Source organism: Delphinapterus leucas, chromosome 9 (genome assembly GCF_059928025.1).
Source record: "Delphinapterus leucas isolate spDelLeu-1000000601 "Yukka" chromosome 9, BTC_Dleu_Yukka2, whole genome shotgun sequence".
NCBI lineage: Eukaryota > Metazoa > Chordata > Mammalia > Artiodactyla > Monodontidae > Delphinapterus > Delphinapterus leucas.
Window position 1 is genome coordinate 84,026,488 of NC_143137.1, and position 72,089 is coordinate 84,098,576.

Sequence of the window (72,089 nt, forward strand, 5' to 3'; positions counted from 1 at the left end):
GACATTGCATGCCATTCAGGGCAACACGGATTTTGCACTTGCCTTTTGCCTTGTAAAAAATCAATTGACTATATTTGTGCGGGTCTATTTCAGGCTCTCTATACTGTTTCCTTGATGCATGTGTATGTTCTTTCACCAATAATACATTGTTCTGATTACTGTAGCTTTATAGTAAGTCTTGACATTGGCCACTGTGAGTGCTCCAACTTTGTTCTTCAGGATTGTGATGGCTGTTATAGGTCTTTTGTCTTTACAAAGAAATTTTAGAAACATTTTCTTAATACTTACAAAAGAGTTTGCTGAGATTTTGATTGTGATTGTGTTGAATCTATAGATCAAGTTGGGAAGAATGGACATCTTAACAATAGAGTTTTCTAATCCATGAACACAGACTATCTCTCCATTTATTTAGCTCTTTGATTTCTTTCATCAGTGTTTTGTAGTTTTCTGCATACAGATCATGTGTAGATTTTGTTAGATTTACACCTGTTAGTTTTGGTGCTATTGTAATTTTTTTTAATTTCAAGTTCCAATTGTTCATTGCTGTTAAAAAGGAAAGCAGTTGACTGTTTATGTTGACCTTGTATTCTGCTATCTTGTTATACTTGCTTACTAGTTCTAATTTTTTGTTGACTTTTTTTGTATTTCTGCATAGACAAATGGACAGTCATGTCATATGTTAATAAGGATAGTTTTCTTTCTTCCTTTCCAGTCTGTATGGTTTTTAATTATTTTTCTTGTCCCATTACATTAGAGGGGACTTCCAGTACAATGTGAAATAGAGTGTTGAGAGATGACATTCTTGCCTTGTTACCAGTCTTAGGAGGAAGGTGTCCAGTCTCTCACCAAAAAATATAATGTTAGCTGTAGGTGTTTTGTAGATGTTCTTTATCAAGTTAAGGAAACTATTTTCTATTCCTAGTTTGGTGAGAGTTTTTGTCATGAATAGGTGTTGGATTTTGTTAAATGGTATTTCTGTGACAACTAATATGATCATAGATTTTTTTTCTTTAACCTGTTGATACAGTGGGTTATATTAATTGATTGTCTGATGTTGAATCAGCCTTGAATACTTGAGATAAATCCTACTTGGCTCATTTTGTACATTGTTGGATGCAGTTTGTTAAAATTTTGGTGATATTTGCATCTATGTTTATGAGAGGTAGTTTGACTGGTAGTTTTCTTATAATGTCTTTATCTGGTTTTGGTATTAGAGCCTCATAGAAACAGTTGGAATGTGTTTTGGACGTGATGTTTTTGTGTGTGGAAGGTTATTAATTATTGATTAATTTCCTGAACAAATATAGATGTATTCTGGTTGTCTATTTCTCCTTATGCAAGTTTCAATAGTTTATGTCTTTCAAGGGGTTGGTCAATTTCATCTAAGTTATAAAATTTGCTAGCATAAAGTTTTCATATTATTTCTTTATTATCCTTTTAGTGTCCATGTGATCAGTAGTCAGGGCATCTCCTTCATTTCTGATATTGGTAATTTGTATCTATTCTCTTTTTCTCTTTAATTTGGTTAGAGATTTATCCATTTTATTCATCTTTTCAAAGAAATAGCTTTTGATTTCATTGATTTTCTCTATTACTTTTGTTTCCAGTTTCATTGATTTCTGCTCTAGGTGTTTTTCTGCTCTGTTTTTCTCTTTTCCTTGTTTTAGGCTTTATTTCTCTAGTTTCCTAAGATGGAATTTTTGGTTATTAATTTTAGATATTTTTTCTTTTAAAATATATACATTTATTGCAATAAATTTCCCTCTAAGCATTACTAAGCATCCCACAAATTTGATAAATTGAATTTTCATTTAGTTTAAAAAATTTTTTAATTTGTCTTGAGACTTCTGCTTTGACATATGTATTATTTAGCAATGTGTTTTTTAATGTCAAAATATTTAGAGATTTTCCAGCCATATTTTGTTACTGATTTCAAGTTTAATTTCACTGTGGTCTGAGAATATACTTTGTATGGTTTCTGTTGCTTTGAATTTGTTAAAGGGTAGTTTATAGCCCACAGTTTGCTCTATCTTGGAGAATGTTCTATGCGAGCTTGAGAGGAATGTGTATTCTAGTGTTGTTGGATGGAGTATTCTATAAATGTCAATTAGGTCAAATTTATTAATGGTGCTATTTAGGTCAAGTATATCTTTACTGATTTCCTGCCTGCTTAATTTCTCAATTATTGGCAGAGGGGTTTTGGAGTGTCTGCCTCTAAGAGTGGATTGCTTATTTCTCCTTTCAGTTCTGGTATTTTTTGCCTTATATATTTTGATGCTCTTTGGTTAGGTGCCTATATATTTAGAATTGCTATGTTTTCTTGGAAAATTGAACCTTTATCATTATTGAATGCTCTATTTCTCCCTGATAACCTTCCTTGTTCTGAAGTCAGCTTTGTCTGAAATTAATATAGCTACTCAAGTTTTCAATAAATGTTAACTACTTATTATTATTTAATTATAAGTGCTTTGAGATGGTGGTCAATGTCCTTGCTTATTTTCTTAAGCCCACATAGTGCCTAAGACACTGTTGAGCACAGATATACTTAGTAATGAAAGCTTTTTGACTGGTTAGCAGGGCATAGATGTCTGAGAGTTGAGCTTATTATTCATCTTGTAAATGAAGAGAGGAATGAGATTATGGTAAATATTTCTAAATTCCCAGAAGAAGTACGCTGTATTTTCAAATATGCTAAAAATGAGTTGATATTGTATTAGCAAATTCAGAAATGACTGCTTAAAAGGGGAAAATGTGACCTTTTAAGTAACATAGGGTTTTTAACTGCCCTGCAATTATTGAAGTAAGTGGAACTAAAAACAATGACATTTATTACTTTACTAATTGGGATTGGATTGAATATGTTTTAATAGTGCAGGCTCTTTGAATAATACATCTTTTTTTTCCCTTTTTTTTAACATCTTTATTGGAGTATAATTGCTTTACAATGTTGTGTTGTTTCTGCTGTACAACAAAGTGAATCAGCTATATGTATACATATATCCCCATATCCCCTCCCTCTTGCGCCTCCCTCCCACCTTCCCTATCCCACCCCCTAGGTGGTCACAAAGCACCGAGCTGATCTCCCTGTGATATGCAGCTGCTTCCCACTAGCTATCTATTTTACATTTGGTAGTGTGTATATGTCAGTGCTACTCTTTCACTTTGTCCCAGCTTACCCTTACCCCTCCCCGTGTCCTCAAGACCTTTCTCTACGTCTGCGTCTTTATTCCTGTCCTGCCCCTAGGTTCTTCAAAACCATTTGTTTTTAAGATGCCATATATATGTGTTAGCATACGGTATTTGTTTTTCTCTTTCTGACTTACTTGACTCTGTATGACAGACTCTAGGTCCATCCACCTCACTACAAATAGCTCAATTTCGTTTCTTTTTATGGCTGAGTTATATTCCATTGTATATATGTGCCACATCTTCTTTATCCATTCATCTGTTGATGGACATGTAGGTTGCTTCCAAGTCCTGGCTATTGTAAATAGTGCTGCAACAAACACTGTGGTACATTTATCTTTTTGAATTATGGTTTTCTCAGGGTATATGATCAGTAGTGGGATTGTTGGGTCATATGGTAATTCTATTTTTAGTTTTTTAAGGAACCTCCATACTGTTCTCCATAGTGGCTGTATCAATTTACATTCCCACCAACAGTGCAAGAGGGTTCCCTTTTCTCCACACCCTCTCCAGATTTATTGTTTGTAGGGCTTTTGATGATGGCCATTCTGACCAGTGTGAGGTGATACCTCACTGTGGTTTGATTTGCACTTCTCTAATGATTAGTGATGTTGAGAATCCTTTCATGTGTTTGTTAGCAATCTGTATATTTTCTTTGGAGGAATGTCTATTTAAGTCTTCTGACCATTTTTGGATTGGGTTGTTTGTTTTTGTTATATTGAGCTGTGTGAGCTGCTTGTATATTTTGGAGACTAATTCTTTGTCAGTTGCTTCATTTGCAAATATTTTCTCCCATTCTGAGGGTTGTCTTTTCGTCTTGTTTATGGTTTCCCTTGCAGTGCAAAAGCTTTTAAGTTTCATTAGGTCCCATTTGTTTATTTTTGTTTTCATTTCCATTTCTTTAGGAGGTGTGTCAAAAAGGATCTTGCTGTGATTTAGGTCATAGAGTATTCTGCCTGTGTTTTCTCCTAAGAGTTTTATAGTATCTGGCCTTAAATTTAGGTCTTTAATCCATTTTGAGCTTATTTTTGTGTATGGTGTTAGGAAGTGTTCTAATTTCATTCTTTTACATGTAGTTGTTCCGTTTTCCCAGCACCACTTACTGAAGTGGCTGTCTTTTCTCCACTGTATATTCTTGTCTCCTTTGTCAAAGATAAGGCGACCATAGGTGCGTGGGTTTATCTCTGGGCTTTCTATCCTGTTCCATTGATCTGTATTTCTGTTTTTGTGTGATTACCATACTGTCTTGATTACTGTAACTTTGTAGTATAGTCTGAAGTCAGGGAGCCTGATTCCTCCAGCTCCGTTTTTCTTTCTCAAGATTGCTTTGGCTATTCGGGGTCTTTTGTGTTTCCGTACAAATTGTAAAATTTTTTGTTCTATTTCTGTGAAAAATGCCATAAAGTGGTAATAGGAACATACATATCGGTAATTACCTTAAATGTAAATGGATTAAATGCTACAACCAAAAGACACAGACTAGCTGAATGAATACAAAAGAAGACCCATATATATGCTGTCTACAGAGACCCACTTCAGACCTAGGGACACATACAGACTGAAAGTGAGTGGATGGAATAAGATATTCCATGCTAATTGAAATCAAAACAAAGCTAGAGTAGCAATACTCGTATCAGACAAAATAGACTTTAAAGACTATTACAAGAGACAAAGAAGGACACTATATAATGATCAAGGGATCAATCCAAGAAGAAGATATAACAATTGTAAATATTTATGTAGCCAGCATAGGAACACCTCAATACATAAGGCAGATGCTAACAGCCATAAAAGGGGAAATCGATAGTAACACAATCATAGTAGCGGACTTTAACACCCCACTTTCACCAATGGACAGATCATCCAAATTGAAAATAAATAAGGAAACACAAGCTTTAAATGACACATTAGACCAGATGGACTTAATTGATATTTATAGGACATTCTATCCAAAAACAACAGAATACACTTTCTTCTCAAGTGCTCATGGAACATTCTCCAGTATAGATCACATCTTGGGTCACAAATCAAGCCTTGGTAAATTTAAGAACATTGAAATCATATCAAGTATCTTTTCTGACCACAATGCTATGAGACTAGATATCACTTACTGGAAAAGAACTGTAAAAAATACAAACACATGAGGTTAAACAATACACTACTAAATAACGAAGAGATCACTGAAGAAATCAAAGAGGAAACCAAAAAATAACTAGAAACAAATGGTAATGAAAACACGATGACCCAAAACCTATGGGATGCAGCAAAAGCAGTTCTAAGAGGGAAGTTTGTAGCAATACAATCCTACCTCAAGAAACAAGAAATATCTCAAATAAACAACCTAACGTTATACCTAAAGCAATTAGAGAAAGAAAAACAGAAAAAAAACCAAAGTTAGCAGAAGGAAAGAAATCATAAAGATTAGATCAGAAATAAATGAAAAAGAAATGAAGGAAACAGTAACAAAGATCAATAAAACTAAAAGCTGTTTCTTTGAGAAGATGTACATCTTTTCATTGGCTAATAGGTGTAGATATTATGGGGTCTAACAAGGGTTCAAAAAGTCAGATATTAGCGTAAAAATCACCCGCAGTAGAGGAAAAATTATTCCAACTGGCCTTTTTCAGTCTAGTTTTAAATTGTCCTCCAGCTAAGAGCCTTGTTATTTAAACCCTCTTAGTTCATAGTAGAATGAGAGATTCAATCTAGAGCATACAACAAAGTACATTCTCACTTGTCCTTAGAATGAAAAACTGTAATGAATTAAGGGGAAGATTTTCAAAAACACATGGAAAATTCATATTAAGTTTAGAAAGATGTAGATGCGAACCTAGTAGTATGGGACAGGCCAATGAATTATATTCTTTGAGAAGGCAGGGTGCTTCCCAAATTGAAAGGGAGGATCTTGTTTAGGACTTGATGCCATTGCATTCCCTAGCTACATTGGCAGTGTCATTACTGCAAGCCAAATGCAGCAACAGGCTTTGAATGCACACTACTTGCTTAGATATTTAAAAGTAGAGAAAGAAAAAGAGCTGATCCACAGAAATGAGGAGTGGGCAGAGGTGACTATTGTAATGGGATGAAACTGAGAAATGCCTTGTAACCTGTGATATCAAGCTACAAGCATACAGCAGGGAAATCACAAAGATATGTGTTTCATTATTCAGGAGCTTGAGTATCCCTCTTGTTATGCCATTATTTCTGGAATTTTCTCCAAAGGCCTCATTTGCAGGCAGAGAGAAAAGAAAGACAATTGAAAAAGAAAAAAAAAAAGGAGGAAGAAAAGTTTATCCAGTTGAGAAAATTTACTCCCATTGTAGATTTTATGTTAAATGGAACAACCAATAAAAAATTTTCTAACAGCAAATTCTCTAGAATCCATCATAGAAAATCTATAATTGCAACTTAAGATGTAAGTTTGGGCTTCTTGCACAGAGGACTGGAAATGCTACCCATCAGTCAGCTTTCCATCAGTCTACCTAATGACCTTGTAAAGAGGCCCTTCGGTGGTATTTGTTCATCATTTGGTTTCAACAAAAATAGATATACAAGTTGTCAATACAGAAGGAACAACACCCAATAAAGGCAAAAGAAATGTTTCAGTAAAACAATGATTACAACTGGAAGGACATACAAAATTGTATACTGCCTCTCTGAAAATAGAAAGTAGAACCATGAAAAATCTAATTGTAAAATTGAAAATGGAGTAGGATATGTGCTTCTGCACAAATTATGTTTTAACACTGCCAAAGAATCAAAACACTTCAGAGAAAATTGTATCCTAGGGAGGACTTAACGACAGTCAGAACATCTGGCAACCCCATGTTTAATTAGAATTATAAAGAGAACAGTGACCATTTCAGTATATCAGATTTTATGCCTGAAACTTTGGAGAAAATGTTCAGTATAGGCCATATTTATTTAAAAGGAAAACCTCACACATACGCATGTGCACGCGCACACATACACTTACACACATACGAGCACAGAATCACCTGTTCTTTACTTCAGTTGACTTTAGCATTAAATATCTCCCAAATTAAGCATATGCGTCTACTCCGGCAAACATCAAAGCATTGAAGAGAGAGAGATTTTGTGAATTTAACTTATTAGAAAAGATAACCCCATTGATTGCTGTAGACATACAATACCACTGTTGGCAAAAAGCACTAGAAGGCAGATATTTACATGTTTTGCATAAGAAAATCTGTAGATGTAGTCAATTACAATTATCTGTACATTTCAAATGACTAAATATTGCTTGGATTATATATATTATCTAATGTATATTTAGTCTATTTATCCATTGTTCTATTAAGAGAGTAATTACTATGAAATCTAATTCTTCAATCACTGAAATCCTCAGAAATTCAGAGCATTATTGCAGTTGGTAAGAAGAGTAAAGTAGGAGGTAATTTGCTGTGGAAAACAAAATCTAGTATTTCATTCTTACAATTAGAATATACCGTGAAGTGCCATAATTTTTTTCTAAAATTATATTGATATTTAATAAACAACTAAACTAAACTCTTATAATATTATCATTAAACATATTTAAGAGAATGTTAGACAAGAATTTCACTAATTTTTCTATGGTAGAGAAGAAAAACTTTCCTGAAAAGAGGTTTTTTTGTTTGTTTGTTTGTTTAAGAAGTATATTTTAGTAGGTAATAGGAATTCGTGCAGTTTTTGTCAGTGATCAGATATGTTTTGCTGATTAACCTTGATTGCTCTTTTTTACATTCCTGCTTACAGACTAAAGATCGTATGCTATTTAGAAGTGTAGATTTTTAACTATCATGTTAATGTTAAAATATTCGATTAAATGTAAGCAGATCATGGGTAGGCTTGGTTATGAGAGTTGTGGCCCTTTATCTCTTATTTTTTAGGTGACATAGGCAAGGCAAACGTTTGCAGAACTCAAAAAAGTGGTGCTTAATATTTATATGGTTCTGAAAATGTACAATGAATATATTTCTACTTTATGATATACATGTATAAAAATCCGAGTAGCCTTACTGAAGTAGAAATTTTCTATTTATAAGTAGAAATAGAAAAGTTAAGGTGCTCACAAACCAGATTATTTTCCATGTAGTCCTTTTTCCTCAGTATCTTTACTCAGCTCATGCTGTATATTCTAAGTACCTCCATATATTTTCTCATTTATTCTCATAAAACCTCTCATTTTACAGGTAAGGAGCTGAGGCCCAGGGAGAGTAAATCATTGCCCAAAGTCACATAGTAATTAGCAAAGTCAGTCCAAACAGTTTGGCTTCAGCTGACACTTATCATTGAGCTGTACTTCCTACAATGTAAGACCCTAAAGTAGGGCTGCCAAACTTAGCAAATAAAAATACAAGATTTCCAGTTAGGGTTGCTGATAAAATACAAGACCAAATAATGAAATTCGTTGTTTATCTGAAATTCAAATTTAACTGGATGTTCTGTGTTTTATTTGGCAATCCTATTCTAAAAAGACATTCAAATGAATGCATATTTTCCTACTTTGTAATACTTGTGAGGAGGTATTACTACACCTACCAGGGAATATGTGTATTTTAGTACTTGAATTACTTTCCCTTTTTTGCATGGCATTTATTAGACGCTAATATTCATTGCGTAGATGAATATGTTTTTATTCCCAGTTGTTTGAAGATTTACCTCTACTTTGGAAAGAAACAATAGGAAGGAAAGGGTTAAGAGCAAGTGTGTAGGTTGGTCACTCCTTTCTGTTTAGCCTGAGACCTTTTGATCTCAACCACACCTCCCTGTAAACACAGAGCAATTCATTAGCTGCAAGATAAAAAAAGGGTCTTGAAGGGGCTGCAATGTATGGATTTCTTATCTGAGAAATCCTTTTAGCAAGATAGACCTGGTTTGTCTAGATTACTTATTGTAATCAAACTGCCACTTTTTGATTTATTAGACACAGACCCACCAGAGAATAAAAGTTAGTTAAGTAGTCCTTTTCATTAGTGTATATACAGTTGTCCCTCCATATCCATGGGTTCTGCATCCACAAATTCAAACAACCCTGAATGGTTCCACAAAGGAACATTCTGGAAAGTTCCAAAAACCAAAACTTGAATTTGCTGTACCCCAACAACTATTTAAATTACATAGAGAAAAGAAGAACTAGAGAAATCACTGAACTAGAGATAAGGACTAAATATTGTAGAAGCTGAATTTGAAAAAAAGATAATTAATTAATAGTATGTCCTCATGAAACTTTTTGTACCCTTGTTTCTTAAAAGTCACAAACGATATATACTACAAATATCTCAATCAATTACATCATAATAACTAAAAGATAGAGAGAGGAGGAAAAACTTAATGAGAAGGGTATTGTGAAGTAAGCAGAAAGAAAATAAATTGGCCTTGGAGTTCTTGATTTTATGCAAAGGATCTCATAGATAATGGATAAAATGCCTTCTTTTGGAATTTAACATAGTTGTTTAAAATAATACAGCAGTACAGCTTCTAGAAAGCTATATGTATCAAGTAATAGCTCAACAGTGATATGCTATGAAGATCAGATAAATACGAAAAAGTCTTACATTTCTATTGTCATAATTACTGCAATCTCTACTAAGTCCTATGTAGACAGGTTCAGGTAAACCTAGGTCAATGTGTTGGACATATGCTGAAAGGAGGTCAAGGGATTTCACCAGCATCTGGGGAAACTACTTTGTGGATTTTTCTCTGTGGAGGGAACTTGGGCTCTGTAATCCCGCATACTTTTTATAGGAGATTGGGCAAGTCATTTTAGTTCTCTAGACCTTAGTTTCTTCATCCATAAAACAAGGGTGAGGGATGAGATTGTATCTAAAAATTATTCTTTGGTTCCACAATAACCCAGCTGAATTCAAGTGTCATGACCTGGAAGCAATGATCTCCAGGTAAATACACCAAAAGAACATTCAGAAAAGAGTTATTTTAGAAACTCAGAGCTGCTTTTATGGCAATAGCCAGGTTGGACCACAACAGAAAACTAATATCCTACGTGTGTAGCAATACTGGATACCTGGGAGTTGATCCTGACCAGTCACAGTTAAAAAGATGTCTTCAACTACTCTAAAAGGGATGGTTTCTGATATTCTGGTGAATTGAAAAAAAAAAAAAAGGTGAAATGCTGAGTTTGTAGATAAAATAATCTGATTTCCTAGAGGAGCAGGTAAGTAAAAATGAAAATCTCTAGGCTAATATATAGCCTAGAAATATATAGATAGACTGAGATATACTGATTATACCCTCACTTAAAATAGCCCATCTTCTTCTCTTCTACATTCTATCATTATTCCTCCCTTTTCCATCTAAGACTAGCAAAGAAAACATAATTGACACCAAGAAATGTGCTCCAACAATCTTCATATAGTCATTGAATCATTCTGAAATTTGAAAAAAATTTTCTACCTTTTTAGCTTAATTTTTTCAATGAATTAATGCATTGTCTTAGTGTCATGTAGGCATAACTCCATGTGGTTTAATGATATTCAATTAATTATAGTGTATATTATGTTATTTATATATACTACATATAATTTAATAATGCTGTTTATTTACATTAATAGAAAGTACTTATTTTATACAAATTTATTTAAGTAAATTAACAGAAAATATATACACAAAATAATATATTAGATAGCATATTAATTTCAAAGGGACCTAAACAATTGCTATAGAAAAGTAGCAGCTTAACTGATTTTTTTTTTTACCACTAGTCTATTTTCTTAATTATTCTAAATCATACAGGGTATCCCAATCTATCTGATTCTTCTTCTTGATTAACAGAAACAAGTTGTTGCCCTAGAATCAAAGAATAGGCTGAAGATTTGAGAGGATGAATGAAATTCTAGTGCACAAAGAGAATGTTTAAAAAAAGTCAGTGATAAAGATCCTTTGTTATAGAATGAAAAGTAAAGTAATCATAACTTCTAAGGAAACTAGTTTTACTTTTGCTTCTAAACTATAACTGCTACTTTTGCATCTTCCTATTGTACTTTTTACCCTGAGCCTCTTGACACGAAAAGTGATCAAGAAGCTATTAAGAGTCAGAAGGGAAATTTTCACATGTCGTATATCATTACATCATCTATAGGAAGCAGTTTGGCCGCATATTCATCCTCTTGGACTCAATGCTTCCATTACTGAAAAACTAACTCAAAGTAAATAATGTTAACTATTAACAAAGCTATTTATATAAAAATTTTCATTGCACCACAAAAGAGGAAACAACTTAATTAGTTTAGCAAAACACTCAACCATGAGAGAGCAAATTTATAAAATAAAACACAACCATTAAAGTCATGGTTATGAGATGGAATAGTAATAAAAGAAGTGAAAATGATAAATAAGTTTTGGGAATTCCCTGGTGGTCCAGTGGTTAGGACTAGGGTCAGGGTACTAAGATCCCACAAGCAGTGCGGTGCAGCCCAAAAATTAATTAATTAATTAAGTTTTAAAAAACATGACGTAAAATTATATGTGCTGTATGATTTATGTTTAAAATGCTTATGAAAATATACAAGAAAAGATCTCCAAAATTCAAACCTTATTGTTAACATGATGGGGTTTATGTTTAAATCATTTTTCTGTTTCCCAAAATAGGAACAGACAATATATATTTTAAATTATAGTATAAAACATTAATTAAAAGAAAAAAAGAGTCTAGATGTACTGGAAGCAAATTAGGAAATCTAGACCAGATGATGTATAAAATTAGCTATGAGCTCCTTTAATTTTATAATTTATTTTTGAGTGGCTTATGGATATTTTTGTTAAATAGAGATAATTTTACTACCTCCTTTGAGGCATTTGAACTAAGTCAAAATTTTAAGATTATAAGAGACTTTGAAATTACATAGCCAATGATTTTCAAACTTTCATTTTCTAGAAATAGACTCCCCCAACCCTCCAATAAAACATTATATGGAATACCAGTAGTTACAAAACAAACAAAATTGAGACTTTGGAGGCTTGATCACCTCTCCTCACCACCTCTCCACATACTCATAACTTGAGTTGTGGAACACGTAACGACCTCTGTGGAACACAGTGCAACAAACAAAACCCAAAAAAGCTGACTTAGAAAAATCACGTTTTATTTAAAAAAAAAAAAGAAGAAGAAAAAAACCTGAACAGCCCTGATAATTTAAACACTAGGGACAGATTCAGGACCAGAAACTAGGTCTCCTAAATTCTAATCCTTTGCTCTTTCATGTATACATCTATTTCTTTATAAGCTAGTGCATGCTTTTCAAAAAAAAAAAAAAAGAAAACATGGGGGATAAACATGGGGGGATAAATGAAATGTAGAGTGTCTTGCATTAAGCCAGATTTTTCGGGGGTTATTTTAAATTGTTTGCCTGAAAGGAGTAAAGCAATTTTGGCTCAAGTATGGAGATCTGGTTCTAGTTTGTTGCTTCTTGTGCCAGGTTCTCCTTTTGATCCATTCACCTCCATGTCAGTGCCAAGTCTAGCTTTCCCAGTTAGCATTGTTAGCATTTGGAACCTTCTGATGGTCAGCTAATTTTTTTTAAATCGCTGTAAAAAATGGTGCTAAATATTGTTTTACCTTAAGATACTAATTGTTTTTATCAAGATCTTTTGGGGATATTTATTTTAGCACATTAAGACAGAAGGCTGTGTGCCCTAAGGCAAGACAATTCTTTTCAAATTGAAATGTCAGAAAGGTTTATAATGAAAGTATTTTTCAAAGCAAATTCTTTCTGTATCTTAAGTGAAAAGTTTGAGGAAAATTAGGTCATGGGTCTACCAGCTTTTCTTAATGAGCATGATAGTAAGTATTTTAGGTTTGTGGGCCCCATGGTTTCTGTCACAACTACTCAATTCTGATGGTGCAGTGAGAAAGCAGCTGCAGTCGATGTAAGTGAATGAACATGGCTGTGTTTCAACAAAACTTTATTTAGAAAAATAGGTAGACAACCCATAGCTCATACTGTACTGCCCCTGAGTTAGATGATAGTAAAATTCCAAAGTTAAAGTGAGCAGGTGAAGGACACATTCCATGCAGAAATATACTTAAAGTTTATAAGTAATTGATAATTAAAGGAATTAAAGATTTCTAGGGAACTGGAAGGCTTAAAACATTTTTCCCCCATATGGATCTTGTACAAGTAAATTTTTTTCTGTTTTTCATTACATTCATAGTTAGCATTTGAGGATCATGACAATACATAGAGAGAGTTTAATATGATAATTAGAATAAAAATCATGTATCTGTAGTTCCTCATTTATATTTTATTTTCTCTGCAGGGTGTCAGTTTTCAAGCTATATATCTTTGCCAATTAGTTAAATGAGTTGAATAATGACCATTGCTTCCCTGATCAGTTTTTATTAATTAATGCCAGTAAATTACCTGGAAACTATTAGATGAAAGAAACTATTACATTCATAGAATTTTTGTTTGTTTTTACAATTTTGCCAATTTCAGTTGAGTTTATTTTGGAAAGTAAATTACATTTTGCAGAGCATTACAACACAGCATGTACCTATGTGGGAAAAAAGAGAGCTAGAGAGTGAAAAAAATAGGTCTTACATAGTTGGCCTGGTTTAAATTATTCATGAGTGAGCAGATGGTAGACATGGTAATGGAATCTCTCTGTGATTATCTGCTCCTTGCAACTATATCTAAGTAAAACAAAACAAAAGTCATATGACATAACTTAAGTAAAAAATACGAAACTCTTTCCATTTGAGGCAGGGTTTTAACCAAGCATGACAAAAATGACTCATATCTGGACCTCTGACAGTCGTTTGCTGCTCTTTTTTATACTTGATTTCTTCATAATAACCCCCTATCATTTTTTAAAAAAAGGAGTTTTGATTACTTTGAAGGTTTGTTTCAAGATAGAAAACTAGGAGTGGGATGAGAGGTTTTTTTGGTTTTTTTGTTTGTTTGTTTTTGTTTTTGTGGTATGTGGGCCTCTCACGGTTGTGGCCTCTCCCGTTTGCGGTTGTGGCCTCTCCCGTTTGCGGAGCACAGGCTCCGGATGCGCAGGCTCAGCGGCCATGGCTCACGGGCCCAGCCGCTCCGCGGCATGTGGGATCTTCCCAGACCGGGGCACGAACCCATGTCCCCTGCATCGGCAGGCGGACTCTCAACCACTGCGCCACCAGGGAAGCCCTGTTTTGTTTTGTTTTGTTTTTTAATGGAAGTATTTAGAAAACAGAATTGAGTCTACCAGTTGGGAGAAAGCTTAGCTCTAAACGTTAAGCTAGGAAGATATGGTTTTAAAAGGCTTAGGAGTCACTTATTCTTATTGCATTTGCAAGCTGAAAAAATTCAGCTGACATTATGACATGGGAGTCAGTTTTAATGAGGATCAATTAGAATGGCAAACTGTTGGTGTGTTAGAATGGCAAACTGTCCATGTAAACTTCTTAGGTATTCAAATTAAAATTTTCCTCTCTGTCACTGGATTGTCCAGATGTCACTGGTTACTAGTCAACTGTGGAGTTACAGTGACTGGATTAGGGCATATAATCCAATCAGAGTCAGTGACACATAAGAAGTATTTGGGGGGGGGGCCGGGGGATAGAAAAACATTGACCCTTCCTTCTACCAGAAGAGATAATTTCCTTCCCTTAGAAGGTGTGGTGTGAGAATGTGAGCCTTAGATCAGTGAGAGGAGAACCTAGAAGGACTACATCTGGCAGGCATAGGGAGCCTGAGGATGACATTTCCAACATGTAGCAGAGAATGAGAGAAACCAGGTTATTGGTGGCATCATCTGAGCTACTTAATCGAAGTTGCCTGAAGCTAAGCCCTACCTCTCCTTTAGAGTGTAAAGTTCCCTAAGAAATACACAAAAATAAGTGCAGAAAAGTACTTTCTCTGAAGTTTTCATTAAATTAAACAAGTCCCAAGGGCTAAGTCCTGAAATAAATACCAAGGGTTCGTCAGAGGAGCTGCAACACTTAGGAAAAAGGGACAAGGGAAGGGCACGGGGAATCAGAACTTGTATTTTGTTGCAGTCCCCTATCCTGGAGTTTTTACTTTGGAGAGCTTTGAGAAGCATACATGTCTCATTGAGTCATTCCAGGTCTTCACTATTCAAAGTAAAATCAAGGTTTTAGTTTAAAATATAGGTTAGTGGGGATTAAATATCCCTAAAGTATTTAGATTCCTTATCCAATTAGAACAAAATGGAAAGTACACAAACTTCAGAGTTGGGTGGACCTGAGTTCAAATTCTAGCTCCAACACACTTACTAACTCTGCAACATTGTGCAAGTTACTTTGCCTCACGTAAGCTGACCCTCTCATATGTGAAATAGTGATAATAATACTTATTATGCAGGGATTTTGATAGGATTTTGTGAAGGCAACATTTAAATAAAGTACTTAGCATAGGATCTAGCAAAACTCAAGCTTCATCTCCAGTATTAATAGTGTTTTATTTCTGTTTTACATTTTCCTGGACGTGATTCTTGTAAATATTATGTCCCATGACCACTAGAGAAATAATCTAGTAGCATTCATTCTTTTTTTTTAATTGAATGAAAGATTCTTTAAATTCTATAGTCCTTTATCATAGCAGTCCCCAACCTTTTTGGCACCAGGGACCAGTTTCATGGCAGACAGTTTTTCCACAGACCGGGGGTGGGGTATGGTTTCAGGATGATTCAAGTGCATTACGTTTATTGTGCGCTTTATTTCTATTATTATTACATTGTGCTATATATAATGAAATAATTATACAACTCACCATAATGCAGAATCAGTGGGAGCCCTGAGCTTGTTTTCGCTTGCCGCTCACTGATAGGGTTTTGATATGAGTCTGCAAGCAGTTGATTTATTATGGTCTCTGTGAAGTCAAACCTCTCTGCCAATGATGATCTGTATTTGCAGCCGCTCCCCAGCGCTAGCATCACTGCCTTAGCTCCACCTCAGATCACCAGGCATTAGATTCTCATAAGGAGCACCTTATGAGAGTGCTCCCAATTGGGAGATTGGGATTGACATGTATACACTAATATGTATAAAATAGATAACTAATGAGAACCTGCTGTATAAAATAATTTCAAAAAAAGGAGCACCAACCTAGATCCCTCGCATGCACAATTCGCAGTAGGGTCCACACTCCTGTGAGAATCTAATGCCCCCACTGATCTGACAGGAGGCGGAGCTCAGGCAGTAATGTGAGAGATGGGCAGTGGATGTAAACACAGATGATGCTTTGCTTGCTCACCGCCTGCTCACCTTCTGCTGTGCGGCCCTGTTCCTAACAGGGGCTGGGGACCTCTGCTTTACAATCTTCACATTTTCACACACATGATTTCAAATAATCCAGTAATAACCTGTTTTTCCCCCCACCCCTATTTTGCCCCCCCTTCCCTCTCTCCTGGTAACCATTAATTTGTTCTCTATATCTGTGAGCCTGCTTGTTTTTTGTTTTATTCACTAGTTTGTTGTATTTTTTAGATCCCACATATAAATGCTAAAATACAGTATTTGTCTTTCTCTGTCTGACTTATTTCACTTAGGATAATGCCCTCCGTATCTATCCATGTTGCTGCAAATGGCAAAATTTCATTTTTGTTTATGGCTGAGTAGTATTCCATTGTGTGTGTGTGTGTGTGTGTGTGTGTGTGTATGTGTGTTTGTGTGTGTGTGTGTATATATATATATATATATATATATATATATATATATGTATATATGTCCCATCTTCTTTATCCATTCATCTGGTTGATGGTCACTTAGGTTGCTTCCATGTCTTGGCAATTTAAATAATGCTGCTGTGAACATTGGGGGCATGTATGTTTTAGAATTAGTGTTTTTGGTATGTTTTTGGATATATGCCCAGAAGTGGAACTGCTGGGTCACATAGTAGTTCTATTTTTAGTTTTTTGAGAAAGCTCCATACTGTTTTCCACAGTGGCTGTACCAATTTACATTCCCACCAACAGTGTACAAGGGTTTCCTTTTCTCTACATCCTCACCAACATTTGTTATTTGTGTTCTTTTTGATGATAATCATTCTGACCGCTATGAGGTGATATCTCATTGGGATTTTGATTTTCATTTCCCTGATGATTAGCAACGTTGAGCATCTTTTCATGTGCCTGTTGGCCATCTAGTAGCATTCATTCTTTAATGAGTAGAAAATGTTTATGATTACTGTAATCTAGGAACAGATTTGGGGAGAGGTAAATACAGTTCTGGCTTTCTTCGATTCCCATCCTGAGTCTACAACAATGTAAAATGACGTCATTGTTTCTCATGAATGAACACTTAGCTCTTCCAAATTATGTCCTATATATTTAATGAACAGATAGTAAACAAGTAATATGTGACTTTTTTACAAATAGCTTCCAGTATAAATTAGTAAATGTGTGTGTGCTGCTATCTCTCCCCCACCTTTGCTGCACCTGTGTGAAACCTTTCGAATACATCATTTCTCTGCCTCCTTTGAGTGAGTACCTACCTTCTGAATTACAACATGGTGCTTTAGGATGTTAGTATCAAAAGATCAGAGGTGGAAGTGGTGTCAATACCTACTTACCATTCTTATTCTTAGGTATTTCCCTGTGTTTATCACATCAGGAAATATTGGTTTTACATGATACCATATATATTTTCTATATGGGCTATGTTATATTTTGAAATTAGCCACACTGGGTTAAAATAATTAATCACGTGTATATTTATGTCAGGTAGTTACTGAAATTACACAGCAATTACTCCATAACTCTAGTACCTTGGAATGGCTCATATCTCTATTTTCTGATGCCCATTATACATGATTAAATCAAAAATCAATTTTATACAGCACACTAGAACAATTCAGAAATAGCCATAACAATTTATAGGGTCAGTAATCCAGGCCTGAAAAGTCAAAGTGAGTTCAGAGATTAAGTAGTCATTGACCACACAGAGACATAATATCAGGTGCTCCTGACGGGGTAATGACACTTACGTCAGTGATTCTGTTAGTAAATATTTATATCTCAGACAGTTGTCATCATGAAAGTGATGTTATGATATGGTGCTTCAGTGATGTATTTATTATATGTCATGTATTAGTGTACCTAAGCCCTAAACACTCATTCACAGGTAGAGTCTCATTCGCTTTGCCTTGGATGATAATGGTCCATTAAAGCTATTATCATTTCAGAGGAAGGAAAAATTACAGTGAAGCATTTTACATTTCTGTGAGAATTTTTTTAATTTATCATCAAACTTTTAAAAATTTCTTTTGTCTTCTAAAGAAAAATGATGGTATAAGTTTAGCAGCTCACTGCAATCCCTCATGCCTGAAGGACACCATTTTAAAGTATCATGATCCAGAAGCCCCTATTCTATAACCAAAGGTGTTGTGTGCTGTAATGGACGCATTCTTCATGACCAATGGAGTGAAAGTGGGTTTCCTGAAAGGTCACTTATCTTTCAACATATTTTATGCAGCCAGAATTATGGATGTATGAAGAATACAAAAGTAATTCTATCAATTTAAAAGATTATTATAAGATTCAAAGAAAGATTCCAGGAAGTTCTGCAAGGACATATTGAAGAGGTCTTACCAGAAAACTCTGGGCTGAGTTACAGAGCCAGGGTAGGTTTATTGATTAGCATGAAGCTCATATGTACTCCGCAGTCTGTTAGAGGCATTCAGCATATGACAAAGGACTTTCCAGGACAAAATAGAAATTTTGTCATCGTTAAATATTGGAAAGCAAACATTTTTGTAAATACTATTTTCAGAGCTATTTTTTTTATGATGATCATTAACTCTACATCATGCATAGATGTAGACTCCAATGGAATGTATCATAAGCTTTGAGCTAGACTCCCAAGCAACCCAATTGCAGGGAGACCAGCTCTGGTACATCACTGCTGCAACTGGCCTCACCCCATTTACTGACCAATGAATGAAGAAGCACTTCACCTCTTCTACTCTCTGACGCACATGAGCAGTACATTCCCATGGTTAGATGCACGTGATCACATACTTCCTGATCAGCTGGCTGTAATTACTCCATACATTTAATTTCCTACTTTAAAAAATGATCATCATACTATTGAAACCTGTTATAATATCTAAAAGCAAATTAGTCACAGTTTTTATTGCCTTATAATTTGCAAGAAATTGCTCATGACGCACTTTACAATTGGACACCAAGATGTGGGTCCCTGAGTTTGAGAACCTTAGCAAGAACTGAAACATACATCTGAGGAGTCTTGAAAGGAGGCTGCAGCATCAATAGAGCACAAATTTCCCCTACAAACTGAAGGCCTGAATCATCTAACTCAATTTAGAAGACTGGTTCCACAATTCAAGTACTCCACCATGACTGAGGCACGGCTGCTTGCTTCTACACTTTTTTCTGGCATAGATAGAGGGAAAGAGTAGCTGATAATAGGACCCTCAAATGCTGCTGAATGAGGTGCTTTGAGTAGGAAGGGCAAAGGAAGCGCAAAGCAGAGCAGGGCTTCAAAGGTGAGAATATCACTGTGAACTGCTGGTGAAACAGCAGCAGCCCGTGTTCCCCTGCCAGGTAAGCATGGCAACAGATTTAATTGGGTGGCTTAGTTGGAGAAAAGGTACTAAAAAGAACAGGGGTCTTAGAGGCATTGTCTTAATCAATGACACACAAGTAAAAGCTTAAGCTAAAGTACTAATTTTTGCATGTAGTATGGATAAGACTTTTGCTGATAGGGTAACTTCTCAGTCGCACACAGAGATGAAGAGGGAACATCAGCAGTAGAGTCATATTTGAAAATAAAGAGCAAGATACATACATGTAGAGGTACTGACATAGTTGATGGGAGTGCCAGTCGGCTCTGGAGCCAGGCTGAGTGTGTTTGAATCCTGACTTTGCCATTTACTGGCTGTGTGATCTTGAGTAAATTATTTAAGCTCTCTATGCTTTAGTTCTCTCTTCTGTAAAAAGGGGATAATAATTGAAGTTACTGTTTACATTCTTTATGAGGTTTAAGTGAGTTTATGAAAAGCATTTCAAATAGTTCTTGACCTGTTATTGTTTGGGAAGTCTAAACTCTTATTATTTTAAGGGGATGAGGTTATTATAGACATCATTTTATGTGTGTACTTAAATTTAGCTACGTTTATCAGCTTGAGTTATTATGACTTCCATATTAGAAATATATCTGTATTTGAGACAAATTAAATCACAGATTAAGAAGCTCAATCCAAACCTAAAATATTTTAGAAAATATTTGTGGGGTAAAATATGCTGTTTTAAAAAATTTAAGGCCCCTAATTTCTCCACCTTAATAATAGTCAGCAAAGTGGTTCATTTGGGCCATTAGTAAAAGAAGCAGAAAACACCCAGCTGGCAAAACCATTCCAGCTCATTTTTTCATTTTATCCCTGTGTCTTTGTCATTGATAGCATTTTATTGTTTGTTTCATTCTTAAAGGAGTGCCTTAAATCACTTTTTAGCTACTGCCTTAAGTGTAATAAATAGTAGTTATCGAATCAAAGAAACGGGCACTTTCTTCTGACTTAGAAAATAGAAGTAAAGATACTATGAAAAGGATTCTGGCGAATTTGTTTGCATAGCATTGTTCTCCAGATACGATTTGCCTTTCCAACTCTGATACTCCCCCAAAATAGGTCTTTTATTTAGAATCAGTAGTATGAGATATGCAGATATTCTAATATCCTTTAGCGAATCAAGGAGCAATGATAGGAAACACATTCCAGAGGGAAAATTGGGGAAAAAAGGAGATTTGTTTGAATAAAACCCACAAATACTAACAATATAATGCAAGTATGGTAAAAATACAATTATATGAATGTATTGTTTCAACATATATACCTATGGGAGAAGACTTGGAGAAAAGCTAATAATCCTCATATTAAACAGTAGTGTTACTTTCTCTAGGAACTTTTCTTTGAGCTCAAGGATGAGGTCATTGCCCCTCCTGTACCTACCCCTAATTATAGCCTTTGCTTCACAGATTTTTAACGTCCTCATCAACTGTCCCATTTCACCCACTAGGACTATACGGTTCTTACTGTAGGAATCATTCTTCTTTTACCTTTTTTCTAATTAATTTTTATTGGAGTATAGTTGCTTTACAATGTTGTGTTAGTTTCCGCTGTACAGCAAAGTGAATCAGCTATACGTATACACACATCCCCCTTTTTTGGATTTCCTTCCCATTTAGGTCACCACAGAGCACTGAGTAGAGTTCCCTGAGCTATACAGTAGGTTCTCATTAGTTATCTATTTTATACATAGGATCAATAGTGTATATATGTCAATTCCAATCTCCCAATTCATCCCCCCACCCTTTTACCCCCTTGGTGTGCATATGTTTGTTCTCTACGTCTGTGTCTCTATTTCTGTTTTGCAAATAAGATCATCTATACCATTTTTCTAGATTCACATATATGTATTAATATACGATATTTGTTTTCCTCTTTCTGACTTACTTCACTCCGTATGACAGTCTCTAGGCCCAAATTACTGTTTTTCTGTCTTCTTTTTTTTTTCCTTGGTTCAATAATTACTTTTTGAGGTCTTCAAAATAATTTTTGCTGAATTGCATTCACTCCATTTGCTTAAATTATAAAAGCAATGTATACTCGCTCTAGAATATTTGGAAACTACTTTCCTATTACCTAGAGATACTCCCTTATTTTTTCAATATTTATTGATTTTTTTCTTTAATCCACAGAATTTAGCAGAATTCCCTGCACGTAGTAGGCAGTCAATAAATATTGAAAAAATAAGGGAGTATCTCTAGGTAATAGGAAAGTAGTTTCCAAATATTCTAGAGCGAGTATACATTGCTTTTATAATTTAAGCAAATGGAGTGAATGCAATTCAGCAAAAATTATTTTGAAGACCTCAAAAAGTAATTATTGAGGGCTTCCCTGGTGGCGCAGTGGTTGAGAGTCTGCCTGCCGATGCAGGGGACACGGGTTCGTGCCCCGGTCCGGGAAGATCCCACATGCCGTGGAGCGGCTGGACCCGCGAGCCATGGCCGCTGAGCCTGCGCATCTGGAGCCTGTGGTCCACAATGGGAGAGGCCACAACAGTGAGAGGCCCGCGTACCGCAAAAAATAATAGTTATTATTATTATTATTGAATCAACAAAATAAAACAGAAAAGAAAAACAGTAATTTGGGCCAGTATCAAGGTCTATACCACCCACGTAGTTGGGATACTTTGAATGATGAAATATAGGTGTTTTTCATAATAGAAGGAAATTTTATTTTTTCCTATTTAAGACAATTTGCCTTCATTAATTATTATTTTTATAATATGTGGCATTATTTAATATGTAAATAACTTACAAAGCTCAGGGTTTGTGTGAGTGACTGTAGGTTGTAACATTACATTTATGTATACCGCATTATAAGAATTTTTTTTACTAATATAATTTGAAGTGAAGCAAGAACACTCTTGGACTATTTATAAATTATTAAACTACTAAATACACTTCATTATGAAATGTTCTTACTTATGGAGTGGTCTCTATCTAGAAGGTTGCATGATAGTGAGATAAAATGAGCTCAGTTCATTTTCCTTTCAAATACAGCCTATTGTGTATCTACACTACAGGATTTCTTTTTAGAGACTCACTTGCCTATTAACAATATTTGTTTAAAATGAAATATCTCATATCACCACTACTACCTTGGCCATATATAGTAGACTGTATTGTGTAAAGTTCTTAAAAGGCATGTCTATAATAACCAGCTCTCCTTTTTATATTGATTCAAGTTATGTTCAGTACTGAAGTGTAAGTATAATCTGTGAGAATAAAATCATTTTATACCTTAAAAGTTTCTTCATTTTTAAAAAAGAATCATCACAACTACATTGCTCTCTAATCTATTAATTTACAGTGGAATACCTCAATAACATTTTTCAGGGAATTATGTGTTTAAAATGCTCTGCAGGGCAATATTACTTTATAGGCATTTTGCCAGAGCTTTAGAAATGAACATTAAGTGTAAGACCAGGATAAATTGGGGGAGGGGGCATTATAAAGCGATCACACTATCAGACCAGGAACAGCAACATCTGGCTGGACATTTGGCATCAGGAGACTAATGAGTGTTCTTTAGTACAAGCCATTAGGCTCAGTTAGTATATGACTTACCTTGTTTTATTTCACCGTGGCCTGACCTCCTTACCTATGACCATTTTTCCAGTGGAACTCCTTTGAAGTTCATAATAGTTTCACAGACAGGAATATTATCTGATATTCTTATCTTCTACCAAAAGAAATATATATATATACAGAAAGGTGCCAAATGGAGAGGCACTCAGTGCTGGAAAGAGGTTGGCAGTACTGTCCTGAGGTTACAGTGTCTGGAAACTCGGGGAAAGAGTGAATGTTACGTGACGAGGCATCTTATCTTGGGTTCCCTGTCTGTGATAGGATACAAAGGAGGACCTTGAACAGAAATGTAAATTCAGTGTAAAAACTCTGTATGTCAAGTGAAAGCGGCATAGTATTCTAACGATGCATTGACTAAAGGAAGGAAGTATCTACTAACATTTTCAAATGGAAATTTTCAGTGTAGTATAGCCCCTCAAGAGTAAAAATCATTCTCAAATATTTGTCATCATTCCTCTTTTTCACTTTTTCACTTACATACTTCATGGTTGTGTTTAAGGAGGAAGATAAAAAATGTGGCAAGTTAGAAATATTCCAATTTCCAATGATGAATTGGGAGATTGGGATTGATATATATACACTAATATGTATAAAATGGATAACTAATACAAACCTGCTGTATAAAAAAATAAATAAAATTCTAAAATTAAAAAAAAATATATTTGCCTTAGGATAAATTCCTGGGGTCAAAGGATATTAAACATTTTAAAGAAAAAAAAAAGAGGAAATAGTCCAATATCATTTGGCTCTTGGAACATCATTTTTGTATAGGGAACACTGATTGCAAAATCAGCTTTAAAGAAAATTAAAATGAACAGTAATCTCGACCCTAGGAAACTGTCTATAGAACTGTTATTTTTAAAACAGAATCAATATCTTACACCATTAATGATACTAAGCAAAGAAAATAGGTGCTGTTGGAAAGACTGAGTTTTTTTCTCTTCATGTACTTTAAGATTGATCTAAGAATTCACAACTTAAACTGCTGGGGTTATAATTTAAATATTACTAAATAAAGAATTTGGAAGGAAAATGTAATGTTTTTATAAGTTATTTCCCCATTTATTTTATTTTTATTTACTCTAAAATAGTCAGCTCTATTTTATATATACATACAATACCAGAGACAGAAATTTTATTTCCATTATTATTGCAAAAACTACTCATTTTGGATTGATACTTGATTTATGTCTTGAAATAGAGAGGAAGTCAAAGAAGGCTATCATCTTGGTGGCTAAGTTTTTACTACTCTCTTGGGTTGTTGGTGCACATTCACCACATGCGCATTTAGAGGGACAGCAGATGCCAAATGAGGATATCAGGAAGAAAACTGGTTTTTATGAAAGCTCAGGTTTGCAGCAGGTGAGGATGTTTTAGTTTAGAAAAGAAGTTCAGGAACCATGTTAGGAGTGTTTGGTATTAGAGAGGAGAATGTTTCAGATGATAACTGTCATCCTACTCCAGATGTTCTTCAAACTGGAGAAATTACCAAGGCAGAAATGAGCATCCAGGCTCACAGATGGCTTTTCTGCTTACAGTGCTTTGCTGATTAATCATTTTGAACAAATACTTTTCTTTAGTATGTCTAATCCATAGGCATTCTGAAAAAATTTTGCCAAACTTTGTAATGGACTATTGCAGAAGAGTTAAGAGACTTGCTACTCACACCTGTGTACACTGTTGAACTCTTTGCATGACCTCTTACTATACACAGTTGATAATAAAGTAGAATTTTAAAATATCAGACTTACAAACTGTGTAAGGCAACTTTGCATTAAAATAATATTAGCTTTCAGACCCATCCGAAGGCCTGCATGTGGGAAGCAGATGAATTTCCTAGGTAGCTGAAGGATTTGCCAAAAGGAATTTCTGGAGTCTTTTCTTTATGGTTATATACAAACCATAACTAAATAATGAGTGAGTATCACCAGGTATGAAATATTTGCTTCAACTACCTGAGCAAATGTTTGCGAAAAGAAAATGAGGACTTTTTTTTAAAACTGAAAGGGGCAGTTATTTGCAGCACATTTACAAGTAGGCTTTGTTTGAATGAGCGAATAAATGAAAACAATCGGTGGTGTGAGGGCAACAGAGACACATCCAAAGAGTCAGCAAGAACAGCTGTGCTTGGGGCTTCCCTGGTGGCGCAGTGGTTAAGAATCCGCCTGGCAATGCAGGGAACACGGGTTCGAACCCTGGTCCGGGAAGATCCCACATGCTGCAGAGCAACTAAGCCCGTGTGCCACAACTACTGAGCCTGTGCTCTAGGGCTTGCGAGCTACAACTGCTAAGCTCGCGTGCCACAACTACTGAAGCCCGTGAGCCTAGAGCCCATGCTCTGCAACAAGAGTAGCCAATGCAATGAGAAGCCTGCGTACTGCAATGAGGAGTAGCCCCCAGGGCTTCCCTGGTGGCGCAGTGGTTGAGAGTCCGCCTGCCGATGCAGGGGACACGGATTCGTGCCCCGGTCCGGGATGAGCCTGCGCGTCCGGAGCCTGTGCTCCGCAACGGGAGAGGCCACAGCAGTGAGAGGCCCGCGTACAGCAAAAAAAAAAAAAAAAAAAAAGAGTAGCCCCCGCTCACCACAGCTAGAGAAAGCCCCCGCGCAGCAAGGAAGACCCAATGCAGCCAAAAATAAATAAATACAATAAATTTATAAAAAAAGAAAAGCTGTGCTTACCAGGGAAAACTATTTAGCTTTAACAAAATATAACAGTGTTGCTCATGGTGTGTGTGATATGCTAAACACCTGCATCAAAGTCACTTGGAGAATGTACACAAAATGCAAAGTCAGTGACCCTACCCTAAAACTTTTGTTTCAGAAACTCTGGGGATGTAGGACCAGGAATCTGAACTTTTAACAAGCTCCCCAGGTATTTTTTACACCCTTTAGTATTTCAGAACTAAAGGGCATACTATATTCAAGAAGGAGATAAATTTGGAAGGGTAGTTTGGAGCCAGATTTTAGAAATATAAATGCCAGGCTAAGAGATCTAGGTTTTATTCAGGGAGGAATGGAGAGCCATTGAATAATTTTAGCAGGAAAAGGACACAATTAAAAAAGATACTTTGGGAAGGTTAACACTGCAGGAACATGAAGCAGGACTATCTTCTGGGCTATTCTGGGTGAAGTGAGGACAGTTGTAAAGATGGGTTAAATTTTAACCTGGAATTTTGAGGATCAAGAATTTATTAGTTGGGGAGAAAAAAAAAAAGTTCATTAGATGGGCCAAGGAGCAGACCTTCTGTGTGAAAGAAACAATGTTTTCAAAGGTGCAGAAGTTTGTAAGAAACACAGCATGTTCTGAGGATCACAAATGTTTTGGCAAAGCAGCGGTGAAAGTTGAGGATGAGAAGTTACAAAAAGGAAGGCCAAAAATTTTTCCGGGATTTTCATTGTGAAGGGCCGTGTATATTTCTTAAAGAACTGACTCTTCCTTGGGCTTTCTCATACTGATGTAGTTGTACCCCTGGGTGCTGTCAGGTGGGAGGAACAAAGATACGAACCAGGGTATAAAAAATTGACAGGATACACATGGTGCGTTTTTGCAACGTGTCACTTTTATTTGATGATTTGAAGCAAAAGAAAATTTTGAAATTAAAATGAGTTAAGTATATCATGGAGAATACTGCAGAAAACACATATATTTTTTTAAAAAGTGGATTTCAATGAAATATTAGTTCATTGGATATAGATGAGACTGGCCACTTGGAGGAAACCCTCTGAAACCTGACCTTTGAGGGATTATGTATATCTTAATCTATCATTTGAAATACTTGGGGGGAAGATTGAGAAATGCTGCTAGGCGAGAGAAATGATCAGATTTATGTTTTAGATTCTGGTACCATTATGGAGGATGAAGTGGAGAGGAGGGGGATCATTTTAAAAGTTACTGCAGTAGTAAATTCGTGGGTGAGAAAGTGAAGTAAGGCAGACAGTGAGCATGCAAAGCGGAGATGAAGGTAGATTTATAATAATGTTTACGTTAAGGCTCTGGTTTCCAGGCTAGTGCTATTTATTCTCCATCTGTTCATTTACTAAGCACTTGAGTACTTACTATGTGCCATACCTACTGTGAGCCAAGCTCTGAAGATACAAAGAAGATATGAAACTTCCTCTGGGGAACATCATAGTTGTTTTCACAAACTGACAGTGAAAATAGAGTAAAATTACTTGTATTAGTAAAAATAATAGAAAAAAAAAAACAAAACACCTTTCTAGTGCCTTGCATAGTGCCTAACACATAGTAATCAGTAAGTATTTGGAATGCATGGAGCTGGCCTTGATAATGTTCTTTCTCCAAACATGAGCTTTTTGTTTTATTTTTAAATGGGAGAATAGAATAGAAGCATCTCCCATATAGTTTGAAATGTAAAAAGAGGTTATCTCCACCAAGGCAACAAAATGCTGCTAGCAATAAATCATTCTTTTATAGTATGCAAAGGAAAGTTGGATAGTTTTTTTTTCCCACTGAACATTGCCAGCAGCTGTTCCAAGAAATGTTCTCCATTCCTAATCTTCTTAAAATGAATTTTTAAACAAAACGTTAAAAGCACACTTTGCAAATCAGTTACCAGAAAGTATAATAATGGGCAATGGCTAGCACACAAAGCTGTATAATGGTCCTCCTACTTTGGCAAACCATTTATAAAGGCAGAAAATTAATCAAAATTAGCATCACATCCTTAGACTATGTTCTCTTAAATAAATATTCTGTATCTTTAAATTTCTACATGATCTGCTCTGACAGTTGTGAAAGTATAACCCCATATGAAAATCTCAAGAATAAAGCTTTTGCAAAAGCCTCCCATTATATGTTCTATTTTTTTCTACTTGCCAATTAAAAAAAAATAAATCAGGTCAACAACTCAAGTATGAATTTAATATTTTTTGCAAACACCCCATGCTGTTAAAATAATGCCTTACTTTTTTTTAGTACTTTACAGTTTGCAACATACTTTTGCATAATACTCTTATTCAGTCCTTAACACCACCCTTTGAAGTAAGCAGCACAGAGCTTTCCCTCATTTTACAAATTAGTAAACTAAGCCTCAGAGAGGTTAAATAGTGTGCCCATGATCACTTACCTATATATTGGCAAACCAAGGCTAGTTTCCTATATTTTAGCTAGGTCTGCTAATATTGAGGTAATAGCATAATAACTGATAACAAGACGTATATATTCATATGTTCGTTCATTCAGGGATCCAATAAATGCTTATTTTGCACTTACTATGCCCTTGATTCTGCTCTGTCCGCTGCAATAAAATGGAAGATAAGTCAGACGTAGCCCCTTCTTTCATGAGTTTTCAGTCTGGGTACACATTTATATTGCCAAAGATGAATTAGACCAAATATATTTTAATCAAAATATATATTCTATTTACCTAGACTAATCTCTAAATATTTTAGTTATATTTTCTGTCATTTCATACGAAGAAAAAAGGAAAAGTTAGTTTCCAGTTTTGACTAGAACCATATGTAGCATGTTACATCTTATCCTATGTATTACTGCTTTTATTTAAAAATTTTACCCGTGTTGAAATTCCTGGAATGATGAAGATTTACCCAGAAATTTTATGAGACACTTTCCTTTGTTATATTATTATTATTATATTTCCTTATTTCCTTAATAATCAGTAATCCTGAAATGACAGAATTTTTGGAAATGTTAAATTTGAAGAAAGCAGCTGTATTTTCAGGCAGATTATGAATGTGTTCCAGCTATAGTTAAGTGGTCACAAATATTATAGTAAAGGAATGCAAGAACTATTAGACGTACTCTGACTTTTTCACCTAATCATGGATTGTAGGTATTTCACCTGATTTTTTCTTAGGATTTTTTTTTTTTTCTTGAAAGTTTACCAACAACAGGGAATAGTGGGAATAAACATTCTATTCAAGCTTAAAAATAATAAATAGGGAGAGTCAAACCTCATAACCAATAAAAAGAATAATACCAAATATAAGTCAAGCAAGATTTAGTATATCATCTTATTACTTGGCCCACAGAATCTGGAGTCTTCTATTATTGGGATTAAGCTATATTGGAGGAAGTTTTAGCTAATATACTGGACTCTGAAAACTGAAAATATATGACATTTTTCCTTTCTGCTAACATATGGTATATTGATGTGCACCAACATGACTTCAAATTCTATTTTAGTTTTCACAATTTTCACATTACTTGTCCAAAAATATGCAATTGGAAGCTTAATAGGCAAGTATGGTTTGAAGGATAGAGTGGAAAAGTGAGAGGGATTATGTGATTGGGAAGAGCTTTATGTTAAGATGAAGCTTGATTTATATATTTAAAGATGGATATTTGTCTATACAAAAACGGAGGGTGTGATAAGCACGTTTATTAACAGTGAAGGAGCATAAGTAATGAGAAGTGTGTGTGTATGTGATGGATGAAACAGGCTCAGGAAACTGTAAAAAACAGTAAAGCTGTAGGGGAGATTTTTCACTGGGAAAATAGTATTATAAAAGGTTAGAAATTATCTTTCATGGGATGAGCTCCAATTACAGAGGACCTTGTTAGGTTGTGAGAAGACAGGAGCTACTGGAGGTTTTATAGCAGTGTTTGACATGGTAGATGAACCTGTCAGTGGTAAACTGCATGGACTGGAGGAAACCTGGGAGGTTAAAAAAGCTATGGAAATGATACCGGAGAGAAGTGAGGAGGGTCAGCCAAACTATGTAGCTTTTATCTCAGGAGATTAGAATTCGTGTCTTAGCTAAACTGCTTCTATAGCCAGCTATAAAGCCCGAGCAAGACTCAATCTCTGTGTATCAGTTTCATTGCAAAGTGAAAGGGTTGCCTTGTGTTGACCTAAAATATTGCGGCAAAAATTTCGTTCAGGTTTTTCCATAACATCTTATGGAAAAACCCAAACGAGCTTTTTGGCCAAACCAGTAATAAAACAGCCAATTATTTTACCAGCAAAATGGGCTTATTCAGGAACAGCAAAGAATTGCAGTTCAGGACATGCAATCTATGGTGAGCCACGGGCAAGTTTAGAGGGCAAAAGAGAGGAATATTCTTTTATAGAGGAGAAAGGGGGATTGGCAGGGGCTGTTACAAACAAAGAGTCCATTGGAGGAAACTAGGAGTTCTGAAGTGCAGCTCTCTTTTTATTGGCTGGGCTGTGTCCTGGCAAGGAGAAATTCTTCCTTTCTACTGCTGAGTTGTGAAGTAGTAACTTCTTTCTTTTGGAAATGCAAAGGTATGTCTCTTCCTGTTAGGTCTGCAGTTAATATCAAGTGGAGGTGTGGGAGCTCCCCATTCCAGCCTCCCAACTCCATTTTAAATGAGGTTTCTGTTTATTAATTTTCATACCTGCTACATAATATCTAATCTTCTTCCTCGCTCTAAAGTTCTATGTGAGTATGAAGAATCATTTCTTAAAACTGGAGAAAACAGCTTTTTCATCTACTTCCAAAAAAAGCCTATTAATGGTCTCAAAGAAATATGGCTAACTTACAGTTAAGGCATATGGCTGATTTCCTGGTAACCTGCTTCTCTTGTTAGATGTTCTCTGGCATACTTCTAACCTCTGCATCTTCCTCTTCATGTGGCTACCTTGTTGTGCCACAGCTTGTCTTGAGCCCAGCTGTGTCAGGAATCATGGTCTTGCTTTAATTTAGCCAGTTAGGTTCATGACTTATCTAAATGAGCTGTTCTGACTCATTTTGAAGTCTTGGTTTTACAAATATGTTGTTGCTGCTGCTCTTTATCTCCTTCGAGTCATTATTAATTCAGAAGCCCAAAGCTAGGCGCTTGATTCATTTTTGATGAACCCTATCAAAAAAGTAGCTGCCAAGTTTCCTCAGCTATGATATCAGCTCTCCCCTACCATATTAAAGCAAATGTGGCCTAAAATAAAATATAGAAAATTAATCGCTGAGTCTCTGAACTCTGATTTCTGCTGAAGCTTCTTTAATCTCTCAAAAATTTTTTGTCTCACAGGTAAACATAGGTAAATTTTAAAAGTACATACAACTGTGCACTTTTTAACCCTCAAAGACATTATTATTTTAGTGCCCATGTAAGCCTACCAAAGCCTTTAAATTAATCCCTGGCATTCTAAATTCTATGGAAATTACCATAAACTCTGAACTCTTGAAATCAGGAGAAAGGTGTATGTAAAGTGTTTGTTATCTGTAAAGCAATATATGTTATTGTTATTCTAATTATCACTATGATGCAATGTTTCATGTTTGAAAATGTGAATATAGGCACAGAAACTTGTACAAATGTGCTTTGGCATGGCACACATGGGTAACAGAGGTAATTTTGGCTTTAATTTTTTTTTTTTTTCCTTTCCTCAAAGATGACATGGAGCCTCTCTTGTAAGCTCAGGATGATTGCATGTGGTTACCATCTATGGCTCTCCCTCTTGGCCTTCCAGGCAACATGGTGTTTTTTGTGTTTTTTTGGTTGTTGTTTTTCTTTTTGCGGTACGCGGCCCTCTCACTGTTGTCGCCTCTCCCGTTGCGGAGCACAGGACGCGCAGGCTCAGGGGCCATGGCTCACGGGCCCAGCCGCTCCGCGGCATGTGGGATCCTCCCGGACCGGGGCACGAACCCGTGTCCCCTGAATCGTCAGGCGGACAACGTGGTGTTTTGATGAACCATACATCCTCATCCCTATGAGATGCCTGCGAGCATGCTGTGCCTGTTGTTGTCATGTCCCATCCACTAGTGATTGTGTCACTTTGCTTTATGCTGTGGCTGCAGTGAATCCTGAGGAACTGTTTTGAGCTGCTATTAGAGGCAAGAAACATGATACTGTTTATTATTGTAACTATAAACTCAGCGCGGTATCGCGAATAACTCAATGAGAGAGCCCCATTGCACAAAGTTTCAGAGGTAATAGATTCTTTCCCAGGGAGTGGCAAACATCCATTTTATTTAAAAACATGTCTTTCTTGACCTTGAAAGACTCCTTGATTGCTCACCAAATTAAGAACAAATGCCTGAGGCTCACATTTACATCCTTTCTCAAGAAGGGACCAATAAGCCTTTACAGCTTTATCATTTGCTCTTTCTTATATGTGCCCTTGCTACTTACAAGGGAACTGCTCACCATGGTCCGTTCTATTAAAATGTCCTATCTACCCCATCTCTTTCTGGAAAGATTCTACCCTTATTTCATTGCTAATATCAAATGACACCTCCTGCAAAGAACTATTTCCTGATGTCTGTACCTAAAATAACCAGTATTTATCAAGAACTTAATAAATACTTGCTGCATACATGAATGAATGAACCACAACCAATAGATTCTCCCCTTCTAATCTCCAGAAATTTTTACCTTTTGACAACAAGTTTATATTTTAGTTATTTTTATGTGTATTAATCTTCCCACCTCCTAGACACATGGGTAATAGAGGTAATTTTGGCTTTGATTTTTTTTTTTTCCTTTCCTCAAAGGTGACATGGAGCCTCTCTTGTAAGCTCAGGATGATTGCATACTGAGTTTACAGAGTAAACTCAGTAAAGGCAGAGACAACATCCTATTCATCTCTTCATCATTATATCCCTTCCAGCACATACAGAGCACATAGTAGGTACTTGGCAAGTTTCTCTTGAATTGGCCTGAACTATGTGTCCTAATTGCTAATAAAGCCTGTACATGGCATGAAGAGACGGCAAACTGTCAGTGAAATTTTAAATGGTATCTGAGTATCCCAGTCTTGGATCTAATAAGTTTTAGAGTCAGTTAGTTAGTACTAATAACTTGGTCTAGACTTCACCGCATTTTACCTGCAACCTAGTCTCCCTGTCATTAGTTCCAGTCATTTGTTTTTTTTATCTTTTTGTCCACTTATAGTATACCTTTCCCCACCCCCTGATGATAATAGAAAATTTGACAGGAAAAATCTGTGAGAAATGTATAGATCATTTGTGCACATACTATAGAGTGTGTATCATACTACAGAACTAATTGTGAATCTTGATTTTTTTTTTACCATAACACTGTATTGTGACTCATTTCACATCATAGTTTTTCAAAAACTTAATTTTTAATGGTTATGTAATATCTTCTCCCATGAATGAGAAACTTCTAAAACCTCATTCTCCTCCTTTAATAGCTTTTATATGTTAATGACATTAACCAATTGTCATATTTGCCGTGAGTTTTTCCTAGTTTTCCCTTTGTACATGTCTATTTTGATATTTTTGACTTTGCAAATTTTTTTTTCTCTAATGAAGTGATCAGTTTTTCCCGTCTTGACTTCTGTTTGGTACATAGAAATATCTTAATCATCTCCAGAGATTTAACAGTCACTTATATTTTTCATCTTTTTATGGTTATATTTTGTGTGTCATGTGTAAATTATGTAGAATTTATATTGGTGCATGAAAATATTGGTTTTAGTGTTTGTTTTTATTGCCCACATCATTTTATTCACTTTCTCTATGCTAGATAATAAACATTTATTGAGCACTTTCTATGTGCCATATACTTGCCTAGTCTTTGCATGTGTTAACTCAGTTAATTCTAGCCAAAATCTTATGAAGTTGATCCTATTACTACCTTCCATTTTGCTGATAAAGAACTTGAAGCATAGAGGAGTTAATTAACTTATCCATGATTACCCAAGTACCAGTTTGGGATTAATTCCCAGGCACTTTGGGTCCAGAGATCATGTTCATAACTACTATACTAAACTGGACTTACTAAACCATCACTTTCTTCTCCACGGGTTTGTGATAGTCCCTCATCATATAAATTATATATACTATAACCTGTTTCAATGCTCTCTACTTTGTTGCATTGATCTGTTAATCAGATACTTACATTTATCTCACACTATTTTAACTATTTGAAAACATATTTTTATCTAAAGAGCCCCTTCAGGTATTTGAAATGATTATTGCTAGGTTTGGCTGTTGTTCTTGTGAATGAAATCCTTTCTCCTCCATTATATCTAGTAAATTCATATTACCAATGTTTATACATTTATTTATTTATATTTGCTTAAATATTTCTCCTTTGTCCAGTGACTATTTTGAACTTTCTCGTTGATAAGGTGTTTTGTTTTGGTTTTGCTTTGTTTTCGTTAAAGATACTTGCTTAGACTGTGTAGGTATACAGTCAGATTGCCTTAATAATTTGGTCTCCTCCTTTTTGATTTGTTTCAAAAATTATTTTGTTACAGCCTCCAGAATAATTTTAAATAACACTATTAAAATTGAGTATTATTTCTTGTTTCTGGTTTTAATATTGTTTCATTTTTGTGATATTAGATGCTGCATTATCTATCATTGCTGCTTTTCTAGGAATTTTTTATCATGAAAATATGTGAAATGCTCTACCATTGTTTCAAGGATATATTGAAATTCTAGTAGCTTACTCTGTTAGACTCATTATTGTGGTGAAACTTTTTTAAAATTTTCCAATATTAAACTATCCCAACAATTCTAAGTAAAATAACCTACAATGGCCTTATTTGGCCATTGTAGGTTATTTTAACTTTTTATTTTGAAATAATTTTTGACATAGAAAAGTCCCAAATATAGTACGGAGAGTTCCTGTGTACCTTTACCCAGATCCTCTAATGTAATATCATACAAAGCCATAATACGGTTATTAAAGCTAGAAAATTAACATTAATACAATACTGTTAAACAAACTAAATACTTTATTTGGATTTCAGCAGTCTTTCCACTAATCTAAATGAATATCAAATATCTAGAGATAGTGAAGATAATTTTTATATTAAAAAAAAGTCCAAAAGGGGAAAATGGAATATTTTATTAGGAAAAAATTTAAACTTGCATATGTTACAAATATTATAGACATGAACAGAAGGAAAATTAGGATATCTGTTATGGAAAATATGAAAATAGTTTAATGTCATTAACATTTAAAGAGCTAGTAAAGAGAAGAATGAGTCCAGAATTCCACTTTGCATTTAGTTCTTATGTCTTCTCAATCTTTTCTAGTGTATGACATTTCCTCAGTCTTTCCTTTTCTTTTTTTACCTTGATATATTTGAAGAACACTGATCAGTTACTTTGTAGAATGTCCCTCAGTTTAGGTTCATTTGATGTTTTTCCATTATTGGATTGAGGTTTGGCAAGAACATCATGAAGTGATATCTTGCCCTTCTTAGTGCATCACATCTGGAAGAACATTATGCCCATGTGGCTTATTACTGTTGATGTTAACTTTGATCACTTGTTTAAGGTTATGTTTTCCAGGGCTTCTAGTGTAAAGTTCTTATTTTTCTCTTTGTATTTATTAAGTATCTTGTGGACAGCCGGTTGGTGACTATGAAAATATTTTATGTAAATATTTTTCCCACTCATTTTATCATCTACCAATAATTTTCCCCTGAAACTATTATTACTCTAGTAATTTGCCTAATGATGGTGATTTTCTGTTTTCATTTCTTCCACACTTATTAATTAAAATTGTACTGGATGGCATAGCTGTTTTGAATTCCCCTTTAATTTTTTTTTCAGTTTAATTATTTATTTGTATTAGCATGGGCTAGCAGATATTTATTTTAGTCAGTGGTTTAAAACCCATTACTACTAGTCTGGGTTTTTTTTTTTGTTTGTTTGTTTGTTTAAATTTTCCCAGATTTGGCCATTGGGAACTCCTTCAAGTTAGCCCCTCTGTCCTTTCAACCTGTCCCCCATACTTTCTGGCCCTGAAAGATATTCCAGGCTCATCTTGTGTTTTCCCTTCCCCAGATCCGGTATCAGTCATTTTCCCTAGGAATCCTGTTGTTTTTTTTAATTTTATACTGGTGTGTAGAAATCAAGATCTGAGACAAACTCATTGCTACTGGGCATCTCCGCCTCTAGATTCTCTCACTGTATAGAGCTAGGAAATAGATGTGTGTATACTCAGACATGCACACACACATCTATATTTATTTCTATAGCTATCCATTTGTAAGCATTTTAAAAACTATGAGTTCCTATTGATACCTCTGATTACAATCCAACACTATTGAATCAGTATAGCCTTTCCCCTTTCCTTATTTGTAACCCCTTTATCTGACAGTGAGAAGCCTACCTTTATTTATCCCTGATATGTTTATTTATTTGTCAGTCCTAGTATAAACATAACATAGTTTCAGGATGGCTGAGCTATAATCATGGTGTTTTTTTGATATTTAATTTGTATGCTTACATAAGTGTGCATCAGTAGGAGTGGACTATTTCATTTTAGCTCTCGTTTTCAAGTGTTTGTTGGCATCAAAATATATAGCATCAGCATTTCAAATATATTAGTTGAAAATAACTTTCAGTGCCCAAAAGTACATATGTTGTTTTTGTTTGTTTTGTTTTGTTTGTTTGTTTTTTTAGTGGCATAAAGTAATTACAATTTATTATGCTAAAAAATTCCTTGGGTGCAGTATTTGGACAGGGTACAGCAGAGTTGGCTTACTTCTGCTCTCATCCTTCAGATGAGAAAATTCTAATGCATGGGGGTCATGCAAATGGCTGGAAATTAGAACGACCTAGAGGTTTCTTACGTATATAGTCTGGGACTTGAGCTCAGATGGTATGAAGGCTGCATTCAGCTGGTTCTGTTGATGGGGCACTTCTTTATGGATCCTCATTATGGCTTAGGCTTCTCACCCCATGGCAGCTGAGTTTTAAGAGAGAGCACCCTAAAGAGAGTTTCCAGAGAGCAAGTATTCCAAAAGAACCCAGCAGAAGCACATGGCCTTTTCTGACCAAACCTACGAAGTGAGGAAGTATCATTTCCACTGTATTGCGTTGTTCTAAGAAATCACAGGCCTACACAGATGCAAAGGGAGGGGCGTGGACTCCAAGTCTTATTGAGAGGGAGGTCTAAAAATGTGTCATAATTTTTAAAAACTGCAATAGTTAGTTTAGTGAAGTTCATAAAATAAAAACTGGATTCCTTGCCATACACCACTCAAAAATAAAAGAAAGGAAAAAAGAAAAGTAAAAATGTCCATTAAAATTTTATTTACTTGCTGCATGCTTCCTTACTGTAGGCCAAGGACTTTATATGCCAGTTATTGCAAAAATGCATATATGTTATTTCAACTGATTTCTCAACTCATTTATTTGTGGATTTATTTTATATTTTTTTCCTACATATCATTTTAGATTTTCCTGCAATTACATATGTTTTGTTGTTTTCCATTCTGACTTCATTGAGATTTTTATAGCTAAAAGAGTTAATACATGCAAAATGCTTGGAACAGTGCCAAATAGTAAGCATAATAAATAATTATTATTGGTCATTTTTCTATTTTCTAATTTATTTTGTCACTATCATTATAAATTTCTTTCTTTTTTCTTTAGTTTTATTTTGTTATCATTTTCCTCACATATTTTGTCAAATGTCTAATCCATTTGGTTTCTATTTATTATATTTAATAATTAACATTCATATAATTTAGACATTTGGTATTTTGTAGACATAAATTTTGATTCAACTGAAGGAACCTGTAAGGAAGACTTGATATATATTCGTTTGGGGTATCAATATATAAAATAATTATCTTTAGAAAAGGTAGATTTAACATAACAGGGAAGTTCAGCACAGCTGGATGCCTCTTTTATCTTGGGCATAGTTGTTGCCATAATGAGCATCTTTTGTAACATTATAACATGTCTCAGTGACATGTAGAGCCAGACCTGAGAGTATTTGAGAGAAACTCAAAGCTAATGGTCTCCGCTATACCAACTGGCACAACTTTACAGCTCACAGAGAGTGAATGACCTTTGTCTTTCGTGGTTATGTTTTTGCTTGAAAATTCACATACATGTGGTTTTGCAAAGGGCATAAAGAGAGAACTAGTCGATGGCTAATTTAGTTGTTCTTTCTCTTTCTATACTAATACAATGTCAAACTTCCCATCTAAAAATATAATAATAAGACAGGCATCTTCAGGAATTGTTATATATAAACTGTCATTCCATTCCTGATTTATTACCTGTAGTTATATCTCTCAGATGAACTTAAAGAGTAGTATATGCTCCAAATCTGTGGAATTACCATGCATTTCCATTTGTCTTTTTACTTCTACTGCTTCTTAAGCAGAAGAAGTATGTAGAGGCAGGGAGCTAATGTCTTTTCCCCTCCTCAGGCTTTCAGTTGTTTAAGTTCAAAGTTAAACCTTTTGATCAGTGATCACTAAATCAAATATACACTTATGAATAAAGAAAAGAGTCATGCATTTTATAAACATTCAACTGAGACTTGTCAGTTTGCAAGTTAGCAAAACTTTGTTGAATGAAATAGACTATTCATTACAATATGGATTTTTAATAATAACAGTGGTGATGATAACAATTAAAAATCTTTCGTATCCAGAAACATAATTTGGTATTTAAAAATTCTTTGGTATTTATTCTGAAGGAAGTTCAACCCAAATGGTACCTTTCAAATAAGCCAGTAGAGCAGTTTTTAGTAACAGGTAATTATTTACGTATTATGGCAATGTTATAAGTTATCTCTTTAAACTGAAACAAATATCTGGGGACCTTCAGTCAGCCTGAATAAAGATTCTTGCCAATTAAAACAATGTACTTTGGCATGAACTAAGTTAGTTAAAATCTAACTAACTTATGTACTGGTTAGTCAAGCCTCCACTAACATACCTTCATAAAAGTGACATTCAGTGGATGACATAGAAATGTCTAGACAATTATTGAAATACATCATGTTAGTTACAAATAGAAAACTTTAGCTTTTGAATTTTAAAAACTTAATTCATAACTGAGAAAGCAGAAGACAGAAAAGGTCAGTAACTTTATTGCTTTGAAGTAATAGCTTACAAGCACAGAACACTGCCTTTGGCCCCTACGTTCCCTCCTTGCTTAATCTCTTGCTTGTACCTTCTCTACCCCATCCTCTAAAATCAAAACTACTAACGTAACTTGGAATCCAAATTGTTGAGCCATTCTTCATCAATAGAATACAATAGCCTATTCTGAGATTGACAAACAACCCCCAAATCTGGGTGGTTTAAACAGTAATGCTTTATTTTTTACTCGCTCTACACGGCTATCACGTTTCTACAGGGGGTTCTATCCCAAAGCAGACCTCGTTCTGGGACCCAGGTTCAGAGAAGCCCCACCATATGGAATGTTGCCTGTCATGGTAGAAAAGGAAAAGGGCAGGGAGAATTGTGCCCTGGCTCTGAAATGCTTTTTCCTATAAGTGACACATACCACTTCCACTAACTATTTTAATGACAAGAGCAATCATATTGCACTTAACTTCAAGGAGCAAGGAATTGCGATCTTGCTTAATGCCAGAAGGAAGAAGGGAATTAGAAACCATGTGCAGTGGTAATGTCTACTGCATATCTTAAACATCGCCACCCTCCCTTTTTTCATAATCAAATCTAGTTATTGAATCAGCACAATGGTACCATGAGTCCAGGCCTCTGCTTTTGCAGCTGCCTACAACAATAACTGCCACGCACTCTTCACTGATGGCCATCCTAGGCTGACTGACAAGTCCCATTCTCTGTCATAGCTCTATTTCTGTGCTTGGTTTTATCTAATGGGGTCCCATAACCTGCTTTTTATAGTTCTCACTAACATTATTTCTATAGATGCTAAAAAGCTATAATCCATGAACTAATTTACTGGTTGTGAGTTCACCAAAGAAACATTGAAGAAAAATAGTCACTACAGTTCCTTTCAAGTAAGCTTGATGCCTTGAGATAATTGTTCTGAGATTTTTACCCTTTTCAGTGGTGCTAAGTTTATAGAGAGTCCGGAAATATTTATTGGACTTCATTAGACAAACTGAGTCGTTTGCTTCTGCTTTCCTGCATTGTTGGAGACTGATTCTTTGGTCTGTAAAAATGGAAATCCTGTGGATTACCATAAACTTTTAAACATTTTCTTCTCTGACACACTTATTAGTAAGGCTCAGTTATTTCCAGCTAACAATTAGAATGAACACTATCCGGGGCTAGGAACTCTGCTGGTGAGAAGACTTAAATCTGATATCAAGGAACTCAGACTATTCTGACATAGAAAGCCCTAAAAATAAGATAAAAGCATTCATTTAATAAATTAAGCTTATTTTACTGTGAGTTTGCAGGAATTTGTCGGAGAATCTACTCTGGTTCTTAGCCTTTGTGTTAGGCTGAATAATGGCTCCTCAAAGATGCCCATGTCCTAATCCCCAAAACGTGTGAATATATTATCTTATATAGCAAAAAGGGACTTTGCAGATGGGATGAAAGATCTTGAGATGGGCATTTTTTCCTAGATTATCTGGTTGAGAATGATATAATTACCATGGTCTTTAAAAGAGGTACTCAGGAGTGGGCTTCCCTGGTGGCACAGTGGTTGAGAGTCCGCCTGCCTATGCAGGGGACACGGGTTCGTGCCCCGGTCCAGGAAGATCCCATGTGCGGCGGAGCGGCTGGGCCCGTGAGCCATGGCCGCTGAGCCTGAGCGTCTGGAGCCTGTGCTCCACAACGGGAGAGGCCACGGCAGTGAGAGGCCCACGTACCGCAAAAAAAAAAAAAAAAAAAAAAAAAAAAGGGACTACAGGAGGAATCAGTGAAATCCCATGTAATGATGGGACCAGAGATTGTAGTGATTCATTTTGAAGGTGGAGAAAGAGGCCACAAGCCAAAGAGTACAGGTAGCCCCTAGAAGCTGAAAATGGTACTGCGAGGGAGTCCTCCCCGCTAGTCCTCAGAAGGAGCCAGCTTTGCCAAACCTTCACTTTAACCAGGAGAAATTAATTTCAGATTTCTAATACCTAGAACTGTAAGAAAATAAATTAGTGTTGTTTGAAATTACTGTTTGCAGTAATTTGTTGCAGCAGCAATGGGAAATTAATAAAATCTCTTAATGCTACATTGAAAAAATAATCTATTACAAGAAGGAACTTATGATGTTAATGTAGTGAGCTTATCACCAAAATATCTTAAATTCAAGGTTTAAAAATGTTTTCTGCTTTGTAGCCATTTTTAAATTGACTTTTCTTATTTTCTATTGTATTCTAAATTTAGTTGCATCTAAAATTTTGTTCTTGTTTTAAGGTAAAATCTCCTCAGTGTTAATTTTCTACTGCCATTATACTTAATACAGATTTTAAGTTTTAGAATTAACTGTTCTATTTCAATAAATTCTGCATTTATAAGATTGTTCTTTCATATGTTATTGGGAATGCTTTTTAAGCATCTGGAAGAGCTCATTAGCATTGCTATTTTTAAGATAAGAAAACTATTAACATTTATTAATTTATAGGTCATTTGATAGTATCTGTTCATTTCATTATAGATCAGAGAGACCATCTGGTAATCATGACCTAAGCACAGGAGGACAATACACGCAGTGAATCTCTGATTGGGTTTAGGAACTCATTGTTAATTCCATCTTCAAACTTACTTTCTCTTTGTTTAAGTTTTCTATCAGTATAAATAATGACCATTGCTGTTCTTTCAGGAACACTTCTTGCAAGAGCAGGTGTTTTGTGAAGAGCAAAATTTAAATGGTAAAATCTGATCTATAATCTTCAAAGCAGAAGCATCAAACCCTATTTTTGGTTTAATCATTCAAGAAGAATTTATTGAGTACCTACATAAGCACCTTGCTTCTATTTCATTGACTTAATAATATTTCAAGTTCCTGGGAATTATAAGTATCTTTAGGTATGACTATAACCCAAGAGAGCAGTCCCAGATGTTCCTTTGCCAGTTGCCTAAACAAGGGTTTATAAATACTGATTTACCAGTGTCCTTTTTGACTTTAAGAGGAATGAACCGTCAAGTTTTCATGGTATTTCTAGTTCATGAGTTTTTATTAATTAGTGTCTGAATAAAACTAGAAGGAACTTCATGACTGCGCATGTCAAACGATTCCATAGTTAATATTCTAAAAGGGACTTTCTTTGTCATAGTCCAGTTGATGGATTTTTCCTGCTGTTTAGGTGACAGGCCCCATCTGCCTTTGATATGTACATTCCAGTAATTTTTCTCCAGAGTTTCGGAGAGCATATAAAATTCCAGGCACTTTTATTAACTGATGTCAGTAGAAGGAACCATTTACTATGTTTACTTTTTGAAATGTGGAGATTCTATGCTATATATTATTAATAGGTGGAAATAAATGTGAGTGCCAAGGAAATTCATGAGGAAAAGAAAAAAAGGCAGTATAATTCAGAATTAATTTTAATAAATAAATCTCTGACTCCAGAACTTTTGAAATACGTTTCATGAATAGAATTAGCAAAACTTTGTAACTTCAACATTTTCCTAAAATTTTAGCATACAACACTCTTAGATACAGCACAAGCCACCAGTGTGCTATAGTTAATAGTTATGAACTGACATGAATCCAGTCCTGTGAACTTCCTTATCATTTAAACAACATCAGAAAATCTGCTTTTTGAAAATAGTATTTTGGCTTTCTGGATAAGATTCAAAATTAAGGAAAGGAAAAAGGGTCTGTAGACAAATTTAATATTGATTAAATTAATATTGGCAATTTATATTTTTCATGTTATTCAAAAGATTTAATAATAGATTTCCTTCATGTGAAGATAGGTTAAGAAATACTTTAATTCAATTCTACCTGTATTTCTGTCACCATTCAGTCTTTACCCTGACTCCCTTCCATTCTCTAATACTAGGTTATTAGGACTAGAATTTCGTGGACAGGGTGGATAGAGTAGAGAACTTGAATTGGATCTTCACCTTGATTTCACCACTAACTTCCTAGATGAACTTGAGCCAGTCATTTGTAATTTAGGTATGCTTAATATCTAGAGTAGCCGCTGATTTATTTTCCATGGAGTTGGAAATAACACTAGAGATTATCTAGATTAGCACCCTGATTTTACAGAATCAGTTTCGGGAGACAGCTCAAAAAAATTCGGTAAAGGTGGGAAACTGAGATCTAGAGATTTTAAGTAGCCCAACTAAGGCTATGTAGCTATTTGCTAGGCAGTGAACACCAGAGCCTAGGTTTTCTGATGCCCAGCTCAGGCTCTTTTCATTATTGCAGTGTGCTTCTCATAAAGAAAAGTATTGTTGTACATGTACATAATGATATTACATTTAAATCCTATTTTGAAATGTGCATGGACGTACAACTCATTTCCTATAAACCACTGTTTAAGGTTGTATCTTTGTTAGTGATACAATAACAATGAAGCTGGGAAGACAGTGGTAAGTGCTGGGTTTCTCTCACTCTTCCCACACCATGACAGCTTCACCAGAAATTACAGTCAGAATAGCACTCATGTTGGATGCTTCCATCTTTGCAAAAAACAAACAACAAAAACAATCACCCTTCTTTCGCCAAACAAAAACATGTATTTGCTCCTATTTAGTTCAAATTACAAAAAGAAATTGTTGGGCTTCTCTGGTGGCGCAGTGGTTGGGAGTCCACCTGCCGATGCAGGGGACACGGGTTCGTGCCCCGGTCCGGGAAGATCCCACATGCCGCCGAGCAGCTGGGCACGTGAGCCATGGCCGCTGAGCCTGCGCGTCCGGAGCCTGTGCTCCGCAATGGGAGAGACCACAGCAATAAGAGGCCCGCGTACCACAAAAAAGAAAAAGAAATTTTTCTTTTCTCTATTTAAAACATAAGTACCATGGAGAAAAATAGGTTGTTTACTCACTTGTTGGTTTATTTACTTCCTTATATCGAATCTCATTCCATAAAAGATTTGAGGCTCATAAAGAGGCTTTAAGTTGTATTAGTCCAGTGTATATGTGGAGGTTTAAAAATTTTTTATTTAACAAGATTTTTTCCTGAATGTTTGAAAAGGAGTGAGCATGGGTAGGAAGAACAGTGGGAATCTTGAAGGGAGATGAGGGGGAGGAAAGAAGGACAGGAATTGTACAGGTGGTAAAGGGCAATGGGGAGACTGGAGACAATTCAGTCTGCTCACAGTTGTGCTCAGAGGTGGCCATACATTCCTTGTTCATTTCTTTATTCACATTTGAATCAAATCTGCAGCAGATTTAGAAAGAATTATTTGAATTAAGGAGGAAGATCTGTAGGGCACATACCCAAAACATATCTCTCTAGTTCCTACTTTGTGTTAGGCACCATACTGAGTCCTGGGAGTAGGGAGAGAAAATCCACAAATAATAAGCAGACACTGCTTTTGAATTTCCTCAAGGTTCTTAGAGGCTGATAAGAAAGAGTAGTCATAAAGAAAAATAAATTATAATAAAAAGGTTAAAATGATTAATGGAATGAGAGAGAAGCTCATGTGGACTCTTATAAAGTGAGGGAGATAATTATGGGGGTAAAGGTGAGCAGGAAAACATTTATGGATGTCATAGAAGATGAACTGGGCTTCAAAGAATGGTGAAGATTTAAGTACACAAAATGCGAAATTTGGGGAAAAGGGTATTTCAGTCGACAGAAGTGATATTTTAGTCAGGGAAGTAAAAAAACATTGGTCATGTAAGTAAACAGCATTCAGTTTAACTAGAGCAATGATTCTCAAACATCATGGTCTCAGGTCACCTTTCCATTCTTCCCTCCACCCCCCCCCCACAGTTTTATTGAGATATACTTGACATATAACATTGTGTAAATTTAAGGTGTAAAACGTGATGATCTGATACACTTATACATTGGGAACTGGTTACAATAAGCTTAGTTAACACACCCATCAGCTCACAGTTACCTTTTTCTTGTTTTGTTTTGTGTTGAGAACATTTAAGACCGTCTCTCTTAGGAACTTTCTGGTATACAGTACAGGATTGTTAATTATAGTCACCATGCTGTACATTAGATCCCCAGAACTTGTTCATCTTATAACTTTGTACCCTTTGACCACCTTTACCTATCTCCCAATCCCTCCACCCCCTGCCCCCAACAACTAGCAGTCTACTCTCTGTTTCTATGAGTTTTTCTTTAGATTCCACATGTAAGTGAGATAATACAGTATTTGTCTTTCTCTGTCTGACTTATTTCACTTAACATAATGCCCTCAAGGTTTATCTATGTAGTCACAAGTAGCAGGATTTCCTTCTTTTATTATGGCTGAAGAAAATATGTAAATGTATATATCTTACATTTTTCACCACTCTTAATAGTTATTTAGGCCCTCACAAATCTTTGGTTTATATGGGTTATGTTCATCAGTATTTGATGTGTTAGAAATTAAAACATAATTTTTTAAAATATTTATTAATTTATTTAAATAACACAATCTATTATATTTTAACATAATTAACATACTCTTATGAAAACAACAAGTATTTTTAACTTTATTTAATATCTGGATTAATAGAAGCTGGATTAATGGATTCTCATATTTGCTTCTACATTCAATCTGTTGAGATATCACACATCATGCACTTTTAGAAAACTCCATTGTACACTTATGAGAATTAAAATGCCAAATAACATCTTAAAATGAAAACAGTTTTGACTGTGGAGCCCCCAGGCACACTTTGAAGTCTGCTGGACTAGAGTTTAGTATATAGGAAAGGGAATAGTGAAAGAAATGACTCGAAAGTTCAGAAAGACTGATATCAATAACGCCTACCAGAAGAGCATAGAAATTCCACATATGGTTAGAAATAGGGCCAATTTCCCAAACTGTAAAACCACACCAGATATCCATACCCTAACTTTTCAGACCATGCTGGTAAATATCTGGGAGGCAGAAATCTTATTTATTCTCATACTAGATATTTTTTCATCTTTTATAAAGGGCCTTAAGCTCATATCAGAGGGATTGAGAAATTTGTGTGGTGAATTCTGAACAGCCCATTGCCAACTCAAGGTTATTTCCTCACTGCAATTCTAGCTGATCTAATTTGGAATGTTTTAAAGGGAGCACAACTTAATTATTTAAAAACAAAAATGTGTCCAAACCATATCTGAAATTTGAGACTTGACCACGGCCAAAAAGCCAAATCTCTAATTTTATTTTAGAACTAGTTTCACTGAGCAAATCACATGTCAATAAAAGTACCCTTTATTATCCAGCTTTCGAAGGATGCCTCTAACCTAGAGAGCACAATCACTTAGGCATGACCCTGAGGCAAAAATATTGAGCTTTGAATTTAGAATCTACTGCTTTGTTCCAAATAATAATGAAAGGGGAATTTCAGCAAGTATGCCAGTAGGGGGAACTGTTATTCAACAGATAATAACAGGACTGGGCTTTTCCTGGACAATAGGTACAGACCATAGAGACTCTCCATGTAGTAAAAATGTGATGTAACTGATAAAGTGTCTTCCATTGTTTTTTCTTGATGATTATCTTGGTCTACCTTAGGAAGTTACATTTTCTCATGGTCAAGGGAAGAAGTTGGTTTCCAATGTATTTAAACATTATGACTGGCTGGATTTAACAATAGTAGAATATTAATATCTGATGAAGAGTAATTGGCAGTTTGATTGGCTGTGATTACCTTTGCTGGTTTCTGATTACCAGAAATCAGAAAGCTTTGCATTGATTAAAACATTCTAAGGCAGAATTTCTGAAACTATGCATAAGGACCACCTATATCAGAATCTCCAGAAGAGCTTATTAAAAATGCACATTCTAAGGGCCTACCTAACCTACTGAATTAGAATCTGTGTGGGTTGAACAGAAGAATACTTTTTTTTTTTTTTTTTTTTTTTTTTTGCGGTACGCGGTCCTCTCACTGTTGTGGCCTCTCCCGTTGCGGAGCACAGGCTCCGGACGCGCAGGCTCAGCGGCCATGGCTCACGGGCCCAGCCGCTCGGCGGCATGTGGGATCTTCCCGGACCGGGGCACGAACCCGTGTCCCCTGCATCGGCAGGCGGACTCTCAACCACTGCGCCACCAGGGAAGCCCAAGAATACTCATTTTTTAAAAAGTTTTCCCAAATGGCTTCTATGTATGATAAAGTAGAGAAGCCATTTTTTACCATGCCAAACTGTAAAAGTGATGAGCTGAAGCAGTTCACCTCCTTAGGGCTCTTTCTTATGATCCTCTGCTTTCCTAGAGAGAGTTGGGGAGGAGAGATTGAAGAGACAGACAGAGACTTGGAACTCTAAGAATCAAGAACCCCAAGATTTCACATTGTTACCAGCTTCATAACCTAAACGCTCTCAAGACTGTCAAAAACAGTTAAACAGCCTGTCCATACATGTCTTATGCCTGATAGAAATCAGGAAGTTAGGAACAAAGGAAGCCTCTTGCTTTCAGGCAGATGTCACAGTGAGGACTTGAGTGACAGAATAAACACCCTCAAGAATTGAAATGTAAAACAACGCTTAGGCAACATGGTATCTTGGTTGTTTCTTGATTTTTATATTTTAATGTTTAGTAATACTTTGTGGCAGATCACGTGTGGCTCATCTTACCTATACTTTTCAGTGTTTTATTTTAGGCTGAATAAAGAGGTAAAGAAATAGAGGCTAATATTTTGCCTTCAAAATATTTAAGGAGAGAAGATTTGCTTAGGAAGATGAGAGAAACTGAGAGATGGGGACTTAAAATAAAAGGCCATCGTAACTTGGTAGATTTAAAATAAAAGGCCACAATGAATATTACTAAGTAGTTCAAACAAGAAGCAGGAAAAGATGAGGGGTTGGTAGAAAGGATGAGAAAGGGTAGTTTGCTGAACTAAAACAGACACAGTACGTAACAGAACATAGAGGGAGCCTACTTTTCAATGAGTCAGAAGCTCTAAAACCATGCTAAGTATGATTGTCTACTTATGGCAAGGATACATTTATGAGCCATAATTTTTCTATGACGTCTTCTTCAGCTTTCTCTTTAGCGACATCCCTATCCTGGGTTGTCCTATCCTCATTTTTCATCTCTAAATTAAATACTGAAAACACTGAAAAAGTGGGGGAAATCCTTCTCCAAGAGACAAAATCTTTAAGCTTTTAATATTCTCTAAAGTATTCTTTACATTGGCGATGTTGAGAATTATAATGAATGGGAATATTTCCCCATACTAAAATTGCAGCTAATTCAATCAAGCTTGCTTTTAAAACAAATATGGTTTTACCTCACCAATATAAGAGAAGAAAAGATAATTGCTATTTTCATGCTGTAAAGATAAGTATTCAACTGTATATCATTAAGAAAGCTTTATATGGAATTAACGTTGAAACTAAGGACAATAGATGTTATAATAATTATGACAAACATTTGTTGAGCACTCTCCATAGTTAATAAATAATTCTGAGTAATTGATATATCTTGACTCATTTAATCCTAAGTGATTGATATATGTTACCTAATTTAATCCTAACAACCACCCTGTATTATTATTGTTGTTTTTTTGTTTGTTTTATAGCTGGTACACAGAGAGGTTAAATAATTTGCCCAAAGTCACACAGTGTGTTTGTGGATTCATACCTAATCATTTTGATTACAGAGTCTATGCTGTACTATACAGTCTCCATGCTGTTAAATTAGTAGTTAAGCAGTGCATAGGTTCATAGGGACTCATCTTTATGATTCTCTCTGAAGGCTAAATGAAAACTTTTAAGCTTAATTCTGAATTTCACAGAAAGTTTAGGGCCCTGGACTTGCCCAGTGTTGGAAGCAACAGAAGTTCTTGTAAGAACTATGATCAATGACTCTAAATATGATGCCCATTAACTAGGAAATAAGATCTTATTAATTTAAGCCTCACTGCATACATAATCATGGAGCCAACATCTACCTTAGTACTACCCATGAAAGAACTGGAAGTGAATGAATGAATGGAATGAGTAAAATTTCAAGGAGAAATATTTAACTTATTCATTAAGATGCATGTTATGTTTTTGAATTTTAAAAGCATGCATTTGCATATAATTAATATGTCTGCTGTACATGAGTTACATCTATCCTTAGCTTAAGCTCAGTAAAACCTCTGCTTAGCAATTTTGATAGCAGTTCCATAGTTAGAATTATTGTATTGTAAAACCACATGTAAATTAAAATGCCCTATAAGTCAATTTTTTCAGTAATTCAGATGGACTCTTTCAATTAACATTAATATGTATTCCTGAATTGCTAGATTAAAAGCTATTTAATACTTTCTTAACAACTTTGTTGGAATGCTATTATATTGTTAACTATTTGATGCTTTTTGTTCCTATGGTAAATAAACACATACAATATTTACGGCAAAACATTGTACACACACATCATATTATGGTGATTTGATCTGTGTTAACTCATGTATAACCTATTCCTTTCAAAACATGAGCTATTGATAAACAAGTTTCTTCTAGTCTGATTTATTGTTCTGTATTAATGAATTCATATTAATTCATCTAAGTAGGTACTGTTCTACCTACTTAAAGAGTTGCTTTTGCTTTATAGAGTGAATACCTCACTATTACATTTTGTATGACATCATCATTGACATGACATCACAAATAGGCAATGAAGATGGAGAAATAATAGTTTGGATAGGTTTATATGTGACTCTTCTGGTGTGTGATGTTGGCAATTGGTTTACAAAGTAAAATTAGCTAGCATATCTAATTTAGGCAATCTATTAAACAGAAATTTTTAAAAGACAACTGTTGCATCAGAATATGGTAGACATTTTCAAAATGGTCTGTAGAATAGCGTTTTAGATATGTAACCCCCCAGAATCCACTACTTTTTGTAACTAATTGAGGTCATAGGTGCTCTATATTGAGGGCAGATAAGCCATTTAGACATCTCTTCATGTTTGAACCCCTTGTTTCATTATTATTTGTAAAATGAGTTTTGTGAGACACATGGAATATGAACTGCTTCTGGTAAAGGAAAAATAACATCAAAACTCAGATGATTCTATAACAAGTTTTTCTGGAAATATATATCTGATGTTTAAAATTATTTATAATTATTTGGGGCTTAATAAATAAGATTATATGACTGAAGAAAAAAGTAATCCCAGTATACTAATTATTCATCTCTTTTACACAGTCAACAAGTACATCTTCAAATGAAAATATTTTGACTTTGTTTTCAGTAGTTAAATACACTTTTCAAAAAAATAAAGTTCATATCTATTTATCATGTCTACAGTTCCCTGTTTCACTTAAGGCCAAAATAATAAACACATAAGCTAGAGTTGGATTGGTGTTTGCTCATCAAATGTTTATTGAGCACCTACTATGGGCACAACATTGTATTAGGCATGTTGAATGTTTGCTTCATTGTCTCAAATGCCTGTCCCTGATTCATCTGATTGACTGTGCTGTGACCATCAAATACGTTGAGATCATTTAAAGAAAAATTTTGCTAGTCAAGACTAAATGCTTGGATTTATCCAGAATTGAAGATAGAATCACAGGACTTATCATTATAGATGTGGTATTGAAATAGAGAAGCAGTGAATCAGGTAGAATGTACCACATGAGAGGACAATATGGCCAAGGATGAAATCCTGAGGAACACATTAAAATAGGAGGTAGCCTCGAGATTATAAGGACCTTTTCTTCCCCACCCCATTTGGACCCTATGGCTTCTCTCCTTCACAGTCTCACCAGTTGGTTTGGTTCCCACACTACATGCTCTCCTGGGGAGACCACATTCAGCCCTTACCTGTTGAACTTCCACTAGTATGATAGTGACTTAATGTCTGTCTTCCTCCATACTTGAAACTCCTGCAAACCAGGCCCACATGTTCACTCACCTACAGAACTGAATTCGAAATTTTCCTTTCCAAATCTACTTCTCCAAATTTTACTCTACTCTTTCACTTCACTTAACCCATATATTTGAGAGAAGTCCTAGACTCCTTCTTCCTCCCTCTTCCATATCTAATCAGCCACCAAGTAATATTAGTTAAAATCTGATATTTGACACTTTAGGAACCTGAAACAGTAGTGTGTTAGTGATCACTAATTTCTTTAGAGTAAATGATTGACATGGGAATGTATTCCATTTCTTTTTCTATTTCTGAGTTTCTTTCTTTGACTTTTTCTCACCAGACACCAAGCCAGGATGTTCTGAAACATGCTGATCCCAATATTAGTAATTCCTCTGTGCTCTTCCCCACATTGCTGCCAAATGGTATTTTTGAAATGGAAACACAATCATGCATCACCTTCAAAATTTCACAGGACAAATTCTAGATTCTTTGGTGTAGCATATAAGTCTGAAGGAGTATAAAAGCCTGCATTATTTACTTCCAGCCTGCAATTACAACTTCACCTCTTTTCTTTACAGATATCTTGTGATGTAGTTACAATTCTCTTAAGGTGCCTCTTTTTTTTTTTTTTTCTTGTCTCCCTGTGACTTTACTCCATGCTTTCTGCTCTGCCTGCTCTGCTTTCTTCATTTCATTTACCTGGTGGACTCCTTTTTTATCCTGCAAGGTTCAATTTTATGCATCTCCTCCTTTGTCAAGCCTTTACTCAGGCCCTTAAATAGAGTAGATTTACTTTGTCTCCTTTATTACGACAATTTTAGCAGTATATTATATTTTTCATATTTGTGTCCCAGGTCAATAAGAAATACATTGGTATTCCTTACATTTTAGTATTCCTGTCACTTATCATGGTATGTAACATATAGTCAGGGATTAATAAGTGCCATTGAATGAATGGATGAATAAATGCTTTCCAAGACAATGGGAGTAGAGTTCTAATTTACATTTACTTGTTTTTATTAAATAATAATTGCTACTACATTGAGCACTTATTTTTTGTTAAACATTATACATGTATTATTTTATTTAGTCCTTAAAATAACCCACAAGATAGTGTCATCTCTGTCTTACAGATGAGGAACTCTAAGGCTAAAAGAAATTAAGTAACGTATCAAAATCTTATCGATACCAAATGGCAGGGATTTGAAAAACATCTAAATTCCATAGCTGTAATTCTAAACCCTATGTTCATATATGAACTATGTATCAAGGATCTGCATTTGCATATAATTCATATATGAACTATGTATCAAGGATTATGCATAATCCATCTCTCTTATATTAAAAAATCATATATGTCATAATAATGGTAACTCCTAATTCAAAATAATTAGTGTAATGAGATATGTAGTCAGATTCTTTCCCCAGATTTTCACATAATTTTTCCTTTTTTCCTTCAGTTCTCTGCTCTTATGTCATCTTCTCAGAAAGAATCTCCTCTGATGGTTCTATGTAAGATAGCAACCCCACCTCCTGTTATATCAGTATCTATTCCCCTACCCTACTTTACTGGTCCTCATTCTTCTTCATGGCATTAACATCTGGCAGTTCCTTACAGTTTATTGTCTGTCACCCTCCATGATAATGTAAGTTCTTGTCATCCGAGGCTTCACATTATACCCAGCTGTAGCACAGGTTCTGCCACATAGTACCCACACAATAAACGTCTTTTGAATGAATGAAAAACTGGTCAACATCCTTTATGCCAATAGGTATGAGATGAAGCAATGCATTCTTCTTTAAAAAAAGAAAATAATTTATAAAAATCCAACTTTATAGTACTGTGAATTGGAGAGCAAATTGGTTGAAAACTTTTTATTTTGAAATAATTATAGATTTACAGGAATCTGCAAAAGGAATACAGAGAAATCCTGTTTATCCTTTAGGAGAGTAAAGTTTTGTTTTGCAAAAGGACATAGAATATGTAAAAATTCCCTAGGGCACTTAAGATATAATTTTATTTCTATGCATATTTTCAAGAGAATGTTGAAATAGAACTCTAGCAGCAATTGCACTCTATGGAACTTAATGCCCAATACAGCAAATGTACCAACTGAATAGGCTTTCCTTAGTGTTCATTCACACTGTTGTAAAATTGCCATTATATTTGCAAAAATAAATTTCACAGTTATTGTATTTGCAGCTGGCGGCTGGCAGTGATCGTGATCCTGTTTTCTTTAATGTCTGTGATTAAATCACCAAAAGAGATTTATACTGTGGATGCTCTGCCTTCTCCCTGATGAGTAGAGTCCTCTGAAATTATTGTAGCAGGAACAGCTAGTAACCTCCTCATAGAAAGCTCTACAGAGGTGGAGACAATGTAGAAAGATTTCTCCTTGGCATTTTCTCCACCTGCTCCTCCAGCCATATAATCTACAAATGATTCTTAAAACTATTTTATATTTAAGTAATATTTTATAAATGTCTCTTGTATTTTCTACCTGTTCTTTTGATGATAGTCAAGAAAATAAAATTACTTCACTGTCATGATGTCCTGCTCTAACTTATAGGAAAGTGGTCTGTCTCTGTACATGGTTGAGTTAATGAAAAATATGGCCCATGCTACCCTTTGTCCTTTAAATGTCAATTGTTGAGAAAAATATTTCTTAGCCATACAGAGATAAATTTTTTAAATTTATCCAGTTGTTTTCATTTTTCTGTCTGTCCCAACAATATATTTGTGCAAGTATGAGAAAAGTCATGAATCAGAAGCTTCTCCTAATGAAGAATAATACTTATTAAGGAAATCATGTTCCAATGCCTTTAATTTCAGGTGTTAGTTTGTTTGATCCTGTATCCCTTTTATGAAATGCAATATATGTGAAATGCAAAGCTATTTTTAGTTACTCCAGGGCACAAAAGGCAGATCAAATTATTTCATACAAACACATTATATTTCATGTTATTTGACAAACACATAGGTGATATGAAAAATGTATTTTGTTCACTTTACTAGTAATTTAAAGTAAATTGTTTATACTCTGATAAAAGCCTAATTATTTGGCATTCTTCAGTGTTAACTCACTAGATTACCATTGTGCTTCATAGTTGAATATCTAGTAATACACACAAAGAGGAGCCATTTTAAAGAATGTGTGAATGGCTGAAATGCCATTTATTCATTAACACATGCTTATTGAATATTTATCCATGTTAAAAGCTGAGACTCTATTAGTCATATATCCTCTGCCCTTAAGAAGTTTACAGTCCTTTTGAAGGAATAAACAAGTAAATCATCAATTAACCATAACTACTGAGGCTTCATGAGAAGTTTGCTTACTAGGTTTCCTTTGAAGGAATATACTCCCCGAAAGTGGTATTTCTCCAGCTTTTCCAGGCATTCGTCACTTTGAGTACACAGGTTCCAGGCTCCTCCCATGAAGATTCTGGTTCAGTAGGTCTGGGGGGTGCTGGGCCATGGAATCTGTAAGTGTAAGTGCCCCGGGTGATACTGATCTGGGAAGTTTAAGATATAGACTGGATATAAAGATTCAGCTGTGCAAGACAAATAAGTTTTAGAGATCCTCTGTACAACATAGTACCTATAGTTAGCAATAAGGTGTAGTGAATTTCAAGATTTGTTAACAAGACAGATCTCATGTTAAGTGTTCTTATCACAAAACAAAACAAAACAAAGGGACACAAGGAAACTCTGGGACATTTGGGGTACGTCTGTTACCTTGATTGCGGGGATGGTATCATGGGTGTGTGCATATGTCCAAACTCATCAAATTGTATACATTAAATATGTGTAATTCTTTGTTTATCAAACAAAGTAAAGCTTTTTTTAAAAAAAGGAAAAAAATAGAGTATATCATATTGTATTTTATCACTTTCCATTCCTTTTTAAAAAAAAAATTCCTTTGTCTACTTATAAAATATTTACATCCACCTAGTATGGATAGAAGCACAAATAAAATTATTACCAGTAATTAAATGTTAATAAGCATTATGGAACTTCACATTAGGTCAAATCAGCCTACACTGACATTAAATACAAAAGTGGTAAGAATAAACAGGCAGTTTTTAGACAGACAAAATAGAATAAGAAAGGACTCCCTGTTCTAAGAGGAACTCCTCATTGCCTTCTGGATAATGTCCCAGAGGAGGAGGCTTTCCACCATCTAACCCAGGCCTGAACACTATACAGTCCACCCAACTGGGCATATTGTTTTGTGCCTCCACACTTCCAAACAAGCTGTTCCCTCTACTTCAGATACTCTCTTTCTCTTGATCGGCCCAGAAAAATGCATCTCTTTTCTTTGAGATTCAGATTAACCACATCACTTCCTGGAAATCTTTGCCAAACCCTCACCCCAACCCAGTGGAGATGATTGCTTCCTCCTTAACACTATGACTTGTCACACTATGAGTAAGTCGCACTATGACTTGTACACATATTTGTTATGCCATTGGTCACAGAATAATTAGTAACTCCTGGGTTTTCATGTTTGCCTTGTCTCCTAAACCATATAGGGTCTATGACAGCTCCTAGCAATTGTATAGTCCCTGGAATATAGTAAACATGTCATTTAATGTTTACTGAAATATACAAAAGTGCTAAACTTGCAGTTTAAAAAAAAAATCACTGGGAGTTTTTTTAAAAACAGTATGATAATTCACTATAAAAGGCAATCGATTCATTTTTTAAATTAAAAACAATTTTTTACAATTAAAATTTTAAATACAGTTACTCATCCCATTTGTGACTTTCTAATTTTTATATTTACTAACTGTCTTTCACTGAACATAAACTCATCCCCAAAGGCAGAGAATTTTCTAGAAATCTAGCATTCCACTGTATCTCACTTATCAGGGATATTCTGAGCTTGCAGCAATCATGTCAGGGAAAGTCTGATTCAGGTGCTATAACATAATTTTAAAAGTAAACAAAAACTGCTAAGGAGAGCAAAAGCTGAGAAAAGGGAAGTCAGTTATTACAAACTTAGGAGGGGGTTTATTTACTTTTGAAAGGGGGTTTACAAGGCAACTTATTAAAACATAGGCCACAGATTTTATCAATTCTTCAAGATTATTTGTCAATAATGAAAATGGTTATATATAGCAAGAGAAATGAATCCAAGACAAATTCTAAAATATTGAACATGTTAAATGAAAATACTGTTTTTTTCCAAGTCAGGCATCTCAGTCAAGATTTTACTTCATTCAAGAATAGAACTTTTTCATTAAGAATAGAACTACCATATGATACAGCTATTCTACTTCCAGGTATTTATTTGAAGAATAAAAACACTAATTCAAAAAGATATATCGACACCCATGTACATTGCAGCATTATTTACAGTAGCTGAGATATGGAGACAACCTAAGTGTCCATGGACAGATGAATAGATGTGGTATATATATATACAATGGAATAGCACTCAGCCATAAAAAAAATAAAATCTTGCCATTTGTAACAACATGGATGAACCTTGAGTATATTATGATAAGTGAAATGTCAGATAGAGGAAGATACTCATATATGGGCTATTAAAAAAAAAACCGTAAAACAAAAACAAACATATAGATATGGAGAAAAGATTGGTGTTACCAGAAAGGAAGAGGAGTAGAGGAAGGGCAAAATGGGTAAAGGGGGTCAATTTTATGGTGATGAATGGAAACTAAACTTTTGGTGCTGAGCACTCTGTAGTGTACACAGAGCCAAATTATAATGTATGCATGAAACTTACAATGTTACTTGAAAAAAAATACAATTCTTTCCTGAGGACTTAGAGACATTTTATCAAATTATATTTAGCTGGTTCTAGGAGAGTATTTCAAATGCAAAGAATTAGAAAACATGTGAAGAGTAAATATAAACATTTACCAAAATGACCAGCGCTGTTTTCTCAGGTTAGAAAGTTAGAATATCACACTGATAAGGCGCTTGGAGTCTTGCAATGGTTACTTTGGGCAAGACAAAAACACCAGAGTTTTTTCTACCTTGAAATGTTTTCCTGTGAGATCAAAGGGGAAAATATGACTGTTTGATTAGTGGTTGTAGGAGATATGAAATGTCCATTACTTCATAGAATCAAATTACCTATAAATGTTACTCATTTGCTGTAATCAAATGGTATTTATTGCCTTCCTGCTTTTATGCAAGGCATTCTACATTTATATTAATACCTAAGGTTTTTTAATTGTATAATGACCCCAGGTGAAGAATTGAGGGAACATTTCCACTTGACTGATTCTAAGATTTGACTTAGTTTTAATTTGCATCTATTTTAAAATCTATTATAAAATACAAAATATATTTCCTGTGGCTCTCAGTAGATGTGTTTGAAAATATGTATGCAGTGATGGAGAAGAGTGGTGGTTGGAAGCAGATTTTTAGAAGGGAATGTAAAGGCTTGAGATCTAGCATTTATAACATTAGCATATCTTTCAAAGTTCCCTAGCATTTATAACATTAGCGTATCTTTCAAAGTTCCCTAATTAGCAGATCTACCTTTATAAGAATCATTATTTCAATTGATAACAAGAAAATGAAGTTTTTTTCATTGAACGCTTTCTTATTGTATAGTTTAAAGGATTTAAAAAGGAAATTGACAAAAGAGATAATGCCCTTGATCAGAGAAAAATCCTGAAATGTGAAGCACAAATACTGTGAGAGATTTATTGAGATAGTAACCTCAGTTTAAAGCCCATGTTTATATTCATAGTCGTTTTTATACAGACTTCTCCAGGCCATTTCTTCTTCAATCAGCTGTTTTGTTCACTCATAGCATTAGACTCTTTAAAAGTACTCCCAATACTGGGTCTTTTTATGATACAAACTTATACTCATGCACCCTTGGAAAGTTGCTTTTACCATTCAAGTCCACTTATCATATGTTTAAAGTTGGAGAAAAAACACTTTTGCTCTTGGAAAGTTGGCTTGTATATATTCTATCACTAGAATATTAGGTAAGGAAGTGCTGGGATAGGATTACCCTGCAGCAAATAATCCCCTGAGTCTCCAGCTCTTCGGAGCCCTAAACTCAAGGTTTAACAGACAGACTTATAGAGGGTTCTCTTTCTGAGTCTAGGAGGAAACTCGTTCTTTCTGGTTTTCTCTCTGCACAACACTCTATAATAGATTTCTACAAAGACCTTCAAGCAGAGAATTGGACATATACTATGTTCTTAATAAATATGTGTTAATTGATTCCAGAAATATTTAGTTAATTGCCAAGGTTCACACGACATTCAATGTTGAAATTGCTTCTTTGAATCTGATAGTTGTTCTTAGTGCTTTCAGTATCAGCTTATTTTCTTCATTGATTTGGTTTCAAGCAAACACCAATGTGATTTATGTTAAACAAATGAAATTATTTGATCTACCCCTGAATATTATTTGTAATTAGTTTTGCACCATATATCCATTCTTCTGATTTTAATATATAATCACAGTCATTTTACGTCAAAATCAGAAAACAGAAGTCTGACATGTTGAGTTAATTTAAAGGAAAAAAGCTCTAAGACTCTGCATGGCCAACAAGTTCCCCAGAGTTCATCACCAGCTGTTAATAACTGCTATCAGTAGTAGCAACAATAGAGAAAATTTCATAACTGCAGGAATGTAAAAGCTGGTATACTTCCTATTTCAGGGACTGTGGTGTCTTATTTCCATAAAACAACCTAATTATATCATTCTCCTCCTTAACAGATACTAATGGCTCCCCCACCCCGTCCCGCCCCTGCCGCATTAATTGATGGTAATTCTGGTGTTTAAAGTATGGCCCATGAGGCCTTAAAGAATTGCCGGCTTCACTTTCTGCCCCTCAACCAATAGACCCTATGCTTCTCAAACCCAATTTCCCAAATATACCAATTTTCTGTCTTTGAAATGTTGCTTTTACCTAGAATACCTTTCCCTCTTCTCTTTGCTTAGCAATTTCTTGTTTATCTTTTTTCATCTAGCTGAAATATCTTCTCTTTTTTTTTTTTTTTTTTGCGGTACGCGGGCCTCTCACTGTTGTGGCCTCTCCCATTGCGGAGCACAGGCTCCGGACGCGCAGGCTCAGCGGCCATGGCTCATGGGCCTATATGCTCTGCAGCATGTGGGATCTTCCCGGACCGGGGCACGAACCCGTGTCCACTGCATCAGCACTGCGCCACCAGGGAAGCCCTCTTCTTCTCTTTAAAGCTTCTTTACATCCCTCAGTGAGAGCCAGTTTATCTTTCCTCTTGTCACTTTGTATAATGAATGTATTCAGTGTTTTAGATGGTTAAATATTCCTTGGCTTAGTTGTTTGCTTGTGTCTTGTTTTGTTTAAATTTAGAATTTTTTTTTTTTTTTTAATTTAGAATTTTGAGAGAGCCCTTCTCTCCCTCCAGAAACATTCTGGTCTATCAGACATTGTTTATCTTTCTGCTTGAAAAATGTATATGTAAACTTACTATTTAAAAGAGACCTAATTATTAAATTGAAATAGATAATTCTGAATCCTGTAAAAATGAAAGCCAAATACATGAGTATTCTTAGATTCTCTGGGCTTTCAGTAAGCCAAGAGAAAAATGGAATCAAACTTTATTTACTTTACTGTCAAATCCTAATCTTGAAATTTAGTATACAGATGTCAGTAAGATTTGGCTAGAAAAATAATGAGACTAAATTTTTAGCAACTATATTGCCCTTTAAAGTAGTAAGCTTAGAAAAATTGTTAGGAAAAACCCAGAATCCTAGAGGGCTCACTATCCAGATTTCAATGCCAACTAGGGAAAATGTGAGACACAATAATATGGTCTAAGAAAAAATTAACATGCATACCCCAGGATAATAATCTCTACCAAGTACTGAGAGAACATTATACTGTCTGTTACATCCTTGTGCTCCTACCCAGCCCACACCCCAGGAAAGGATGATTTCGTGTAAAGAACCAGATCAAAGATAACAAGGGAGCCCTTTTCACCTGAGCAAACTCTTCTTTAGGATGAAGGGACCCAAGCCATTTAAAGAGGGCAGATAGGCTTCTGTCCTCCCTTTGGAGCAATTGCTGGCAGGGTTTTTCCCCGTGTCATGAGCTTGTTGGGTCTTGAGCAGCTGCCTTCCCCTCCCTTTCTCATTTCATCCATTCTCGACTCCCAATGTTTTGGTTCCTTCCCTTCGGCAACAATGGTTTCTTGAATATGCACTCATTTCTTCAATTAATGCTTGTGATTAAGCTTGGTTGGACTCTCTCAGGTATTGAAAATATGAAGTTAAGTAAGACACACTTTTCTGTTCCTTATAGTATCTTATTTTATGGAGGTGGACTCAGAGAAATTATGTAAGTCCTAGAGAACCCCTAACAAGGGGTTTGATATTGGTTTTAGTACGTCACCTGTTCCTTTCACGGGATAATTGTATTCACTTTCCTCTTCACTGATTTGCCAGAAGTAAGATCAACAGTCCAAATCATCTGTCGCTTAAATTAGAAGAGATTAATTACTCATAATTCATAGGATACTTGTTCCAGCTGGAAGCCCATCTATCAGTAAAGACAGCATCCCAGATGCTTCTGCTCTCTGTGATCAGCCTGGCACCTAAATTATGATAAAATCCTGGAAAGGGCATTCCAAGTGGAGGAAACAGCATGTATGAAGGCCTGGATGTGAGCAATAATAAATTATTGAGCACTTAGTAAGCACCAGGCAGTGCTCTGAGCATTGAAGGTATATTATCCAGTTAATCATCTTAAACACCTTGTGAGACAGGCACAGAGAGGCTAAGTGATCTATATAAGTTCATACAGCTAGTAAATGGCATGGTCACACTTTGAACTAAGCACTTGACCACTACTTTATATTGTTCCTAACTTTTAGAGTTGGATGAGAGAAGTTAGAGAGAATTCTGGACAGCTTCCATATTTTTTTTTGGCTTAGACATGGTGTCGTTAATGAAAATAAGAAAAAAATAGGAGGAAGGAGCTTGGAGGGAGGGTAAATGTAATCTTATAAGTGCTGAGCATGTAGTTCCTAGGGGATATTCAACTGGAAGTAGCCAGGAGACAGTGAGAAAAGTTTGAAACTCAGGTCCAGTAAGCCTGAGGATAAGATTGTGGGAGCCCTCAGCATTTGAAAAATGATGTATTGTGGAGGGTTACAAAGAAGAGTATGCAGAAAACAAAGATGATACCTGCGGAGATGAAACCTGGACGAACATAACCATCTGACTGGTGAATGAAGGAAGAGAATCACAGAAAAAAAATAAGCAGATTGAAAAGTAAGAGAAAAACAAGGAAACTGCACTATAGAAGTGAAGACCTTCTTCTTGTGGTACATTCTTTCTCCTGAAACTTTTGTGAACAGTGATTATCAAGAACGTATTATTTTGGGCTTCCCTGGTGGCGCAGTGGTTGAGAGTCCGCCTGCCGATGCAGGGGACACGGGTTCGTGCCCCGGTCCGGGAAGATCCCACATGCCGTGGAGCGGCCGGGCCTGTGAGCCATGGCCGCTGAGCCTGCGCATCCGGAGTCTGTGCTCCGCAACGGGAGAGGCCACAACAGTGAGAGGCCCGCGTACCGAGGAAAAAAAAAAAAAAAGAATGTATTATTTAGTATACTATGAATACAGCATTGATCTCAAGCTACAGAGAAACATATTAACTTTTAAATTTATGATCTCATAACAGTGTCAGAGGGCACAGAGCTTACATTTAATTATATCCTTCCCTTGGGTAAAAAGAAAAATATTTTCTCCCATTCTTTGAGTCCCCTGGTATTATTCATTGTTTTCATAGAATTTTTAAAGTCTTAGCCTAATTTTGTACTCCATATTTTCTCAAATTTACTTCCCTCATCTTTCTTCTTCATCTGAAATCCACAGCTTCTAGCATCTTTTACTAGCCTGGCAAAATCATATTACTCCATACATCGACTTCATCTGTCTCCTACGCATAGAGTCAGATAATGGTTATTGTCATTGCCCGAGAACTCTACAGACCATAGTAGAGATTCAGCTTCTGGCTTAATTCTGGTGAATAAGTACTTCCATACTTCTCTGAATCAGCTGTTCCATTTATTACAAACTCAAAATGAAGTTCTAGAAATGTAGTTAAAGAGAAAACAAGAATGACATTTATAAATCACACAGGATATATATCTGCACAGCCATCAAGTGTTTTGAAATTTAAAAGGTTACAGACAATGATTTGGTGCCACTTAATAAATTTGAAACTTCAGAATTTATCCATGTTAATTCAGCTATCTTTTTTGTAACAGATTCCCTTATCCCCAACTCTCAGCTTCCATAATCAAATGCCTTATTGGTTAATGAGTATGAGTGACTAATAGGTAGACTTCACTGGGCAGCTCTGATAAAGAAGAGAATACTTATATATCTTTAAACATGTAATAATTTGTCTTAAATATCTCAATTTGTTTAGCCAGTTTCACAATTTATTCAGAGCTAATTACTGCATAATTTCCTATGTCCATTCACACACACACACACACACACACACACACACACTCACCTACTTTTTGCCTTTGGTATAATATATTGAGAAACAGCAAAAACAGTTTTTGATCAAAACATCTGCCAGTGGGATTTTAAAGATACGGCACCAAAATCTTAGAAGTAAGACAAAGAATGAAAGCTATGACCTTAACGTCACTTTCTCCTCCATTGTTTTGTATGATTATACTACCACTATGTTTCACTGACTGTGGCAGATGTATCACTAGTTACTGTAGTTTAAAATTCAGGGACCCCTGCTTGCATGGGCCCTGGGTAAGAGGGCCTAGCAATGTATTCATATGTCCACTCTTTTTTTTTTTTTTTAATAAATTATTTATTTTTGGCTGCGTTGGGTCTTTGTTGCTGCACGCGGGCTTTCTCTAGTTGCGGCGAGCGGGGGCTACTCTTCTTTGCGGTGCATGGGCTTCTCATTGCAGTGGCTTCTCTTGTTGAAGAGCCGGGGCTCTAGGCGCACAGGCTTCAGTAGTTGTGGCACGTGGGCTTCAGTAGTTGTGGCTTGCGGGATCTAGAGTGCAGGCTCAGTAGCTGTGGTACACGGGCTTAGTTGCTCTGTGGCATGTGGGATTCCTGGACCAGGGCTCAAACCCATGACCCCTGCATTGGCAGGCAGATTCTAAACCACTGCACCACCAGGGAAGCCCCTATGTCCATGTTTTTATAAGATTTGCAAAATATATTTTAACTGCAATCTGTTAAGACTGCAGTCTCTTTTCTCTGTCACTTCCCCTTGTCTCACTTCCCCTCAGGTCAGCTAGCAATGGAGTGACCATGGGAATTTGGGAGATCTGGCTAAAGGGCAGTTACGCTGGGGAAGCTGTGTGCCAGGACACAGGTCTTCTCCAGGATCCAGTCTCTAAGGTGTTTAAATGTGTCACGTATTATCTCCAACATCTTTTCTGTGCTCTTTCCCTGAATGTTTAGCTTCTCCTGGATCCTAGGGTTTATTTCTGCTCGTTGCCTTAGGAGAACAGCCAGCAGGGTCCAACTGAGATACTGTCTTTAATATCATTAATATATTATTTAATTAAAGAACATATTCCTTTGAAGTAAAAGGAAAGCTTGTGTACTTCACACGAGCGACCCACTAAAGACTTCTGTTGGTTTTCTTTGTGTGAGATCTGCCATAGTTTTTTTGTGTTGTTTTGTTTTTTGTATAGCTCTTTGTGCCCTCAAGGGGTGAATAATCCTGGCATCTGAAAGAGTTCTACTCATGTGAATGGCTGTTACTGTATTTGATAGCCATAAGCTTGACGCTCTGAGTATGAACTAAGATAAGTTAAATATTTGATTGGAGTCAAATTAATTGCCCTCAGTGTTGATCCAGATTATTTGCTTATACTGACATACTATTAATTGGTACCATGGTTCATTTTGACAGCAAAGAATTGTATTGTAAGATGATTATGTTTTAAAATCTGAATGATTTAGTGGCATGAGGTGAACATAGCCGTATAGTGCATTGGAAAAGGTTACTTCATTAGCCAGTGATCTGAGGGTGTTCATACTCCTTTTTTTAAAATGATATGATTAGTCCCAGCCCAAGTGGCTATAATTTATTCAGAGTATAAAAAAACTCTAGGAAAGCTAAACATCATTTTGGAGCAAGTAGTATAACTTACGCATTCATATTTAGGGAAAATGAGAATTTAGAGAGGAATACAAATAACAACTATAAAGTAGTCTGAACGGAAATGAAAAGGCAAATATCACTTTAATAATCCCCATGATTTCTCCTTGGTTTTACACTTCCTATAAGGTTTCCAAAATATATGCCCATATATGTGAAAATTTGGTTAGATTATTTCATTGAAATTTAGATTTCCTTATTGCTGGAATGTAAAAGAAATTTTTTCATTGGATCAGCCTTATTTCCATCTGTTCCTTATGTACTGAGAAAATAGAAAACTAGCAAAATATAACACAGGAGTACATATCCTCTGGCAATAACATATTTTTTCTGTCAAAGAATTGCTTGTTCCCTGAAAGAATAAAATTTGACTGTCAGAAGAATTCCTTTTCCTTAAAACAACTTACTTTTTGTTTGACAAGAACTGATCATTTAATTTCCTGTATTGTGAATAAGAGTGCTCTTAACTTCAATAGAAGCACATTTCATTTGAGCCTGGCTATGTCAGTGTGACACAAAACAAAATTTGTGAATTCATGCAATATTCTAACCTTCTCTGGTATCATTGTATACCAAATTAACCAAAGCACTTGCTTGAACGTTTCTAGCAGGTTATTTTGTCCTTCCACTTCCAGGGAAGAAACATCACTTTCATCATTGTCTTTTTAACGATGATGAGATAATGATAATAATATTGGGAGCATCTATTTGTAAACTTCTCAGCAGATATCATCAGTACCATGGAGATAAAAAGTACATTTTTTTCTTTTGAAAATATTCTCTCACACATGTGTTATTTGCTACCGCTAATGTATTGACCCCCTATAATGTTGTTTGATTTACAAACAGTAAACTTATTAGGAATAAAATTGTCAAACTAGATTATGTGCTCCATTCACCTGAATTTTTCAAATCACATACAAAATATAGGATGACATTTTCTTTCAAATCAGTAACAGAACAAGAATTAAAATGGATTTAATCCATGCTCCTTGGATTATGGATATTATAAGGTGCTCTCCTTCAGATTTCATGAAAATACTAATGGTGGAAGGACTAGGGTTTGAGGTGTGTTCCCTATATTGCTGCTGAATATTAGCTGATCTATGCACACTCCTGCCTAATGCATCTTGTGACAGATGTCAGAATTAGCAAGATGGCTGCTTGAACTTAGGTTTCCCATCTGTTGTGAAGCTAATTGGTCTTGCTGTTTTAATCAATGAACCAAAAGAATTCTAGAATTTTCTGGGACTCACAGGACTTGAAGACAACTCATCCTGACTACATAGTTACTTATCCATCCAACAAGTATTTATTGAATTTCTGCTCTGTATCTGTCCATATTTGTATGACAAGGATACAGTGACAAACAAAAGAGACAAAGTTCATCCTCTCATACTGCTCAAATTCTATGGAGAAAAGGTACAATAAAAATAAAGTATGTAATATAATTAATGTACTTTAAAGGAAAATAAAGTTGGATAAATGGATGAAAAGTGACAACAGTTGTTGGAATGAAGTTGTAATCTTAGTTACAGTGGTCAAGAAGGTCTCTGAAGAGATGACTTTTAAGCAGGTGTCTAAGTGAAGGGAGGGAGAGTCAAGTTATTTGGAGTGGATGAATGTCCTAGGCAGAGGGCAGAGCAAGTGTGAAGGACCTAAACAGAGAGTTTGATGTACTCAAGGAATAACAAAGGGATCAGAGAGGCTGGAGTGGAGTGAGGGATGGGAAGAAGCATATGAATTAGGTCAGAGAGAAAGGCAGGGACCTGCTCAAAAAGGCATTGTAGGGAAGAACTCTGGGTTTGTATCTAAAGGTGATAGGAAAATATCAAAGGGGGGGTTTGAGCAGAGGAATGAGAAGAAATGCTATGTGTTTTTTACAAGATCCCTGTCAGGGACAAGAAGCATGCCCTGGAGGTTGGACATGAGTGGCAGCAAGAAGGCCAGACAGGGAGCGCTTGTGGTGGTCTCATTTAGACATGGCAGTGATTTGGACTGGAGTGACTACAATGGAACCTGGTGAAAATAGGGATTAATTCAAGAGTTTCAGTAAATTAGGTGCACAAAGTAACAGAAGAGCAAAGAAATTCACTAAAATTAGCTGAGAAATGATTTTGGCTTCTTTCACTTTGGGAAATGTAACTCAGGATACAACTACTTTTAGAAGGCCCTCTCAAGTGCAGTAAAATTTTTAAACTGTGGCTCTACTTTCATTGAAGGGTTAGGTGGCAACAGTAAAGAAACCTAATTTCTGAGATACTTTGGCAAATGAACAAATTTATAAACACATTTTCTCCTGTATGTCTCAAAACCTTTGTCCTTTGGTAATTGTAGACAACCTCAAGGGATGATGGATTGAAGCACTGATAATGATGGGTAACAGTAGTTCTCAACACAGATTGCATGGTAAGAGTCAACTGGGGGGATGGTTTAAAACAGTAATGCCCAGCTCCTCCCCACATCATTAAATTAGGGTCTCTAGGATTGTGACTCCAAGAATCAGTATTTTTTCAGTGCTCCCAAGTGATTCTGATGTTCAGTCAGCATTCAGAGCCTCTTCTTTACATATATCATTTAAAACACACAAAAGTTTTATGAGGAAGGTACTCTGACTTTGACTACTTAGTAGATTAGGAAACTGAGACTTATAAATGCTAAATACCAGCTGGCTGTTATGCAAGGTAGATTTTTTTTTCTTTTCAAACATTTTTATTATGTGATGTTTGATACATACAAAATTATGTATATAGTAAATATGTTGAGCATAATTTAAAAGTAGCAGTGAACCCATAACCTTTTTAAATAACTAGAAAATTACCAATACTGTAAGTAGTACGTACGTACTTCCCAACGTCATCTTCCTGCCTCTCCCCAGCCCAAAATATGTTCTTAATTCAGGAGTATTTTAACTTTGAGATGTATAAATCAAAAATGAGGATTTACAGCAGACAAGTCTACATATTTTTATTAAGAATTATACATTTGGGGCTTCCGTGGTGGCGCAGTGGGTGAGAGTCCGCCTGCCGATGCAGGGGACACCTGGTTCGTGCCCCGGTCCGGGAAGATCCCACATGCTGCGGAGCGGCTGGGCCCGTGAGCCATGGCCGCGGAGCCTGCGCGTCCGGAGCCTGTGCTCCACAACAGGAGAGGCCACAACAGTGAGAGGCCCGCGTACTGCAAAAATAAAAAAAAAATAATTATACATTTGATGAGCAATTTGAGAATACATTTGTTTATTAATGGTCATATGGGAGATCATTTATTAAAGGTCCTTCGAACATCATCATCAAAAAATACTAAGCAAAGTTATTTTTATATGCAAAATTCTGGGAACATCAAAACTCTCTACCTATGTACCTATTCATTTTCTGATATCTTGTTTTGCCCTTCCTTCCAGTTTTTGGTATAAAATGATTTTTGAAATGTCATTGTGCAAGGTAGGATTTGACTACCTTAGAACCTGACTCAGATGCATTCCTCTTAACTACTATATCTGTCCCTTCTATCGCTTCAGGTATGGGATTCTATGTCCGGGGACCAATTGCTTGGCCATTAGTCAAAGAGTACAAGGAAGAAGAAATAATTTTATCAATTTAAGTACATATAATCAACCCTCTCTTCCTCAACACTCTGCTGCATAACACCTTATTAAGCTGCAATTCTTGTGACATTTTAAAAAATAAGTTTCTTGGTGTCCACTTTATTCCAGTTTCACGTATGTGAAAATTTTGAGAAGTGTCATGTACATGTCATGAGGAAATGTTTCTTTTTTATTTTAAATGTAAAATCTCTTTCTTTTGGGTAAGCATCACTCTAGTTGAGAATAGAATACAGAGATTGCCTGGAGAAGTCAGCTCTCCAGAATAAATAACCCTAATTTTAGCGTTTGCCAATTCCCATGGTATATATACTCCCACTACATCCAAACTTAAGCTACTAACGTGTCATCAGTGAATGCAGAGTGGGGAAGAGATGTGAAATGACACAGCATTAGGTAGTATTTCTGTCATACAAATGCAATAGACTTAAATATCCTCAAGAGTATAAATAAGAGTAAAATGTAGTAAACAGGAAGTGATGAATTTGAACATTTATCTTTTTTAATATATTTGATTTAATTTATATCATTTAGTTTCTAATAATGGCTGTGTTTGACACTAGCTCTCAAAATTCCAGAAGGTTTAAATGTTGGCTCTCACAAGCTGGTATGAGCTGCGTCCAGTAAACCCCTGTCTCTGACCCTGTTTGACCCTGAAGGCTCCAGGGAGGGAGGGAGGGACAAGCTTCTAGGAACAGTGGCCACCATGCCACAGATGGAAGTGTTACACATGTAGGAAGAATCAAGTCTGAGGTCCTACAGACTTTCAGGGAGATAAGCAAATTTCTGACCCTTAAAATTGGGTAACAGAACACACATATCCTTGATATGTTATAAAGGGTGATTTTTTTTTCCTTTAGAAGAGTGCTTTGTACAAGAAATTATATAAATACGTTTAAGTAAGTTGAACTTAAAAATTCTAAAGTATGACACTGCCAGTCAAATGTATTGGAGCTGTATTATGAGTGTTTTGGTTCAATTATATTGTGAATTAAATAGTATTTGGTCAACTGATCTGGAAAGTCAACTGCCATTTATAAAATGTGGGTCTTGGAGCAAATATTCTGGGTTCTTCTAACTTAGAGATGGATATTTGAAACAAAACCACTAAGTAAGCTGGCTGTTTTTGTTAATTATTATTCATTACCTTTTCTAGTTTTTATCATGGTCAGTGGAAATGACACCAAAGAGATGATAAACATCTTTGAAAATATAGCTTGTTGTACCAAAATGAAGATCATTATGCTCTAATTGGTAAAAGCCAAGTAATAGATTGGCGGATACACAGATATGTCATTTACAATATAAAACACAACATTTATAAATGTTTTTCCCATTCAGAAAATGGGTTTACTGAATCATTTTCCATAGATTTAAATCATAAGAGATATATATATATATTTTTTTTTTTTTTTTTTTTGCGGTACGCGGGCCTCTCACTATTGTGGCTTCTTCCGTTGCAGAGCACAGGCTCCGGACATGCAGGCTCAGCGGCCATGGCTCACGGGCCTGGCCGCTCCGCGGCATGTGGGATCTTCCCGGACCGGGGCACGAACCCGTGTCCCCTGCATCGGCAGGCACACTCTCAACCACTGTGCCACAAGGGAAGCCCTCATAAGATATTTTTAAACAAGAAATTTTACCTATTTAAATGAACAGATTGATTTTTTTATGTTAACCTCACTGTATATCTTCCTTGAATATTTTATATTGCTCTGACAAGTTTTGAGGACAAGTGCTGTAAAATCTAGATGGAACAACTACATGAAGCCTAAAGATAGTTCCAAGTACACCAGGTGCTGGAAATGTATTTATATAGCAAGAGAAATAGATTCTGAAGCATAACAGAGGTAGATGTGCTCACAGAAATGCAATAAATAAATGGTGTCCTTCTTAAGTCTATTTGCTGAGGGAGAATGAGCTTCTAAATTAACTTTATCTGTCACATAGATTGACAAGTAATTTTATTCTAAACTTTATTTTGAGAAGTTAGTTCTTATTGAAGCCTAACAATCTTAGTTGAAAGGAATCATTCTACTTTTTTTCTTTTGTTTAAAGCATAGGACAGTTGACTGAAAAATCTTTCAAATGCCAAATATTTATATAGTTTGGTATGTTTACTCATAATTTATTATGCATAAGTATTTTTAAAAGGTTATAAACCTTTTTATTTTATTTAATTCAAATGAAATAATTTATTTAATTAGAATAGCTTTCTTTTTCAATAAAACCTATTAGCCTTTACACAGTAATACAGAGATTCCTACACTGCTGTTTCTGCTAATGAAACCAAGTGACTAGAGTTGACCATACTCTCTCAGTCTTTGGAATATGAAGATCTTTAGTACAAATAACGCTTTGAGTTGAAAAGCAGGCGCTTGCAGTCTTTACCTTCACCTTTCATCTAAATTGCCAACATACATTTCCTAGAACTGATAAACAATCAAGTGAATCATGAGATGTGGGCCTTGGAGTTAATTTATAGCACTGCTGTCTTCTGCATTGAGTAAAGCCACTTTTCTTTTTCTAAGACTGTACATAAATGTTTTGGAAAAAAAAGCTTTAGTTAATACAAGTCCCATTTTGAGTTCTTCATTATTACAAAGTCTAATATGTGAACTTTATCCCACATATTTTTTTCTATTACCTCTCATTTTGGACATTTGAATTTAGAATATTTTCCAAAATAAACCAGTGGATTTATTTGTACTTTATATTTTCTTCATTTACATGTTTAAATGCTTATCATCTTCCATCAATTGGTTTTCTTAATCTTAAATTTAAACTGATTTCTTGGGGGTTTTGTGAAAATTTGCATTTGTATGATGACTTATGAGTGAAGCGAGTTTCTTATGAATGATCTTTATAAATTTAGACATAAGTTTTACAAATAAAAGAGTTTTTGTATAGGAACATAAAGAATATGATTAATTTCCTCTCAGGAATACTATTAATTCTAGGCCCAATTTCTTTTTCCCTGAGTTAAGGATAAAATTTTTTTTTTAATTGTCTAGCTACTCTTTTTTTTTCCTACAGTTTGGTTGGAAATTTGATTGAAAACTGAAGGCCCTGTGTTTCAGTAATGAGTTCATATGGCAGTTTTTGCATTTACTGGCCATGTAACGTTATAAAGTCACTTAACCTCCTCGAGACTCCATTATCCATAAAGTGAAGGTGATAATCCAGAAAGACTACCTATGAAAAGTGATTTGAAATTCTAAAGTGCTCTACAAATGTTAGTTACATTTTCTTGGGTAAGTCCAATTGATAAAGCAGTAATTATATTTCAGAAATGAAAGAAGGAACAAGACAGGGGTTGGTGGCTGAGGGGAGAAGGGTGTGTGTCTGAACAAAGACCCATATAGGATCAATTGATTAGTCTCTGTTCATGGGTAATGGCCACCTACTCTGATATAGCCATTCACAAAGCATTTTCTTTTTCTAAATGAATTAAATATATTTATGTATATTGGTGGGTATATTTATATATATCAGTGGATCTCAAACTTTAGTATTATAGAATCATCAGGAAAGTAAAACATCAGTTGCTGGGCCTCACTCCCAGAGTTTCTGATTTAGTATGTCAAATGGGGCCAAGAAATTACATTCCTAGAAAGTTCTCTGGTAAACTTGAAGCTACTGGTTTAGGAACCACATTTTGAGAATGTGGTTCCTAAACCAGTAGCTAGACTGAATGAGAAGGATGTTAGAAAATTCCAGTTGGTTATTTAGTAAAAACTTGGCTAGTGTCTACTTTGCTGAAAAGAGACTTTATTTTGGATTAGATGACAGGATGGAGACTACTGATTGGGTTCTTAAAATACGAGTCACCACGTAATTTACCTTTAGAAACATATAATTTAGAGTTCAAAGGGAATTTAGAGTTAATCTTCATCATTTTCCAAATGAGAAAATGAAAGCCAAGAGGAAATAAGTGACAAATAATTACTGAAAAAATTACATAATTATAAAAGTCACACAGAAAGTTCTTGATAAAATGGGGCTGGAGTCATCCACCCAGTGCTCATTCTACTCCCAATGTTGCCTGTGGACAATATATTCCTCTTACCCAAGCAGGCAAAAAAAATAGAGGAAACATGAACCAGAGAGGTTTATTCTCACCTAGATATTTGTGGGGAGATGGAAATAGCACATTATGGGGACTTCTCATGACTCAGTCAGTCAATCACATTGCCCCTAATAAATTAAGATGCTTATTACATCCATGGATTTTTCTTTCCAATTATGCAGTTAATAAAAACTCATTAAAGTTGTCAAGAATCAATTAATTTCTCTTTAATGCAGCCCAGCTTAAAGAAGAGGAATACAAACTCAATTTATCTTTATATTGTTCTGGATCTCCACTTAACAATATTTAAAATATTTGTTCCCCTGACTGGATCCTCACCTGCCTAATTGATTCGTTTCAGTTGTTTCTCATTAATGTGTAAATCAACTTGCTCACATTCTAAGGCGGAGAAAATACATCTGCAGGGGAT